This window comes from Pseudophryne corroboree, chromosome 2 (assembly GCF_028390025.1).
Source record: "Pseudophryne corroboree isolate aPseCor3 chromosome 2, aPseCor3.hap2, whole genome shotgun sequence".
NCBI classification, from domain to species: domain Eukaryota; kingdom Metazoa; phylum Chordata; class Amphibia; order Anura; family Myobatrachidae; genus Pseudophryne; species Pseudophryne corroboree.
The window spans coordinates 463,597,698-463,669,786 of record NC_086445.1 but is presented as its reverse complement, the minus strand read 5'-3'; the positions used below and the strand labels follow the sequence as shown (position 1 = coordinate 463,669,786).

At 46.9% G+C, this 72,089-nt stretch overlaps 1 protein-coding gene across 2 annotated transcripts; it reads right to left on the bottom strand.

Annotated features, from left to right (window-relative positions):
* Positions 1–16,217: 16,217 nt before the first annotated feature.
* NIPSNAP2 (nipsnap homolog 2) lies at positions 16,218–65,618 on the bottom strand. 2 transcript variants are annotated; one of them, XM_063953777.1, is made up of 10 exons: positions 65,445–65,618; positions 60,512–60,651; positions 59,290–59,335; positions 57,568–57,662; positions 57,300–57,370; positions 42,790–42,930; positions 41,160–41,191; positions 38,712–38,806; positions 38,239–38,322; positions 16,218–17,610 (listed from the first exon to the last, which is right to left on the bottom strand). In XM_063953777.1, exons 1-10 carry the CDS (start codon positions 65,522–65,524, stop codon positions 17,546–17,548), a joined length of 849 nt encoding a protein of 282 aa, XP_063809847.1. In that variant the 5' UTR covers positions 65,525–65,618; the 3' UTR covers positions 16,218–17,545. The 2 variants fall into 2 exon arrangements, with proteins under 2 accessions (XP_063809847.1, XP_063809848.1); XM_063953778.1 differs by lacking the exon at positions 65,445–65,618 and adding an exon at positions 65,186–65,274.
* Between the last annotated feature and the right edge of the window lie 6,471 nt (positions 65,619–72,089).

Here is a 72,089-nt window from a genome sequence, read left to right as displayed (position 1 = left end):
TTCTGCCCAGTGGAGAATCCATGCTACCTCTGACATTGCTGCCCTGCTCTTCGTTCCACCTTGTCGGTTTATGTACATTACTGCTGTCACATTGTCCGACTGAACCTGAATGGCTCGATCTTGCAGAAGATGCGATGCCTGTAGAAGGGCATTGTATATGGCCCTTAGTTCCAGAATGTTGATTGGAAGAATGGCTTCCTGACTTGACCATTTTCCTTGGAACTGTTCCCCCTGGGTGACTGCTCCCCAACCTCTGAGGCTTGCGTCTGTGGTTAGCAGAATCCAATTTTGAATCCCGAACCTTCGGCCCTCGGTCAGGTGAGAAGAGAAAACCTGGCTTTTGGCGACAGACGGATCCTCTGGTGCATGTGAAGATACGATCCGGACCATTTGTCCAACAGATGCAGCTGGAAAGGCCTTGCGTACTGCAGCGCCTCGTAAGCGGCTACCATCTTCCCCAGAAGGCAAATGCATAGATGCACCGATGTCCGGGTTTGTCTTAGAACATCCCGCACCATCGACTGAATCACCAATGCTTTTTCCAATGGAAGGAATACCTCCTGCGCCTCCGTATCCAATATCCTCCCCAGGAACGGAAGCCTCTGTGTCGGTTCCAGATGATATTTTGGTAGGTTCAAAATCCACCCGTGATCCTGGAGTAGTCAGGTTGAGAGGGCAATGTTGACTATCAACTTCTCCCTGGATGGTGCTTTTATCAGCAGATCGTCCAGGTATGATATTATGTTCACTCCCTGTTTGCAGAGGAGAAACATCATCTCTGTCATTACGTTGGTGAAAACCCTCAGTGCCATAGAGAGGCCAAATGGCAGGACCTGGAACTGGCAGGGACAATCCTGTAATGCAAACCTTAGATAAGCCTGATGAGGCAGCCAAATCGGAATATGAAGGTACGCATTGATAAAGCTAAATATTTATCTTATAACATTCACTATATATTAGTAAGAGACTCAGTACGCAATGGGCGTACGGGGTACCGTAAGGGTACGCACTTAGCGTAGCAGACGCTAGGCCGTGGTCGAGACGCACGAGCGACACGTTCGCTCACGGCTTATACTGGGTATCGAGCACGCTATAGGCGGTCCGAGTACCGTAATGAAGAGGAACACGAGCGGCGCAGACGCTCACAGGATGACACACAGTAAACCTTGTATGCAACACAATGAAAGGCTGAGCCTATACTGTAAACCTTGGTTCTGCAATGTGAACACAATGCAATGCTAATTAACCTCTATTATATAAAAGCCTCTTGAGCGATTAAGACGCTCTGAATACTTTCAGCAATGTAATAAACACACAATACCTTGCTAAGGTTCCAAAACCTTTACTAACGAGATTTAGTTATGTAAAAAGGGAAAATACAGTTAACATCTTATACACTACAGACTAACATCAACATCTAAACATAATAACTACACATATACAATATACAACAGCGTAACAATAACAGAGAGAGAGAGGGTATGGCAAATACAAACAGAGAACAAGTTGGTTACAGAGAAAAACTTACACACTGGGGAATGATCGCTGCGCAGTCCTGGTACCAGCTCTCAAGTTAGTCAGTGATGAAAACCTTTTGTGGAGAGTAGCCTGAGCTGGCCCAAACTGGCTGCCTTATATACACTGCATACAGTACACTACAAAGGAGCCTACAATCTCATTGTTCATTGGACACAGGAATCTGTCCTTACATTATAACAAAAGGTCATAGGTTGATTCAAACAGGTGGGCTGTGACTATTTCATACTGCTCAGGTGGGAGGGAATCTCAGGATTCCCGCCGCATGGATAATGAACTGCAAATATAGTAAATGTCCATAAACTTCTTATAAACATAACTATTCGCAGGAGCAATTAATTTCTCTCAAACCAATACCGGAATGTTACTAATAATATACTCTACCGTTGCATACCAAACACCACTGCTCAAAACCTGTCTGACCCTTCGTATCATGTAAAGAGGGATTTCTCTGTTCATGAACCAGTTACACTAAACAAGCTTACTGATATTATTAAGGAGACCATAACCTACAAAATACACTATTTGGATTAACTATGTGACAATTGAGTCGCCCGCCAGACGCACACAAACTCTACCGTAAATGCACATACCACGGGCTTGAGCGCATGTCCGTGGAGTCGCCGTCACGCAACTGCGAATATGCGCACGCACGGGAGAGAATGTGCACGTGCAGCGGGCAAGCGCATGGGGTTAGTACAAGGTATGAGAATAACAATATTTTTCGACTTTGACAGCATCCTTGATATCCAGACACACCAAGAATTCCCCCTCCTCCAGACCTGAGATCACCGCTTTCAGAGACTCCATCTTGAACACCCATAAGTACGGGTTCAACGACTTGAGATTTAAAATGGGCCTTACCGAACTGTCCGGTTTCGGAACTACAAACAGGTTGGAATAATAACCCTGGTTTTGCAGCTGAAGTGGAACTGGAACAATGACCTGAGTCTGTACCAGTTTCTGAATTGCTTCCTGTAAAGTCATACTTGCTTCTTGAGAAGCTGGTAAGCCTGATTTGAAGAATCTGTGAGGTGGGAGTTCCTGAAACTCCAGTGTGTAGCCCTGGGCTATAAGATCTTTGACCCAGGGATCCGTTACAGGTAGGCTTTCCACGCCTTTCCTGGAATCCGCAGTCCACTGGCGTAGCCACAAGCCCCTGCGTGCTGACACTGCCATAGCAGTGGTGCGTGCACTGAGTAAAACAATTTCCTTTATGGCCTCCACCATAAAGTTAGCAGAATCCTGTATATGCTGTAGGAGTAAAATTATCTCCCCTGTGGATAAGGAATCTAACCCGTCAATTAGATTACCTGACCATTTAGCAATGGCCCTAGAGATCCAGACACAAGCTATAGTGGGTCTCTGGGCTACCCCCTCAGCTGTTTAGAGATTTGAGAGCGGTCTCAATCTTGCCGTCTGCAGCATCCTTCAAGGAAGCTGCCCCAGGGACAGGTAAAACTATCTTACGTGACAGCCTAGAAACCGATGGGTCAACTATCATTGGGTTTTCCCATTTTTTCCTGTCATCCTGAGGAAACGGGAAGGATGTGAGTAACTGTTTTGGGACCTGAAACTTCTTGTCAGGATTTACCAAAGTTGCTTCAAATAGGGAATTTGATTCTTTAGATGCAGGGAAAGTAGCTGAGGATTTCCTTTTAACATTAAAATAAGATTCCTCCTCGATCTCTGATACCAGACATCCCTAATAGCTTCAATCAGGGCTTGTATACCCTGTGACAAAGATGCATCCCCCCTCCCGAGTCCACCTCACCCTCCTCCGGGTCTGATACATCATCATCATTAGTATCAGCCTGCATGATTTGGGCCAGAGTACGCCTCTGTGGACAAATAGTAGGGGTCTGAGACACTGGAATGACCACTGAATCTCTATTAATCTATTCATGCGTCTCCTTCTCATTTTGGGATAATTTATTCAAAATATTTGAAATCATACCTTTTAATTAATCTAACCATACTAGTTCAGAGCCACTAGCCTGAGAATGTGAACTATCCTGAGTACATGGCAGTGATCCCCCAGATTGAGAAAAACACTCTGTTGTGCATGATACACACTCCTTTGACATAGTAAATGTGAAAGAATACACACACACACAGGAAAATAGGGTAACACAGAGACACAGTATAATGGAGCCAGCCACACAGCGCCCCTATAGCTAAAGTACAAGTTTAGCTGGGTCGCAAACTGAGTACCCTAAATAGGGTTCAGTATACCAAATATAGCTCCACCCCCCTTGCTATGACCCCCTGGTACCGCTGAGGTGCTCTGGAGTCCTTGTGGAGGAGCTGCGCTTCCCTGCCAGTCTGCCTGTGTATAGCTGCAGAGGGAAAATGGCGCTGGTGAGCTGCTGGATCTGCTCATAGTGAAGCCCCGCCCCTTAATGGCACACGGTCTTCCGGTTTTTTTTATACTGGCTGAAAAATCCCCTTTTTGCTGGAGTTATAGTAATATAAACCACAGCAAGCAGTTTTGTTTTCCTCTTGTCAGATACTTAAATGATTTTAATGTATTAAATAGTACCTGCTCACCAGCAACTTTTACGCCCTACATTGCATTTGTGATTTTCACATCATACATTTACATAACTAGGTAGTAATATTTATTTTTGTTAGCAGAAGTTAAAACCCGCCTTTTGTGGCACAACTTTTGGTGTGCTGCAGAAATAAAGTTGTATACAGAAATAAAAGTTGTCTTCAATACAAAAGGTATTGTATTGAAGATATACAGTACATGGTTTAAACAGAAATGCATTTATAGTTTAACACCTCATTAGTTTGAGTATGTACTAAGCAGTGAAAAAAGCAAGTGGAGAAGTTGCCCATGGAATCCAATCAGCATTGAAGAAACATTTATAATTTGCATACTTTTAAATTATACAGAGCAGCTGAATGGTTGCCAAGGTCTACTTCTCCACTGGTTCATTTCTCCAGGTGTGGCTCATTAGATCGACAGTCACTAGGTCGACAGGTCAAGAGGTCGACATGAGGTTTTTGGGGTTTTTTTGTGTTTTCTTCGTAGAGTGACCAGGAACCCCAATTAGTGCACCGTGTCCCCTCGCATGGCTCGCTTCACTCGCCATGCTTCAGGCAAGATTACCGTTCCAATCATAGTCCACGTGGATCGTTAAGTATGAAAAAAAAATAAGATTTTACTTACCGGTAAATCTATTTCTCGTAGTCCGTAGAGGATGCTGGGGACTCCGTAAGGACCATGGGGAATAGACGGGCTCCGCAGGAGATAGGGCACTTTAAGAAAGCTTTGGATTCTGGGTGTGCACTGGCTCCTCCCTCTATGTCCCTCCTCCAGACCTCAGTTAGAGAAACTGTGCCCAGAGGATATGAACAGTACGAGGAAAGGATTCTTGTAATCTAAGGGCGAGATTCATACCAGCCACACCGTATAACTTGTGATAAACTACCCAGTTAACAGTATGAACAATTAACATAGCCTCGGTGCAAGACCGACCAACTATAACATAACCCTTATGTAAGCAATAACTATATACAAGTCTTGCAGAAGAAGTCCGCACTTGGGACGGGCGCCCAGCTTCCTCTACGGACTACGAGAAATAGATTTACCGGTAAGTAAAATCTTATTTTCTCTAACGTCCTAGAGGATGCTGGGGACTCCGTAAGGACCGTGGGGATTATACCAAAGCTCCCAAACGGGCGGGAGAGTGCAGATGACTCTGCAGCACCGATTGAGCAACAGGAGGTCCTCCTCAGCCAGGGTATCAAACTTATAGAACTTTGCAAAGGTGTTTGACCCCGACCAAGTAGCAGCTCGGCACAGTTGTAGTGCCGAGACCCCTTGGGCAGCCGCCCAAGAAGAGCCCACCTTCCTAGTGGAATGGGCCTTAACTGATTTAGGCAATGGCAATCCTGCCGTAGAATGCGCCTGCTGAATCGTGTTACAGATCCAGCGAGCAATTGTCTGCTTTGAAGCAGGAGCGCCAACCTTGTTGGTCGCATACAGAACAAACAGAGCTTCCGTCTTCCTGATCCTAGCTGTTCTGGTCACATAAATCTTCAAAGCCCTGACCACATCCAGGGACTCTGAATCCTCCAAGTCCCGTGTAGCCACAGGCACGACAATAGGTTGGTTCATATGAAAAGATGAGACCACCTTGGGCAAAAATGGAGGACGAGTCCTCAACTCTGCCCTATCCACATGAAAAATCAGGTATGGGCTTTTATATGATAAAGCCGCTAATTCCGAAACACGCCTTGCAGAAGCTAAGGCCAACAACATGACCACTTTCCAAGTGAGGTATTTCAACTCCACTGTTTTGAGTGGTTCAAACCAAGGCGACTTGAGGAAACTTAATACCACGTTAAGATCCCAAGGTGCCACCGGAGGTACAAAGGGAGGCTGAATATGCAGCACGCCCTTCACAAAAGTCTGCACTTCAGGAAGAGAAGCCAATTCTCTTTGAAAGAAAATGGATAAGGCCGAAATTTGGACCTTTATGGACCCTAATTTCAGGCCCAAATTCACTCCCGTTTGAAGGAAGTGAAGCAGACGGCCCAAATGGAACTCCTCCGTAGGAGCAGCTCTGGCCTCACACCAAGAAACATATTTCCGCCATATACGGTGATAATGTTTCGATGTCACATCCTTCCTAGCCTTGATCAGCGTAGGAATGACCTCCTCCGGAATCCCTTTTTCCGCTAGGATCCGGCGTTCAACCGCCATGCCGTCAAACGCAGCAAGTCTTGGAATAGACAGGGCCCCTGCTGCAGCAACTCTTGCAGATCCGGATACCAAGTCCTTCTTGGCCAATCTGGAACAATGAGAATTGTTCTGACCCTTCTTAGTCTTATTAATCTCAACACCTTAGGTATGAGAGGCAGAGGAGGAAACACATAGACCGATCTGAACACCCATGGTGTCACCAGAGCGTCTACCACTACCGCCTGAGGGTCTCTTGACCTGGCGCAATACCTCTTTAGCTTTTTGTTGAGACGGGACGCCATCATGTCTATTTGAGGCAGTCCCCACCGATCCACGATCTGTGTGAAGACTTCTTGATGAAGTTCCCACTCTCCCGGATGCAGGTCGTGCCTGCTGAGGAAGTCCGCCTCCCAGTTGTCCACCCCCGGGATGAACACTGCTGATAGCGCGCTTACATGGCCTTCCGCCCAGCGCAGAATCCTGGACGCCTCTGCCATGGCCACTCTGCTCCTTGTGCCGCCTTGGCGGTTTACATGAGCCACTGCCGTGACATTGTCCGACTGAATCAGAACCGGTTTGTTCTGAAGCCATTCCTCCGCCTGGCGTAGGGCATTGTAAATGGCCCTTAACTCCAGGACCTTGATGTGGAGACAAGTCTCTAGGCTTGACCAGAGACCTTGGAAATTTCTTCCCAGTTCGACAGCTCCCCAACCTCGGAGGCTCGCGTCCGTGGTCACCAGGATCCAGTCCTGAATGCCGAACCTACGACCCTCTAGGAGGTGAGCACTGTGCAGCCACCACAGGAGAGATACCCTGGCCCTGGGAGACAGGGTGATCCGTTTCTGCAAATGTAGATGGGACCCGGACCATTTGTCCAATAGGTCCCATTGGAAGGTCCTCGCATGGAACCTGCCGAAGGGGATGGCCTCGTATGAAGCCACCATCTTCCCCAGAACTTGTGCAATGATGCACAGAAACCTTTTTTGGTTTTAAAAGGTTCCTGACCAGGGCTATGAGCTCCTGAGCCTTCTCCACCGGAAGAAAACTCTTTTTTGGTCTGTGTCTAGAATCAGGCCCAAAAAGGTCAGACGCGTTGCAGGTACTAGCTGGGATTTCGGTAAGTTGAGAATCCAACCGTGCCTCTGCAACGTCTTCACGGACAGAGACACGCTGTCCAGCAACTTCTCCCGAGATCTCGCCTTTATAAGGGGATCGTCCAAGTACGGGATAATTGTGACTCCCTGCTTGCGCAGGAGCACCATCATTTCCGCCATTACCTTGGTGAAAATTCTCGGGGCCATGGAAAGACCAAATGGCAACGTCTGAAATTGGTATTGACAATCCTGTACTGCAAATCTCAGAAACGCCTGGTGAGGGGGGAAAATCGGAACATGAAGGTACGCATCCTTTATGTCCAGGGACACCATCCAATCCCCTCCCTCCAGGCTGGCGATGACCATTCTGAGAGATTCCATCTTGAACTTGAACCTCTTCAAGTACAGGTTCAGGGATTTTAGATTTAGATTGGGTCTGACCGAACCGTCAGGTTTCGGTACCACAAACAGGGATGAATAATAACCCTCTCCTTGCTGGAAACTTGATTATCACCTGTTGAATGTACAATTTGTGAATTGCCGCTAACACTAGCTCCCTCTCTGACGGGGAAGCTGGCAGAGCCGATTTGAAAAACCGGCGAGGGGGCATGTCTTCGAATTCCAGTCTGTATCCCTGGGAAACAATCTCTATTGCCCAGGGATCCACCTGTGATTGAACCCAGACGTGGCTGAAAAGACGAAGACGTGCCCCCACTTGATCTGAATCCCCCCCCGGAAAGCCCCAGCGTCATGCTGTGGACTTTGCGGAAGTAGGGGAGCACTTCTGCTCCTGGGAACTAGCTGAGTGCAGCCTTTTTCCGTTGCCTTTACCTCTGGCAACGAAGGACGATCCTCGTATCTTCTTGTTTTTATTGGAACGAAAGGACTGCATTTGATAATGTGGTACCTTCTTAGAATGCTGCGGGAGAACATAAGGTAAAAAAATAAGATTTTACTTACCGATAAATCTATTTCTCGTAGTCCGTAGTGGATGCTGGGGACTCCGTCAGGACCATGGGGATTAGCGGCTCCGCAGGAGACAGGGCACAAAAATAAAGCTTTAGGATCAGGTGGTGTGCACTGGCTCCTCCCCCTATGACCCTCCTCCAAGCCTCAGTTAGGATACTGTGCCCGGACGAGCGTACACAATAAGGAAGGATTTTGAATCCCGCGTAGGACTCATACCAGCCACACCAATCACACCGTACAACTTGTGATCTGAACCCAGTTAACAGTATGACAACGTAGGAGCCTCTGAACAGACGGCTCACAACAAGAACAACCCGATTTTTTTGTAACAATAACTATGTACAAGTATTGCAGACAATCCGCACTTGGGATGGGCGCCCAGCATCCACTACGGACTACGAGAAATAGATTTATCGGTAAGTAAAATCTTATTTTCTCTAAACGTCCTAGTGGATGCTGGGGACTCCGTCAGGACCATGGGGATTATACCAAAGCTCCCAAACGGGCGGGAGAGTGCGGATGACTCTGCAGCACCGAATGAGAGAACTCCAGGTCCTCTTTAGCCAGGGTATCAAATTTGTAGAATTTTTCAAACGTGTTCTCCCCCGACCACGTAGCTGCTCGGCAGAGTTGTAATGCCGAGACCCCTCGGGCAGCCGCCCAGGATGAGCCCACCTTCCTTGTGGAATGGGCCTTGACAGATTTAGGCTGTGGCAGGCCTGCCACAGAATGTGCAAGTTGAATTGTGCTACAAATCCAACGAGCAATCGTCTGCTTAGAAGCAGGAGCACCCAGCTTGTTGGGTGCATACAGTATAAACAGCGAGTCAGATTTTCTGACTCCAGCCGTCCTTGAAATATATATTTTCAATGCCCTGACAACGTCCAGCAACTTGGAATCCTCCAAATCGCTAGTAGCCGCAGGCACCACAATAGGCTGGTTCAGGTGAAACGCTGACACCACCTTAGGCAGAAAATGAGGACGCGTCCGCAGTTCTGCCCTGTCCGAATGGAAAATCAGATATGGGCTTTTATACGATAAAGCCACCAATTCTGACACTCTCCTGGCTGAAGCCAGGGCCAGTAGCATGGTTACTTTCCATGTAAGATATTTCAAATCCGCCGATTTGAGTGGCTCAAACCAATGGGATTTGAGAAAATCCAAAACTACATTAAGGTCCCACGGAGCCACTGGGGGCACAATCGGGGGCTGTATATGTAGTACTCCTTTTACAAAAGTCTGGACTTCAGGAACTGAAGCCAATTCTTTCTGGAAGAAAATCGACAGGGCCGAAATTTGAACCTTAATGGACCCCAACTTGAGGCCCATAGACAATCCTGTTTGCAGGAAATGTAGGAATCGACCCAATTGAAATTCCTCCGTGGGGGCCTTCCTGGCCTCGCACCACGCAACATATTTTCTCCAAATGCGGTGATAATGTTGTGCAGTCACCTCCTTCCTGGCTTTAACCAGTGTAGGGATGACCTCTTCCGGAATGCCTTTTTCCCTTAGAATTCGGCGTTCAACCGCCACGCCGTCAAACGCAGCCGCGGTAAGTCTTGGAATAGACACGGTCCCTGCTGAATCAGGTCCCGTCTTAGAGGTAGAGGCCACGGATTTTCCGTGAGCATCTCCTGAAGTTCCGGGTACCAAGTTCTTCTTGGCCAATCCGGAGCCACGAGTATCGTTCTTACTCCCCTTTGCCGTATAATTCTCAGTACTTTGGGTATGAGAGGCAGAGGAGGAAACACATACACTGACTGGAACACCCACGGTGTTACCAGAGCGTCCACAGCTATTGCCTGAGGGTCTCTTGACCTGGCGCAATACCTGTCCAGTTTTTTGTTGAGGCGAGACGCCATCATATCCACCTTTGGTTTTTCCCAACGGTTCACAATCATGTGGAAGACTTCTGGATGAAGTCCCCACTCTCCCGGGTGTAGATCGTGTCTGCTGAGGAAGTCTGCTTCCCAGTTGTCCACTCCCGGAATGAACACTGCTGACAGTGCTATCACATGATCTTCCGCCCAGCGAAGAATCCTTGCAGCTTCTGCCATTGCTCTCCTGCTTCTTGTGCCGCCCTGTCTGTTTACGCGGGCGACTGCCGTGATGTTGTCCGATTGGATCAACACCGGCCGACCCTGAAGCAGGGGTTTTGCCAGGCTTAGAGCATTGTAAATCGCTCTTAGCTCCAGTATATTTATGTGAAGAGACATCTCCAGGCTTGACCATACTCCCTGGAAGTTTCTTCCCTGTGTGACCGCTCCCCAGCCTCTCAGACTGGCATCCGTGGTCACCAGGACCCAGTCCTGTATGCCGAATCTGCGGCCTTCTAACAGATGAGCACTCTGTAACCACCACAGAAGAGACACCCTTGTCCGTGGCGATAAGGTTATCCGCTGATGCATCTGCAGATGCGATCCGGACCATTTGTCCAGCAGATCCCACTGAAAAGTTCGTGCGTGGAATCTGCCGAATGGGATTGCTTCGTAAGAAGCCACCATCTTTCCCAGGACTCTTGTGCATTGATGCACAGACCCTTTTCCTGGTTTTAGGAGGTTCCTGACAAGTTCGGATAACTCCCTGGCTTTCTCCTCCGGAAGAAACACCTTTTTCTGAACCGTGTCCAGAATCATTCCCAGGAACAGCAGACGTGTTGTCGGGGTCAACTGAGATTTTGGGAAATTCAGAATCCACCCGTGTTGTTGCAGCACTACTTGGGTTAGTGCTACTCCGTCCTCCAGCTGTTCTCTGGACCTTGCCCTTATCAGGAGATCGTCCAAGTAAGGGATAATTAATACGCCTTTTCTTCGTAGAAGAAACATCATTTCGGCCATTACCTTGGTAAAGACCCGAGGTGCCGTGGACAATCCAAACGGCAGCGTCTGAAACTGATAATGACAGTTTTGCACCACGAACCTGAGGTACCCTTGATGTGAAGGGCAAATTGGGACATGCAGGTAAGCATCCTTGATGTCCAGGGACACCATAAAGTCCCCTTCTTCCAGATTCGCTATCACTGCTCTGAGTGACTCCATCTTGAACTTGAATTTTTGTATGTACAGGTTCAAAGATTTCAGATTTAGAATAGGTCTTACCGAGCCGTCCGGCTTCGGTACCACAAATAGTGTGGAATAATACCCCTTTCCCTGTTGTAGGAGGGGTACCTTGACTATCACCTGCTGAGAATACAGCTTGTGAATGGCTTCCAATACCGTCGCCCTGTCTGAGGGAGACGTTGGCAGAGCAGACTTTAGGAACCGGCGAGGGGGAGAATTCTTGAATTCCAACCTGTAACCCTGAGATATTATCTGCAGGATCCAGGGGTCCACCTGTGAGCAAGCCCACTGCGCGCTGAAATTCTTGAGTCGACCCCCCACCGTTTCTGAGTCCGCTTGTAAAGCCCCAGCGTCATGCTGAGGGCTTTGCAGAACCCGCGGAGGGCTTCTGTTCCTGGGAAGGAGCTGCTTGCTGCCCTCTCTTACCCTTTCCTCTGCCTCGGGGCAGATATGACTGTCCTTTTGCCCGCTTGTTCTTATAGGACCGAAAGGACTGCGGCTGAAAAGACGGTGTCTTTTTCTGTTGGGAGGGGGTCTGAGGTAAAAAGGTGGATTTCCCGGCCGTTGCCGTGGCCACCAGATCCGATAGACCGACGCCAAATAATTCCTCCCCTTTATACGGCAATACTTCCATATGCCGTTTGGAATCCGCATCACCTGACCACTGTCGTGTCCATAAACTTCTTCTGGCAGATATGGACATCGCACTTACTCTCGATGCCAGAGTGCAAATATCCCTCTGAGCATCTCGCATATAAAGAAAAGCATCCTTTAATTGCTCTAAAGTCTGTAAAATATTGTCCCTATCCAGGGTATCAATATTTTCAGTCAGGGAATCCGACCAGACCACCCCAGCACTGCACATCCAGGCTGAGGCGATGGCTGGTCGCAGTATAACACCAGTATGTGTGTATATACTTTTTAGAGTAGTTTCCAGCCTCCTATCAGCTGGATCCTTGAGGGCGGCCGTATCAGGAGACGGTAACGCCACTTGTTTTGACAAGCGTGTGAGCGCCTTATCCACCTTAGGGGGTGTTTCCCAGCGCGCCCTAACCTCTGGCGGGAAAGGGTATAATGCCAATAACTTTTTTGAAATTAGCACTTTTCTATCTGGGTTAACCCACGCTTCATCACATACATCATTCAATTCCTCTGATTCAGGAAAAACTACAGGTAGTTTTTTCACCCCCCACATAATACCCCTTTTTGTGGTACTTGCAGTATCAGAGATATGCAAAGCCTCCTTCATTGCCGTGATCATATAACGTGTGGCCCTACTTGAAAATACGTTTGTTTCTTCACCGTCGACACTAGATTCAGTGTCCGTGTCTGGGTCTGTGTCGACCGACTGAGGTAAAGGGCGTTTTACAGCCCCTGACGGTGTCTGAGACGCCTGGGCAGGTACCAACTGGTTTTCCGGCCGTCTCATGTCGTCAACTGATTTTTGTAATGTGCTGACATTATCACGTAATTCCATAAACAAAGCCATCCATTCCGGTGTCGACTCCCTGGGGGGTGACATCACCATTATCGGCAATTGCTCTGCCTCCACACCAACATCGTCCTCATACATGTCGACACACACGTACCGACACACAGCAGACACACAGGGAATGCTCTATTGAAGACAGGACCCCACTAGCCCTTTGGGGAGACAGAGGGAGAGTTTGCCAGCACACACCCAAGCGCTATAATATATATGGGAACAACCTTATATAAGTGTTGTATCCTTATAGCAGCTTAAATATATAAAATATCGCCAAAAAAAGTGCCCCCCCTCTCTGTTTTACCCTGTTTCTGTAGTGCAGTGCAGGGGAGAGTCCTGGGAGCCTTCCTCACAGCGGAGCTGAGCAGGAAAATGGCGCTGTGTGCTGAGGAGAATAAGCCCCGCCCCCTATTCCGGCGGGCTTTTCTCCCGGAGTTTGAGATATCTGGCAGGGGTTAAATACATCCATATAGCCTCAAGGGCTATATGTGATGTATTTTTTAGCCATAAAAGGTATTATACATTGCTGCCCAGGGCGCCCCCAGCAGCGCCCTGCACCCTCCGTGACCTAATGGTGTGAAGTGTGTGACAACAATGACGCACAGCTGCAGTGCTGTGCGCTACCTTCATGAAGACTGAAAAGCCTTCTGCCGCCGGTTTCTGGACCTTCAATCTTCAGCATCTGCAAGGGGGGTCGGCGGCGCGCTCCGGGACGAACCCCAGGGTGAGACCTGTGTTCCGACTCCCTCTGGAGCTAATGGTGTCCAGTAGCCTAAGAAGCCAATCCATCCTGCACGCAGGTGAGTTGAACTTCTCTCCCCTAAGTCCCTCGATGCAGTGAGCCTGTTGCCAGCAGGACTCACTGAAAATAAAAAACCTAAAACTTTTTCTAAGCAGCTCCTTAAGAGAGCCACCTAGATTGCACCCTGCTCGGACGGGCACAAAAACCTAACTGAGGCTTGGAGGAGGGTCATAGGGGGAGGAGCCAGTGCACACCACCTGATCCTAAAGCTTTATTTTTGTGCCCTGTCTCCTGCGGAGCCGCTAATCCCCATGGTCCTGACGGAGTCCCCAGCATCCACTAGGACGTTTAGAGAAATTAGATTTACCAGCCGTAGCAGTAGAGACTAGGTCCGAGAGGCCTTCTCCAAACAACTCCTCCCCCTTGTACGGCAATGACTCCATATGCCGCTTCGAGTCGGCGTCTCCCGTCCACTGTCGGGTCCACAAGAGCCGCCTAGCAGAAATAGACATAGCGTTTATTCTAGAGCTTAGTAAACAAATGTCTCTCTGAGCATCCCTCATATACAAGGCAGCATCTCTGATATGCTCCATGGTCATTAGGATGGTATCCCTATCTAAGGTGTCAATCTCCGTAGATAAGGAGTCTGCCCATGCCATGACAGCACTACAAACCCAGGCCGAAGCCATGGCCTGCCTAACTATAGTTCCTGAATGTGTGTAAATGTGCTTCATGGTAATTTCCTGCTTGCGATCAGCAGCATCCTTGAGGGAAGCATTATCCGGAGAAGGCAGTGCCACCTTCTTGGATAAGCGTGTCAGCGCCTTGTCTACTTTAGGGGCAGATTCCCATCGTATCCGATCCTTCTGTGGAAAAGGATACGCCATGAGAATCCTTTTGGGAACCTGTAGTCTCCGATTCGGAGATTCCCAAGCCTTTTCGCATAATTCGCTTAGCTCAAATGAGGACGGAAACGTGACCTCAGGCTTTTTCCCTTTATACATGTGAACCCTCGTGTCAGGGACAGGGGGTTCCTCCGTGATATGCAAAACCTTTTTTATGGCAATAATCATGTACCTAATACCTTTTGCCACCTTCGGCTGTAATTTTGCATCCTCATAGTCGACAATAGAGTCAGTATCTGTGTCAGCAACCTGAGATATGGGGCGCTTTTGAGACCCTGAAGGTTCTGGCTCAACAGGGACAGGCACGGGCTGGCTATCTGACTGATCCCTAGCTTCCGCCTTGTCTAATCTTTTATGCAGAAGATTTACATTTGCATTCAAGACATTTAGCATATCCACCCAGTCCGGTGTCGGCGTTGCAGACGGCGACTTGACATTCAAACACTCCCCCTCCACATTACGCGAGCCTTCCTCATCAAACATGTCGACACACACGTACCGACACACCGCACACACCCAGGGAAACTTTTCTGAAGACAGTATCCCCTGAGAGGCCCTTAGGAGAGACAGAGAGAGAGTATGCCAGCACACACCCCAGCGCAACACAGAATGTTTTCCTCCAGCAGCGCTGTATTATACTGTATCCGCCAATTATGTGCCCCCCCCCCTCTCTTTTTAAACCCCCTTCACCGTGTGTAAGCAGGGGAGAGTCCGGGGAGCTTCCTCTCAGCATTCTGTGGAGAGAAAAATGGCGCTGGTGAGTGCTGAGGGAGAAGCCCCGCCCCCTCTGCGGCGGGCTTCTATCCCGCTCAAAATCGTGAAAAAATGGCAGGGGCTCAATTATATACATGTACAGTGCCCAGCTGTACATGTATATACCTATTTGCCATCCAAGAGGTGTTACTATTGCTGCCCAGGGCGACCCCCCCTGGGCACTGCACCCATACAGTGACCGGAGTGTGTGAGGTGATGTGGAGCAATGACGCACAGCTGCAGTGCTGTGCGTTACCTCTGTGAAGCTGAAGGCTTCTGCCGCCTGAGACGTCTTCTTGCTTCTTCTCTTCTGGCTCTGTGAGGAGAACGGCGGCGCGGCTCCGGGGGTGGACGCCCAGGACGAACCAGTGTTCACCCCCTCTGAAGCTAATGGTGTTCAGTAGCCAAGGCAGCAGATCCTATCAGTTAAGTAGGTCTGCCCCTCTCTCCTCAGTCCCTCGATGCAGGGAGCCTGTTGCCAGCAGTGCTCCCTGTGAAAAAGTAAAAATCCAAACAAAAATGCTTTCTGTAGCAAAGAACTCAAGAGAGCTCCCTGCAGTGCGCCCTTCATCCTCTGGGCACAGTGTAAAACTGAGGTCTGGAGGAGGGACATAGAGGGAGCAGCCAGTGCACACCCAGAATCCAAAGCTTTCTTAAAGTGCCCTATCTCCTGCGGAGCCCGTCTATTCCCCATGGTCCTTACGGAGTCCCGAGCATCCTCTAGGACGTTAGAGAAATAAAAATAAAAAAAACAAAAACTCATGTCGACCTTTTGACCTGTCGACCTAGAACATGTCGACCTTCTGATCCTGTCGACCTATAGTGGTCGACCCAGACACTGTCGATCTTCAGACCGGATCCCCATTTCTCCACGCTTATCACTGCTTAGAACATTTCCCCCTAGGATTTGAGGTCTGGCAATATAAATCAGTGTTAAAGATGAATTATGTATAAATAAAAGTATATGTGAGATCATGTAAAATAAAATTATTTATTACCACTGTAACCAGTTATCATATTTATTCACATGATGACTTATCGTATTGTAACATTGTAGAAACTTATTTTAGAGAATCTGTTTCAAATTACATATACAGGGACAACATTTTCCATGGTATCTTTCCATGATGACAGTATACAGTAATATTCCATAGTGAAAAACAACAAGCTTGGCCTGGCAAACACATATGCAGTATACAGTTGATGGGAAAATGGCTGTTTTATGGAATTTTGTTATATTTCTGCAGCAAACGTTTGACATAGGCTAGAATTTATTGAGTAACAATACTAAATAGTTTTCGGAAAGTGAAGCATGACCTTTACACAAATTAGATCAGACTGAAAAAAAAAAAAATCAATATGGGTTTGTAACTTTTCTCCAGTAATACTCTAACTCATTTGAAAATGGCAAAAACATTGTTTTTGTTTTTTAATATAACAGATTAACTGGAACATTATAGTAACAGACTTGCAAGGTTATGGGCTAAAGTATAATTTAAGATGTTCCATGATAAATGTTACAAAAAGTATTTTAAGAGTTCATAACAAAATAAATATCAACTATGGGCCAAGTATGCTGTATAGTCAGAGTAAAGTAATGAGCTACTTAGATATTTGGGGGCTGATCTACTACTAACATTGTCCATTCCCAGAATTAGACCAGGTTAATTAGCTGTATAATTGTAGAAGAACAGAAAGTACACAGAAACCAGTCATTAAGTTGGGGCACATTATATAAAAACCATTAACTGCATTGCTTGTTGCAAAAAGAAATGTAATTAAAGTTTTTAGCGTGTAATCACCTTTTTTTTTTACCATGATTTATGGACTACTTGGAAACCTAAAGTAGCATGTTTTGCGGCTCTCAGTAGAACAGGCATGCAAATGCGCACAGCTTTTAGAATGACAAAATATAGGAAATAACTCATTTTACAAAACCTCATGACCAAGTGACTATATGCTAGATTTCTTGCTACTCATTGTAGGCCCTGAAACAGCAATTGCAAAAGGTTTCTATTACAGAGGAAAGTCGTACTGGAACCAGAGCGAATAGTGTTATGCAACCAGTAGCAGGCATTCATCTTTTGAGTGGTTATTACTATATCAATGTTCTTAGGGAGCTTACAAATTAGCTGGGAACTGGCCAGTTTTAATTATTAACACCTATAGAATTATATATTACACTAGTGACTCCCTGGATCTCTTCTGTCTTGGGAGTTGAAAGTGTTCATCATACATCTTCAAAGTAATCCACAGAAAGCTTGCCACTTTTTCAGGTGAGGCACAAGTAAGACACAGAGAGCATTTACTGGAGAGGAGAACTCTTCAGTGGGATCATAATTCTGGACTCCATCTCCTGTATGAGGGGAACTAAGAGACAAACAATAATTAGTGACATATAGTGAGTTTTTAATTTATGCAGTTATTATAAAAATGATCCTGGGCAGGATTCCTACTCTACCGCAATTTAGATTTAAATATGTTAAAATAATTACTGTAAGGAACACTACATAAATACATACTGGAAAAAACGTAGAAACTCATCCATTTATCCATTCAGGAAGTTACGGTTACCTTGTGTGTAAAGGGCGCATACTTGGGGCAGGCACATATGTTTAAACAATTTGCGGTATTGGCTCCTCCCCCTCTACATCCCTCCAGTCTGGAATGTGCTTCAAACGGTCAGCTTTAAATTTGTGTCCAGGCAGTCAATTCATAAAGAATAGAAAAGCCCTGTTTTGTGGAAAACTGGACTTTCTCTGCTTCGTGCTATTAACGAAGCAGGTTACCATGGAGAAGACCCTGACTTCTCCTGCGGCAGCCCCTGCTCCGCGGCTAAGTAGCATCACCATACTTTTGTTTGGTGAGTGCGATTCATGAATGAACAGAAAGCTCAGTCTTCCACTTCTACACGGAGCTCAGGTTCACCATCTCAGGATGGCGCAACCTGAACATCGGTGCTGTGGTCTCTGTCCAGTTCCCGTGCTGGGTCCGCCACCCCGACCTCCCAGCAGCCCCTACGGCCTCCCGGGAGGTCAGCCAGCCACATGTGCAGAGGGACCCGCCGGTTGACGCCATGCATCGCAGAAGGATCCACCTGGAGAAGACCTCACCGCTGGACCCCTGGATGGCATCGCCGGAGAGGTGAGTATACATTAATTGCTACTTATTACAGCTATATATCGCATCGAACCGTAAAGTAGCAATTCAATTTTTGTTTTTTTATGTGAATAGACCCCAACATCTTTTAAGGCTGCTCCGCAGCTATTTTTCATTTCAATTTTTATTTGTATTAATTTTTTTTTTCTTCAGATTAATAGTAGGAGTTCCTGTGCATTATTGAGTAGCCATGGCTGCCTTAAGGGACCGCTGGCATAGAGATTTAAATATTTTTTTTAACACCATTTTATTATGAAGAAAAAAATTGGATTTTAATACCTACCGGTAAATCCTTCTCTCGTAGTCCATTAGGGGAAACTAGTATGATGGGTATAGACTGGGTCCAAAGGAGCCAGTGCACTTTAAATTTCTTCAACTGGGTGTCCTGGCTTCTCCCCGCTAAGACCCCGCCCACAGGAAGTTATAGGTAAAAACGTGCCCGAAGGAGAAAGGACATATATGAGAGAAGGAACAATACAACAAAGGGTGGTGAGATTTACACACCAGCACACCACAACATAAACAACCCGCAACTGCTTGCAACAACAACAGCAACAGCTGAACAGGTAACTACAGAACAAGAACCTGCAGAAAAGTCAACGCACTGAGGCGGGCACTCAATATCCCTTACGGACTACGAGTAAAGGATTTATCGGTAGGTATTAAAATCCTATTTTCTCTAGCATCCATAAGGGATATTGGGGGAAACTCGTATGATGGGGACGTCCCAAAGCTTCCAGAACGGGCGGATACTGCTGCAGCACCGCCTGCCCATACTAGGTATCCTCTTTGGCCAGGGTATCAAACTTGTAGAACTTCACAAAAGTGTTCTTCCCCGACCAGGTAGCAGCTCGGCATAGTTGCAAGGCAGAGACTACACGGGCAGCCGCCCAGGAAGATCCCACTGATCTTGTAGAGTGGGCCTTCAGAGACTGAGGAACAGGTAAGGCTGCTGACACATAGGCCTGTTGGATAGTAAACATAATCCAACGGGCAATGGACTGCCTTGAAGCAGGGAAACCCTTTTTCTGCGCATAATAGAACACGAACAAGGAATCCATTTTTCTGACTCGTGCTGTGCGCCTGACAAATCTTCAAGGCACGCACAGCATCCAATGCCTCTGGAGGAGCAGTAGCGTCAGAATTGGACAGAACCACAATAGGTTGATTCAGATGAAACGCAGAGACAACCTTCGGTAGGAACTGCTGTCTAGTCCGGAGCTGCGCTCTGTCCTCGTAAAAGACCAAGTACGGACTTTTACACGATAAAGCCCCCAATTCTGAGACACGTCGAGCAGAAGCCAGAGCCAGTAACAGCACAGTCTTCCATGTGAGGTACTTGTCTTCTACCGTCATCACAGGTTTAAAAACAGGAGGACTGTAGAAATGCCAACGTTACATCCGAATCCCAGGGTGCCGTAGGCGGCACAAAAGGCGGTTGTATGTGGAGTACTCCTTGCAAGAAGGTCTGAACTTCTGGCAACACTGCCAATTTCTTCTGGAAGAAAATGGAGAGGGTTGAAATTTGGACCTTAATAGAACCCAGACATAAGCCTTTATCTACACCAGCCTGTAGGAAACGTAGGAACCGTCCCTACTGAAACTCAGCAGGCAGATACCTGCATTCCTCGCACCAAGAGACATATCTCCTCCAGATAGGTTGATAGTGTTTTGACATCACAGGCTTCCTGGCCTGAAGCATGCTAGCAATAACCTTCTTGGAAAGGCCCTTGTGAGCTAGGATGTTCCGCTCAACCTCCATGCCGTCAAACGAAGTCGCTCTAAGTCCGTGTAGACAAACGGTCCTTGTTGCAGAAGATCGCTTCTTAGTGGTAGAGGCCAAGGGTCTTCGACGGACATGTCCAGAAGATCCGCGTGCCACGCCCTCCGAGGCTAATCCGGGGCAATCAGAATTGCCTGGACCCCCTGATTCCAGATTCGCTTTAGCACCCTTGGGAGCAACGGAATCAGAGGAAACAGGTAGACCAGCCGGTAAGGCCACGGCGACGCCAGAGCGTCCACTCCGAGGGTCCCTGCTCCGTGAGCAATGCCAGGGAAGCTTCTTGTTGAGATGAGAAGCCATCAAGTCTATTTGTGGGCAACCCCACCTATCGATGATCTGTTGGAACACTAGATGGTGGAGCCACCACTCCCCCGGGTGGAGATCGTGACGACTGAGGAAGTCCGCCTCCCAGTTATCCACACCCGGAATGAAGAATGCTGGCATAGCTCTTGCATTTCTTTCCACCCAGAGGAGTATCCTTGACACCTCTCGTATGCAGGTTCTGCTTTTTGTCCCTCCTTGTCGATTGATATACGCCACCGCCGTGGCATTGTCCGACTGAACCTGGACCGCTTGATCCCTGAGCAGAGGAGAGGCCTGAAGCAGAGCATTGTAGATTGCCTAAAGTTCCAGAATGTTGATCGGGAGGAGGGCCTAGTTAGCGGACCACCTGCCCTGGAACTGTGTCCTTTGGGTGACAGCTCCCCATCCTCGCAGACTGGCAACCGGCGTGAGGAGGGTCCAATCCTCAACCCCGAAACTCCGGCCTTCCAGGAGATTGGAGGACTGTAGCCACCACCACAGGAGGGAAATCCTTGCCTGAGGTGACAGCCGAATCATCTGGTGCATCTGCAGATGTGATCCGGACCACTTGCTCAGGAGATCCAACTGAAACGTTCTGGCATATAACCTCCGAAACTGGATCACCTCGTAGGAGGCGACCATCTTTCCCAACAATCTTATGCAAAGATGGATGGACACTCGAGAAGGTTGGAGCACCATGTGGATCATTTCCTGAAGTGTTTTCGCTTTTTCCTCTGGTATAAACACCTTCTGGGCCACAGTATCCAGCAACATCCCCAGGAACAGGAGCCTCTGAGCTGGCTCCAGGTGGGACTTCTGTAAGTTGAGGATCCACCCGTGGTCTGACAGAAGACTGATGGTGTGGTTGATATGGAGCAACAAAAGCTCCCTGGATCTTGCCTTTATCAAAAGATCGTCCAGGTAAGGGACCACATTGACCCCCTGGACCCGGAGTTGGAGCATCATCTCCGCCATCACCTTTGTGAATACCCTCGGGGCTGTAGACAGACCGAAGGGTAGGGCCCGTAATTGGAAGTGATCGTCCAGCAGGGCAAATCGCAGGTATGCCTGATGAGGCGGCCAAATCGGAATATGGAGATAGGTGTCCTTGATATCCAAGGAGACCATAAATTCCTGTTCCTCCAGGCCCGCAATCACTGTTCGCAGGGATTCCATTTTGAGCTTGGAACACCCTCAAAGACGGATTCAAGGATTTCAGATTCAAAATGGGCCTTACCAAACCGTCCGGTCTCGGAACCACGAACAGGTTTGAGTAAAACCCCTTGCTGAGTTGCAGTAGTGGTACTGGACCAATGACGTGGGACTGGACCAACTTTCGGATAGCCTGTTGTAACGTAACTTGCATATCCTCCAAAGCTTGATCTGAAAAATCGTTGAGGAGGGGGGGGGGGGGGTGGGGAGGGGTCGAACTCCAGCTTGTAGCCATGAGAAACAAGCTCTCTGACCCAGGAATCCTAACATGAAGTCTCCCAGATGCTGCTGAAGTGACGCAGTCGAGCTCCCACCTCGAGATCCCCTTCGGGATGGTTGGGCACCGTCATGCTGAGGCTTTAGTGGAAGCAGAACCGGTGGACTGTTCCTGAGAACTGGCGCCTGCAGGTTTTCTGGACTTACCTCTGGCCTTCAATCGAAATCTGTGAGACCGAAAGGATTGAACGGCCCTGGATAGGAGCGTCTCGCCGGTGGTGCCCCAGAGGTGAGAAACGTGAATTTCCCAGCCGTAACTTTGGAAATCCAGGTATCCAATTCAACCCCAAAAAGCCATTCCTCGGAAAAGGGGAGAAATTCCACACTACATTTGGATTCTGCGTCCGCAATCCACTGACGCAACCACAAGGCCCTGAGTGCCGACACTGCCATGGCAAACGTCCGAGCATTAATATTCCCCATCTCCTTGAGGGAATCACAGAGGACACGTGCAGTGTCCTGAATATGCTTCAGTAGGGTTACCATAGTAACTAAGGGCATATTCTTCGAGAGACCCCCCCCCCCCCCCCTTCCCCCTGAATTTGAATGGCCCAAGAATGAATAGCATGTGTCATCCAGCAACCCGTAATGACCGGTCTTTCTGAGAGGCCGGCTGCAGTGTATATAGACTTTAGGGTAGTCTTTATCTCCCGATCCCCAGGATCCTTCATGGCATCGCCTTCTTAGACAGGCTAGAGACTGAGACATCCACGCCAGGGGGCTCCTCCCAAAATTTTCTACCTTCAGGAGCAAATGGGAAAGTGTGCAAAAACTTTTTGGACACTTGGGATTTTTTGTCTGGATTTTTCCAGGCCTGTTTGAATAAGTCATCTAACTCTGGAGAATCAGGGAAAGTGACATTGGGCTTGGTTTGTACAAAGAAAAACGACTGCTGTGACGCAGTGTCCTCTAGAGGGAGCTTTAACGCATCCCTATAGCCAAAATGAGGGGTTCAATACCCTGAGTGGAATCGGGATCCCCACTAACGGGATCCAGGTCATCCCCATCATCTTGTATCTCATCATCTGTATCAGAGAGCAGTGCAGGTAAACAATTCTTCTGGGGACCTGCATGAGAGAGGGGGGCTGGGCATCAGCCCTAGCAGCTAAATCTGCAACAGCTTGTCGCAGTAGCTGAGTTTTCTGCACATTAGCAGTGAGCTGGGAAGACATATCTGACATCATAGTCTTAAGAGACCCTAACCAGTGGGGCTTTGGACCTTCTCCCCCAGCCTCTTCACTAATTTGTGAAGATTGACTGCATTGTTCACAGGAAATTCAAAGGATAATGGAGAGAATCTGGTGTGACATATACTGCACAGCTTGTGTTTACCCATTTTCACAGTAAGTACAAAAACATACAAATACACACAGACAGTTATAATGCAAGCCTGCCCTACTGTTTGTGACAGGAGACACAGAGAGTGATAATACCAGCACACCCTGAGCTGCACAGCCCCAGTGAGACTGTCAGCTCTGTAAATCACAGTACGCACTAACAAATGCAGTCCTAAATAGGCTCAGGATAGTGTACACAAGCGGTTCTCACCCTTTTCTACACCCTGTACCAGTTTCCAGCGTATCTGTAAGGCAGGAAGCCGAGTGTGTGCTGCAGATGGCTACTGTAAGCAGAGGATGGGGCCAAAACGCCCCAAGTCCTGCTCTGAGGAAGCTCCGCCCCCTCCAATGGCGCCAGAGCTGTACATATTATTTATACTGGCAAGGTCTCCTAAACAGCTTAGAACATCACACAAGTGCTAGTCAAGCAGTTTTGTGCCAGTTTACACATGGGGGTTCCTAGCAGGACCCCCCCCCAGGAAGAGTCCCGTACACCGCGCCCGTGGTCAGCTGCACTTTGAACCAGAGGACCCCCCTAGCGGGGGCCCCGGTTTGTACTCACCACCGATATCACCTTCAGGTAGCGTTAGGGGTGTGCAGCGTGCTGCGGCTGTGACAGCCAAGACGCAGTGCCCCGCTGAACAAACAACCCCCCTGGACAGTGGACAGTGCACCCCGCCCCCCCAGTTAGATTTTCCAGACCTGTCAATCAACGCTTTCTTTCCTTTCAGGGCCCAATTCGTGGAATAAGAATACCGTACAGAGGGTTTGTTGCAAGCTACAGGAGGTCACCAGAGGGGTAGGCACTCTGAACAGTCACATCCAGACTCTAGATGCCTGAAAAGCAATCTCCATGACAGTGTATTTCTCCACCCAAAATCCTCTGTGGTGGGGGGCCATCTTTGGTTCTTTTTGAATCAATGGCTTGCCTCCACATCTGATCAGTGGGTAGGAAATAAAATCCACTAACCAAGCATTTACCATGCCAGTACCTCAAAATACTTTAAAATATCAGAATCGTTTGGGTGCATTTCTGATACGTCCTAGAGGATGCTGGGGACACCATTAGAACCATGGGGTATAGACTGGATCCGCAGGAGACATGGGCACTTTAAGACTTTCAAAAGGGGTGTGCACTGGCTCCTCCCTCTATGCCCCTCCTCCAGACTCCAGTTTTAGAATTGTGCCCAGTGAGACTGGACGCGCTACAGGAGAGCTCCACTGAGTTTCTCTAAAAAAGACTTATTGTTAGGTTTTTTTATGTTCAGGGAGGCTGCTGGCAACAGTCTCCCTGCTACGTGGGACTTAGGGGAGAGAAGTATGACCAACTTCCAGTGAGTTTAATGGCTCTGCTTCTGGCTACAGGACACCATTAGCTCCTGAGGGTGCTGATCGCTGGGTTCGCCTAGATGCTAACTCCCGCAGCCTGCCGTCACCCCCTTACAGAGCCAGAAGACAGGTGAGTAGACAGAAGAAAGAAGACTTCAGTGACGGCATTTTCTGAGATACCGCGCAGCGAACGGACGCTGCGTGCCAGGGTCCCACATACACACAGCACTACAGGTTGCAGGGTGCGGGGGGGGGTCTGGGCAGCTTAAAATCCTCAGCGGACACTGGCAAAAGGGGACATTAGTGCCATGGCACTGCCCTAACCCCCGCCAGTATAATCATATTGGAAAAGAAGCGGGACAGAAGCGTGCCATTAAGGGGGCGGAGCTTCGTCCTCACAGCTCACTCGGTGCCATTTCCTCTCCACAGGCTGCAGAGACGCTGGTCCTTCCTTCACTCTGACAAGTATCAGGGTGCAAAACTGGCTAATTTGGTGCAATATACTTTATATTAAAAGAGCTGCAGGTCTGGGGTATTTGTTAGGCGCTTCAGAACCGCTGATTGAGCGCTGGGGTGCGAGCTGGCAAATTCCCTCTGTGCCTCTCTGACAGGCTTTCCTGTGGGTCTGTCCCCTATAAGCCCAGTGTGTCTGTGGGTGTTTATTACACGTGTGTCGGCATGTCTGAGGCTGAGTGCTCTTCACAGGAGGAGGCTGTATTAGAGACACAAAAGGCGGTGGGGGTGACCATGTCGGCACCGCCGACTCCCGATTGGGTAAACGTGTTGAATGCTAATGTGGCTCGTATTAGTAGGAGATTAGACAAGTCTGAGTCTCAGACCCAAGCATGGAAGAAATCTGTGGGGGATATGTTATTACAAGTCCAGGTCCCCTCGGGTTCACAGAAACGTACGTTTGCCCAGTTAGCAGACACTGATACCGACACGGACACCGATTCCAGTGTCGACTATAGCGATTCCAGATTAGATCCAAAATTGGCAAAGAGCATTCAGTACATGATTGTGGCAGCTAAAGAGGTATTGAATATCACTGAGGACCCTGCTGTTCCAGATAAAAGGGTGTGTGTGTATAAGGAGAAGAAACCTGAGATAACGTTTCCTCTCTCTCATGAACTGAACACTCTATTTGAAAAAGTCTGGGAAAGCCCTGACAGAAAGTTTCAGATTCCCAAAAGAATTTCGGTGACTTATCCGATTCCCTCTGGGGATAGGGAAAAGTGGGAATCACCCCCTATTGTAGACGATAGGGAAAAGTGGGAATCACCCCCCATTGTAGACAAGGCCTTATCGCGGTTGTCTAAAAAGGTGGCTCTCCCGTCACCTGGCACGGCAGCACTTAAGGACCCTGCGGATCGTAAGCAGAATCTACGTTAAAATCCATTTATACGACCACAGGTACACTACTCAGACCGGTTATTGCCTCTGCGTGGGTGAGTAGTGCTATTGAAAAATGGGCAGATAACTTGTCATCTGATATAGATACCCTAGATAGGGATAGCATCCTCTTAACGCTGGGTTATATCAAGGACGCTGCAGCTTACCTAAAGGAAACTGCGAGGGATATTGGTCTTTTGGGATCAAAGGCCAATGCCATGGCAGTCTCAGCTAGGCGAGCATTGTGGATTCATCAATGGAATGCTGATGCCGACTAAGAAAAATATGGAATCCCTGCCATATAAAGGTGGTGTCTTGTTTGGCGACGGCCTCGCTGATTTGGTATCTACGGCTACCACGAGTAAGTCATCATTTTTGCCTTATGTGGCTTCGCAACAAAAAAAAACACACCACTATCAAATGCAGTCCTTTCGGCCAAATAAATACAAGAAAGGGCGAGGTTCTTCCTTCCTTGCTACTAGAGGAAGGGGAAGAGGTAAAAGATCACCAACCGTGGCGGGTTCCCAGGAGCAGAAGTCCTCCCCGACTTTTGCCAAATCCAGCGCATGACGCTGGGGCTCCTCTGCGGGAGTCCGCACCTGTGGGGGCACGTCTAAAACTCTTCAGTCAGTTCTGGGTTCGTTCGGACCTTGGGTTTTACAAATAGTATCCCAAGGGTACAAACTGGAGTTTCAAGACGTTCCCCCTCACCGATTTTTCAAATTGGCCTTACCAGCTTCTCTTCCGGACAGGGAGGTAGTATGCGACACAATACAAAAGTTGTGTCTAAATCAGGTCATTGTCATGGCTCCCCCGTCACAACAGGGAGAAGGCTTTTATTCAAGCCTGTTCGTGGTCCCGAAGCCGGACGGCTCGGTCAGACCAATCCTAAACCTGAAATCCCTCAATTTCTACCTAAAAAAAGTCAAATTCAAGATGGAGTCTCTCCGAGCAGTGATCTCCAGCCTGGAGGAAGGGGATTTTATGGTGTCGGTGGACATAAAGGATGCCTACTTACATGTTCCCATTTATCCTCCACATCAGGCTTACCTGAGGTTTGCAATTCAGGACTGTCATTACCAATTTCAGACGTTGCCGTTTGGTCTGTCCACGGCTCCAAGGATTTTCACCAAAGTGATGGTGGAGATGATGGTTCTCCTTCGCAAGCAAGGAGTCACGATTATCCTGTACTTGGACGATCTCCTGATAAAGGCGAGATCCAGGGACCAATTGGTGAGAAACATTGCACTGTCCCTGACAGTTCTTCAACAACATGGTTGGCTCCTAAACTTGCCAAAATCACAGTTGATTCCGGTGACGCCGTTGTCGTTTTAAGGAATGATACTGGACACAGAACTACAGAGGTTTTCTTCCAGTGGAAAAGGCTCAAGAACTTCAGACTCTGGTCAAGCAAATTCTGAAACCAGCAAGTGTGTCAATCCATCAATGCACTCAGTTGCTGGGGAAGATGGTTGCAGCCTACGAAGCCATTCAGTTTGGCAGATTCCATGCCAGAGTGTTTCAGTGGGACCTGTTGGACAAGTGGTCCGGATCCCACCTGCACATGCACCGGAGGATAATCCTGTCTCCCAGGACCAGAATTTCACTCCTTAGGTGGCTACACAGTTCTCTCCTCCTAGAGAGGCGCAGGTTCGGGATCCAGGACTGGATCCTAGTAACCACGGATGCAAGTCTCCGAGGATGGGGAGCAGTCACGCAGGGGGAAAACTTCCAAGGAAGATGGTCAAGCCAGGAAACTTGTCTCCACATAAACGTTCTGGAGTTAAGGGCCATTTACAACGGCCTTCTGCAAGCGGAACATCTTCTGCGCAATCTGCCAGTACTGATCCAGACGGACAATGTAACAGCAGTAGCATACATAAACTGCCAGGGCGGAACAAAAGCAGAGCGGCAATGGCAGAAGCCACAAAGGTTATCCGCTGGGCGGAAAAGCATACAAGCGCTCTATCAGCTATCTTCATTCCAGGAGTGGACAACTGAGAAGCAGATTTCCTCAACAGACACGATCTCCAACCAGGAGAGTGGGGTCTCCATCAAGAGGTCTTCACAGAAGTGACAAGTCATTGGGGAATTCCTCAAATAGACATGATGGCATCTCGTTTCAACAAGACGCTTCAGAGATATTGTTCCAGGTCGAGGGACCCTCAAGCAATGGCAGTGGATGCACTGGTGACACCATGGGTGTTTCCGTTGGTGTATGTATTCCCTCCACTGCCTCTCATTCCAAAAGTTCTAAAGATTATAAGAACAAAAGGTTCAAGCGATCCTTATAGTCCCGGACTGGCCAAGGAGGGCTTGGTATCCGGATCTTCATTACTCATAGGAGATCCCTGGCCTCTTCCTCTACGCGAGGACCTATTACAGCAGGGGCCGTGCGTATACCAAGACTTACCGCGGCTGCGTTTGACGGCATGGCGGTTGAACGCCAAATCCTAGCCAGAAAAGGTATTCCCAGTGAAGTAATTCCCACACTTCTTCAGGCCAGGAAAGGAGTAACGTCTAGACATTACCACCGCATTTGGAGAAAATGTGTGTCTTGGTGTGAATCCAAGAAGGCTCCTGCGGAAGAGTTTCAGCTAGGACGTTTTCTCCATTTTCTACAAGCAGATGTGGAGGCGGGCCTAAAGTTGGGCTCAGTTAAGGTGCAGATTTTAGCCTTATCGGTTTTCTTTCAAAAACAATTGGCCTCCCTTCCTGAAGTTCAGACCTTCGTGAAAGGTGTGTTTCACATCCAACCTCTATTTGTGCCCCCAGTGGCACCTTGGGATCTTAACGTGGAGTTGCAGTCCCTTCAAACACATTGGTTCGAACCTTTACAGAAGGTAGAGTTGAAGTTCCTCACTTGGAAAGTTGTCATTCTGTTGGCTTTGGCATCCGCAAAGCGGGTGTCTGAGTTAGTGGCCTTGTCTCACAAGAGTCCTTATTTAATCTTTCATGAGGATAGAGCAGAGTTGAGGACTAGTCAGTATTTTCTGCCGAAAGTGGTTTCTTCTTTTCACATGAACCAACCTATTGTGGGGCCAGTGGCTACTGACGCTTTAGTTGAGTCAAAGTCTCTGGATGTGGTCAGAGCGCTGAAAATCTATGTCGCCACAATGGCTCAGATTAGGAAAACAGAGGCTCTGTTTGTCCTGTATGCTCCCAACAAGATTGGGTGTCCTGATTCCAAACAGACCATTGCACGCTGGATTGCCGTTGCCAAAATCGGTAAAGGCCCATTCTACTAGAAAGGTGGGCTTGTCCTGGGCGGCTGCTCGGGGGGTCTCAGCATTGCTACTTGGTCGGGTTCAAACACTTTTGGAAAGTTTTACAAGTTTTATACCCTGGCCAATGACGACCTCCAGTTTGGTCAATCCGTGCTGCAGAGTCATCCGCACTCTCCCGCCCGTTCTAGAGCTTTGGTATAACCCCATGGTTCTAATGGTGTCCCCAGCATCCTCTAGGACGTATGAGAAAATAGGATTTTAATACCTACCGGTAAATCCTTTTTTCTTAGTCCGTAGAGGATGCTGGGCGCCTGTCCCAGTGCGTACCGTTTCTGCAGTTATTAAATTGTCTTACACGCATGTTGTGTTAAGTTATTGTCAGCCTGTTGCTGAATTCGTTCATGCCGTTGGCTTGTATTCTGTTGAATGCCACGTTGTGCGGCATGCTTGAGGTGTGTGCTGGTATGAATATCACCTTAGTTTAACAATAAATCCTTTCCTCGAAATATGTCCGTCTCCCTGGGCACAGTTCCTATAACTGGAGTCTGGAGGAGGGCATAGATGGAGGAGCCAGTGCACACCCCTTTTGAAAGTCTTAAAGTGCCCATGTCTCCTGCGGATCCAGTCTATACCCCATGGTTCTAATGGTGTCCCCAGCATCCTCTACGGACTTAGAGAAAAGGATTTACCAGTAAGTATTAAAATCCTATTTTTGATTTGCTCAGTAGCAGTTGTTCCAGTCCAAAGGGAACAGGAAGGATTGGGCTCTATTCCAAGCTCTTTTTGGTCCACAAGACAGATGATTTTTTCAGTTCTACCCATACACAACTTGAATGCTCTAAATATTCACTATTATGAATAATAGAAAATAGGATTTATTTCTTACCTTGTTAAATCTTTTACTTTGAGTCCATAGGGGGCACCAGACCAAAGTCTTAACGCTGGGTATAGGCTGGCTGGGAGCAGGCACCAAAATGGTTACTTTTAAGTACCCAGCAGGCCTTGCCTCCCTATACCCGGCCACACTGACAGGTCCGCCAGTTTATTATAGCAAGCCAGAAGCAGGAGCGGCAGAAAGAGGGAGGGAAGAACACATCACACAGAAGAACACTGCGAAGAAGGATGATAGCACACAACCCTGCAGGACAGGTGCGACAGGGAGTGCGTTCGGTGCCCCCCATGGACTCAATGAAAAGGATTTAACAAGGTAAGACATAAATCCTATTTTCTTTTTCGTCCACTAGGGGGCACCGGACCAAAGGCTTAACGCTGGGATGTCCTAAAACTGTCCCCACCCGGACGGGAACGCTCCTGGACTGCATTCAGGACCCTTCGCCTGAAGGCTGCATCCTCAGACGCAAAGGTGTCAAACTACTAAAATTTTATGAAAGTCTGGACAGAGGACCATGTAGCAGCCTTGCATAGCTGTTCAACTGAGGCCCCATGCGAAGCTGCCCAGGAGGCTCCCACAGCCCGTGTGGAATGAACCTTGACCCCTGAAGGGGTAGGAAGGTTGGCCATGGAATAGACATGGTGAATAGTCAACCGCAGCCATCTGGCTAAGGTCTGTTTGGATGCAGGACAACCTCTTCTGCGAGCATCCAACAAGACGAATAGGGAGTCCGAACGTCTAAGATCCTTGGTTTTGTCCACGTAGATGTGAAGCGCTCGGACAACATCCAAAGAGGCCTCCTCTGGAGAAGCAGATGAAAATGCTGGTACCACAATTTCCTGATTGAAGTGAAATTTGGAAACCACTTTAGGCAGGAACTCTGCCCAAGTACGAATAACTGCTCTATCAGAGTGAAACACCAGAAAAGGTGACTGCCAGGATAAAGCACTGAGATCTGACATCCTGCGGGCTGAAGATACGGCCAATAGAATCCAGGTCTTCCAAGTGAACCACTTAAGGTACGTCGTTTCTAAAGGTTCAAAAGGAGGCTTCTGTAGAGCTGTAAGGACCAGTGACAGAGCCCAAGGGGCCACCAGAGCCACAAACGGTGGTTGAACGTGTAGCATACCCTGGAGGAATGTCTTAACATCCGGCCCCAGAGCAAGTTGTCGTTAGAACAGCACCGATAGTGCCGAAGCCTGAACTTTGAGTGACGATAACGTGAGGCCTAAATCCGGGCCAGACTGAAGAAACGATAACAAGCAAGACAGCCAGAAAGAGCGCGGATTAAAACTAGTGATGAGCGGGTTCGATTCCTCGGAATCCGAATCCCCCCGAACTTCACCCATTTTACACGGGTACGAGGCAGATTCGAATCTTCCCGCCTTGCTCGGTTAACCCGAGCGCGCCCGAACGTCATCATCCCGCTGTCGGATTCTCGCGAGATTCGTATTCTATATAAGGAGCCGCGCGTCGCCGCCATTTTCACTCGTGCATTGGAGATGATAGGGAGAGGACGTGTGCAGCGTTCTCTCAGTTGTGTTCAGTGTGCTGCAAATATCTGTGCACAGTGTGCTCGCAAATATCTGTGCTCAGTGTGCTCGCAAATATCTGTGCTCAGTGTGCTGAAAATATCTACGTTCTCTGCTTGAAAAACGCTCCATATCTGTGCTGCATTGTAGTATATAGTAGGGGGACAGTGCAGAATTTTGCTGACCACCAGTATATAATATATAGCAGTACGGTACAGTAGTCCACTGCTCTACCTACCTCGGTGTCGTCAAGTATACTATCCATCCATACCTGTGGTGCATTTTAGTTGTTGTACGCAGTAGTAGGACAGTGCATAATTTTGCTGACCACCAGTATATAATATATAGCAGTACGGTACAGTAGGCCATTGCTATTGATATATTACTGGCATATAATTCCACACATTAAAAAATGGAGAACAAAAATGTGGAGGGTAAAATAGGGAAAGATCAAGGTCCACTTCCACCTCGTGCTGAAGCTGCTGCCACTAGTCATGGCCGAGACGTTGAAATGCCATCAACGTCGTCTTCCAAGGCCGATGCCCAATGTCATAGTAGAGAGCATGTAAAATCCAAAAAACAAAAGTTCAGTAAAATGACCCAAAAATCAAAATTAAAAGCGTCTGATGAGAAGCGTAAACTTGCCAATATGCCATTTACGACACGGAGTGGCAAGGAACGGCTGAGGCCCTGGCCTTTGTTCATGGCTAGTGGTTCAGATTCACATGAGGATGGAAGCACTCATCCTCTCATTAGAAAACTGCAGTGCCACTCCTAGATGGGCCAGGTGTTTGTGTCGGCCACTTGGGTCGCTTAGCTTAGCCACACAGCTACCTCATTGCACCTCTTTTTATCTTTGCATCATGTGCTGTTTGGGGACTATTTTTTAAATCTGCCATCCTGTCTGACACTGCAGTGCCACTCCTAGATGGGCCAGGTGTATGTGTCGGCCACTTGGGTCGCTTAGCCATTCAGCGACCTCGGTGCAAATTTTAGGACTAAAAATAATATTGTGAGGTGTTCAGAATAGACTGGAAATGAGTGGAAATTATGGTTATTGAGGTTAATACTACTATGGGATCAAAATTATCCCCAAATTCTACGATTTAAGCTGTTTTTGAGGGTTTTTTGTAAAAAAAACACTCAAATCCAAAACACACCCGAATCCGACAAAAAAAATGGAGGTTTTGCCAAAACGCGTCCGAATCCAAAACACGGCCACAAAACCGAATCCAAAACTCGAAAAATGTCCGCTGCACATCACTAATTAAAACCACGACTGGTACACCAGGAGAAGTACGTTTTTCAAACCCGGTGGTAAATCCTAGCCGACGAAGGTTTCCTGGCATTAAGCATAGTCTGGATGACCTGCTGGGAAAATCCTTTAGACTGCAGGACGGATGTCTCAATAGCCAGGCCGTCAAAGCGAGGCGCTGAGGATCTGGGTGTACACAAGGAACATGAGACAGAAGGTCCAGGTGTAGAGGGAGGCGCCACGGTTTGTCTATGTACAGACTTAGCAGGTCCATGTACGATGAGCGACGTGGCCAGTCTGGAACTACTAGCATCATCTCGCCTCCTTCCTGTTTGAATTTCCAGAGTAGTCTGAGAATCATGGAGATCGGTGGAAAGACGTACATCAGGTGAAACGACCAATGAGCCGTGAGGGCTTCTACAAGACATGCCTTTGGGTCTCTTGTCCGAGAGCTGAACTTGCTTATTTGGTTGTGTCGGGATGCCATGAAGTCTATGTCCGGCATCCCCCACTTGGACACCAATTGTTCGAACACTTCTGGGTGGAGCATCCACTCCCCTGAGTGCACGTCCTGTCTACTTAGGAAATTCGCTTCCCAGTTGAGCACTCCTGGGATGAAGATAGCTGACCGTGCTGGAAGGTTTTGTTCTGCCCATTGGAATATCTTTGACACCTCTTGCATGGCTCCTCAACTGCGAGTGCCCCCTTGTCGATTTAGATAAGCTACCGCTGTCGAGTTGTCCGACTGGACTTTGACTGGGCGACCCCTGAGCAGAAATTGTGCTGATCGTAGCGTGTTGAAGATTGCCCTCAATTCCAGTACATTGATGGGGAATGAACTTTCTTGAGGAGTGTAGCGACCCTGGATTCCGATACCGCTCCTCAGCCTCGAAGACAGGCATCTGTGGTAACCACTGTCCAGCGCTGAATCCAAAAGGGGCGACCTTTGTCTAGGTTGTCCCGAATGAGCCACCATGTTAAGGACAGTTGAACCTCCGGAGAGCGTGTTATGGTCTGTGAACAGATGTGGAGATGGGAACCGTTCCATTTGCGAAAAACTTCCAATTGTAGAGGACGAGACTGGAACTGCGCGTACTCCACCATATCTAATGTTGCTACCATCAAGCCCAGTATTCTCATGCAAGCATGGACTGAAACCGCACGCTGATGGAGGAGTGTCCAAATTCTTAACTGAATGACCATGAGTTTCTCCAGTGGCAGAAAGACACGCTGTTCTGTGGAATTGAGGAGCGCCCCTAAGTGAAGGATTGTTTGAGAAGGCGTCAACGATGATTTTTTAAAATTTATCCTCCAGCCATGAGATTGTAACATCTCTATTGTTGACTGAATATGGAGTGTAAGCGTTTGTTGCGATTGTCCTAGTAGTAGATCGTCCAGGTAGGGCAGGATTCGGATTCTGCTGCGTCTAAGATGCGCTGCGATGACTGCCATGACTTTCGTGAAGACTCTTGGAGCAGTAGAGAGACCAAATGGTAAGGCTTGGAATTGGAAATGTTTGTCCTGGACCGCAAACCGGAGAAACTTTTGATGACTTGAACGAATTGGGATATGTAAATATGCATCCTGTATGTCCAGGGATGCCATATAGTCTCCCAGTTCCAGCGCCAGGATGATCGTTCTGAGGGATTCCAAGCGGAACTTGGGGACTCGCAGGCATAGGTTCAACGTCTTGAGGTCGAGAATAAGGCAGTGGGAATTGTCTGGATTCTGTACCAGAAAGAGCGACGTGTAAAACCGCCGTCCACTCTGGTCCCGGGGTATCGGAACAATGACGTTGGAGGCGAGCAGAGAGCCGACAGAGTTGTGTAGAGCCTCTGCCTCTCCTAGATCCCTCGGAAATCCCATGGTGAAGAACCTGTTTGGGGGACAGCACCAAAATGTCAAGGTGTAACATTGTGTCACGACGCCCCTGACCCAGGCGTCCGTTGTGATGTCCCACCACTTTGGAGCAAAAGACAAATCGGCCCCCCACTCTGGGATGCACCAGTGGAGGGCCCGCCCCTTCACGCTGCAAGTTTGTCGGCTTGTTTGTCGGCTAGGCGTCTTGTAGCCCAAGGTTGCTTTGTGCAAGGCTTGGTGGTCTTTGCTTGTGCCTGGTAACGGGAGGCGGCCTGCCACTTAGCTCGTCCCCGGACACGAAAGGGACGAAAGTTTTATGTTTGGGGGACTGATGCGTAGGGTAGAAAAGCGGTCTTAGCAGTAGCGAGTTGCGTGACAAGATAGTTCAGCTCTTTCCCGAATAGGGTATCTGCTGCATATGGCAGAGCTTCCAGAGTTTTTTTGGAGAAAGTGTCCGCTCTCCAAGAACGCAACCATAAGGATCGCCTTGCTGCCCCTGTAGAACCAGAGACTTTAGATGAAAGCATGGCCTTGTCTAGGGCTGCTTCCGACAGATATGCGGTTGCTGGTTGAATATGAGCTACCAGTGTTAGTAGTTGTTTCCTACTAACTGAGGAGGATAGGCCCTGTTGAAGTTGGTCACCCAACAGGAAACGGCTTTGGTTACCCATGCCGAAGCTAATGCCGGTCTGGTTGTAGCTCCCGTATGAGAATATGCAGTCTTAAGAAAGGTATCCAATTTGCAATCCATGGAGTCTTTAAGAGATGAAGTATCCGGGCTCAGGAGAATCGAGGAACGCTCTATGCGCGCTACATGCTTGGACCTCTCCTTACTCGGGAACGGATAGAATGATTGATACCGCTTAGAGAGCTGATACCATTTATCTGGTTTAGCCCATGCTGCCTCTAGTACATCTTCCAACTGTGCAGAGGAAGGAAACTGCGGAATACTTTTTAGGTTTCTTAAAAACTGGAGTTTTAGAGGCTGGAACAGGATCTATTTGCTCAATGTCCAGTACAGGTTGAGTATCCCTTATCCAAAATGCTTGGGACCAGAGGTATTTTGGATATCGGATTTTTCTGTATTTTGGAATAATTGCATACCATAATGAGATATCATGGCAATGGGACCTAAATCTAATCACAGAATGCATTTATGTTTTATATGCACCTTATACACACAGCTTGAAGGTAATTTTAGCCAATATTTTTTATAACTTTGTGCATTAAACAAAGTGTGTCTACATTCACACAATTCATTTATGTTTCATATACACCTTATATACACAGTCTGAAGGTCATTTAATACAATATTTTTAATAACTGTGTATTAAACAAAGTTTGTGTACATTGATCCATCAGAAAACAAAAGTTTCACTATCTCACTCTCGCTCAAAAAAGTCCGTATTTCGGAATATTCCGTATTTCGGATATTTGGATATGGGATACTCAACCTGTACTAACCTCACTTGTTTGACTAGTGCCTCTACTTCAGCTATAGAAAGAGAATCTTCTAGACCTGAAGCTGCGTGCGGATCAGACTCCCCTGACACGCTTTCTTGGTCAGAAACTGGGGTGTCCAAGTCTGAACCCCCTACGAGCACGAGGTAGCAGTTCCGCTAGAAGTGCACGTCAGCCTGGGACGCTTCCCTCTAACCAAAAATTGTTGCATGGAAGCAAAGACGTGAGATAATCCCTGAACAGATTGTGCTAGATCCACCTGTGGGGGCAGATATAGAGATAGATATAGAGATAGAGATAGAGATAGATATAGAGATAGATATATATATATATATATATATATATATATAAAACTGACGTTGTGCTGAAGTTGACGGCGGTGCCATTTGCGGAGTTACCTGCTGCGTATTCATACGGTCCACTAGTTGCGTATTAACCTGCGTCAGTGTGGTTGCCCACGCTGAACCCTGAGGAACCGGTGGAGGTGGGGGAATCCTGTTGCAATGGTACTACCATGCAGGCTCTGCATCTTCCAGTGTCCTGGGGATCCTGAGGACACAAAATAGCATAACATGGAGCACAAGTGGGAGGCTCAGGTGTGACCACCTTTTTTCCCCTGGATGACATTGCACAATATACGGGAAAAAAGCACTGTATATTCTAAAAGTGCACCTTAATTAGCAGCGGCCTGTCCCTGAGGAACCTATGCTGAAACAAGTCCTTGTGCAAGAATCGTGCGATCAAGCTCAACACAGTGTTACAACACTCACACACACAGTTACTCAGCCACACAAATGCTAGAACAAGAGGAGCCAAGCTACTCAACTGCCCCCTGATATCAACAGGCAGGAGAAAATGACTGAACCCGGTTGCAGAAGAGGGGTACAGGGGAGAGAGTGGCCAGACCCTCCTCTCTCATCAACTCCCAGCCAGCTGCCGAGCATTGAAGGGGAAGGATTGGGAGAGGAGGGAGGAGATATAGCCCAGGGGTAGACCTTGAGCAAGCCACTGGTCTGTCCTGGGTTGGGGGAGGGGCTGCAGGCTGGCACCCTACCCCCTCAGATACTATGCCCACCAACCCTGCTGGCTGATGCCCTGGTGGTCTAGTGGAAAAAAGGCGCAGCACACTGGGCCCCCACTCATCTGCTAATGGAATGCGTTGCGGCTGCGGGGAAGGCTACTGAGCATGTTGTTAGCCTCCCCCGGTGGAAGACCCCAGTCACATTACCATCGTTGCCACTGGAGTCCGGGTGCTGGAGCGGGCATGCTGGGCTCTAAGTGCGCCAGCATTCCGCTCTGAGCGCTGGAGAAAGAAGAAAAAGAAAAAAAAGTAACCATGGCTGTTTTAACAGCCATCTCTAAACAACGGTGCTACTCCTACGGCACCAAAAGAAAAACTGTCGGGCCTGTCGGCAGTGGCGGGGTATACGGAGGCAAGGCCTGCTGGGTACTTAAAAGTAACCCTTCTGGTGCCTGTCTGCTCCCAGCCAGCCTATACCCAGCGTTAAGCCTTTGGTCCGCTGCCCCCTAGTGGACGAAAAAGAAAAAAAAACACTTTCTACCATCAGTGGACATAACTGATGCATAGCATGTCCCAATATGGGAGGAGCATCACTGCCTTCTCAAATTTGGAATAACGAAAGACTGCTAGCAATTATGGTAATGCAAAATCAGCCTCAGGGTTCATGGAAATACTCCGTCTAGCAGTAGATCTTCCATGGTAACTTCCAAAAAGGCCTGATCTGCTATGTCGGGGGGTGGGGTGGGGGGGGGGGGGGTAAATGATCACATGTCAAATATTGGAGTCACAGTGGACAGCTTGAAGTAACAAGCTTAAATACAAGAAAAACTGTCACCAACTGGATTTGCTACCAATTAAGGGTGTTCATTCCATTATTTACTTGAATGCATTTTAGGGTAATTGGATCGGAATCCCGCAATGAGTTTTCGGAAGAGAATTTAGTCTTTGTGGTCTTTTACCTGTATAGTAGACACATTCATCCCAGCCATCTTTCTGCCATGCAGAACTTCTAATGTCATCCCTGCTCTGCAAGTCAGTGTAAGCTATAAAGAAAAATAAAGATATAAAAAAATAAAACATTGACTTTTGGATCAATTTTCCAAATAATATAGAAATACAGCAATGATGTCAACTATCCAAAAATATAAAGATCACTACTATTGTAGGGTATCACACAATAACAGTTTTATCACTTTCCAGCATTTCCATCTTTCAAGGGCCTGAGAATTGTTCATTGTACCTTTGGGTTTGATTATCAACGGCTGAAAAGTTACACAAAGAATACAGAAAGTTTTCCATTTAAAATGATAAATATGACCTATGAATCCCACATTACACAGTTAGGGCAGACAGTGACTTTGTAATAATGGTTATGATGATACTAGTAGTGAGGGGGGAGTAATTCTTCTAAACATAAATTACAAAACATTACCCCACAAATGATGGACCATGTACAACTGTCCAATCTGTGAGAAAAAGCCAGCCACAGCCTCACCGCTGTCCTGCCGATACCTAATGGCACGAGCCCTGAGACACACAAAAATAAAATCACATGGCATATTAAAACAAGTATTCAATATTATTTGTAAGAAGCCGTTAACCTACATCAAAACAGAGAACATATTTTATAAAAATGTATTAGAAGCACATATTAATTAACAAGTTGCCAACTTACAGTTGAATTCATAAAAAAACATATATATTTAAAATATAGTTTAACACATTTTTCTTGTGGTTTAAAATCAAGCACTTAGAAATCCCCCAGCATTTGCCTCTGTACCGAATACAGGATGATTTGAACATCAAAGTTACTTCAACAAAACAAAAAACAAAAAATGGGACAAAAAGAAATTTCGGTAAGAATTCACTGGGTCTAGTTTAACAGACCAGAAAAAAAAAAAAAAAAAAAAAAACACTGACCAGAGGTAGTTTAATGCTTGATAATCATAACAAGTTTTGCAGTTTTTTTTTATTTTCATTTAAACTTTAAAAAAAAAAAAAAAACACATAAAATTTGCTAAGACACAGGGCTTTCATTTTATATTAACGTTTGATATTAACATTTAGCTTTGTTATTTTTACGGGCATTAAGTAGAGAAAAAGTAGTAATTTAAAAAAAAAATCCCTTAATTTCTTCTATAATTGCGTCCATACACTTCATGTGACCAGTGAACATTGCCACAATATTTCATCACCTATTTCCCCAAAATATGAAGATGCCAGACACAGGAGGGCAGAAAATAAATAAATGGTACAGCGATACCTTGTGGTTGATTGAATAACAGCCGCAAAAGGGGCCAGTTACTGTTGCAAAGGCATGGAAGTGCCACCAACAGCACCTCATCTCACCCCCCTGTGGCCCAATCTCACAAATGTTTATATGCAGCGATATGGGGCTGCAAACAAAATTCAGCAAGTCTGGAGCTAGGGGTGGTCATACCAATGTGGACCCTCCAGTCATTGCTACTCTTTTGATAGGACACGAGTGTTAGGGGATATGGTCAGTAGGTCGACAAAACTTAGTTCGACATGGTCACTAGGTCGACATGAGTTTTTCACTTTTTAAAACATTTTTTTTTTTACTTTTTCATACTTTACGATCCACGTGGACTATGATTGGGAATAGTAGTAACCTGTGCCGAGCACAGCGAGCGAAGCGAACCACGCGAGGGCACACTGTGCAATAATTGGGGTTCCCTGTCACTTTTTGAAGAAAACACCCAAAAAAGTAAAAAACTAATGTTGACCTTTTTCCATGTCAACCTTGTTCATGTCGACCTAATGATTGTTGACCCAAGTGTGGTCGACCTAATGACCCATACCCGAGTGTTAGTCCCCTGTTTACCCACTATAAGAAAATAGATAGATAGATAGATAGATAGATAGATAGATAGGAGTTCCAAAAGCTGCAAGGAAAACTCCATCTCTGGATCTTAAAGCGTGGCTAATGGAATTGGCAGGCAAATAGGCAGGTCAGATGTGCAATTTTTCTTTATATTAAACTGTACTGTATGTTATATATTTAAAGTTAACTTGGTCTTGCCAGTACTACAAAATAAAGTTTCATTAATCATTTTAACCCCTTTAACCCCCGGTGTATCCCAGTGGTGTCACTGGTAAATTAGACGAATGAGGCCATAAATAACCCCAAAACTAAGCTTTTTTGTTTTTCTTTTTTACTAAAAAAATAAATAAAATAAAATGTCATTAATAAAAATTATTATTATTAAATCAGTATTATGAAATGTAAATATTTTTAAAATTCAATATTTTAATAATGTCCACTTAAATGGACAAGTGGTCTTAAAGGGTTAAATATCTATATGCAAACTTGCACACTTAAATGTGCATAAACACTTAGCGATATAGTAAACGATATAGCTCATTTTCCCCCTCCTGAGCGATACCATTTACTATATCGCCCTGTGTGTATGTAGCAGATGGCTGATGCGCAGCCCGCAATTTTGGCCTCTTCGTCCAAAGCTGCATGTTCAGCCCAGACGCTGCATAATATCACTGTGCTAGCGATATCGCATAGTGTGTATGCCCACCGCCAGGCAGCACAGGCCAGGAGGGGACAGAAATAGGCAATGGCGCTCACGGAGCACCACGCCTAGTCTGTACCCACCTGTCCATAAAGCAAAGGAAGAGTTGTTTATGTATCAAGGAACAGAGTAAGACAAGGATGCCATCATACAATTATTTACCCAGAACAGGATCACCAAATCTTCTACTGGACAAAGTATTTAGCTATAAGTAAAACTAGTCCAATTATTAACAGAATAGTCTTCAGATGATACTTGTAAAAGTTTACTAAAATAAAAGATTCTTGCAACTCCTTGAAAAGTAATTAAATAGGTCTAATGGCTTGTGTCCTTACCAGTGGTTCCCCCATTCAATCATGGTTCCAGGCTGGAAGAGAGAAAAAAAAAAAGTAGTATGTCCCATGTAGCTAAATAGGATGTTTTTGGAGGGCAGCACTAATAAATGTAAAATAATTAAAACTAATGTTGGTCATTTAAAGAAAAATGGGATTAGTAGTTAAACATGACATCACATGCTTACAGCAATAAGGAAGACTGTGGTAATGTGCAGTTTAAAAAAAGACAAAAACCCAATTCATTGCTACTGTATAACCGTGACAAAAAAATAAACATATCAAGGGACTATTGTTTAAAACGTGACAGTTCATGGACTTGACAACCCTATTGGAACCTAAAATTTATAATTTACTTGTGAGCTACACTGTAAGTTCACACATACATTATTAAATATTAAACATTTTAAACAGACACTGAATTGTATAGCTTAAATATACAGATTAAAAGTCTCCCACAGTTGAAAACCCAAAGTTTTTTGCGCGTGACTGAGATAGTGACCCCTACACAAACCCTGTTTCATGCAGAAAATGATTACAGATACTGTTTAAAATAACCTTCAGGCTATGAGTATAAGGTGTATATGAAACATAAATGCATTTTGTGTTTAGACTTGATCCCATCACCCAAGATCTCTCATGGAATGCAAATATTTCAAAATACAGAAAAATCCAAAAAACTTCACTCGTGGTTCCAAGCATTTTGGATATGAGAGACTGAACCTGTACTCATGAGATCAATAGTAACAAGACATAGGTTATATTTGTATGTAGGGCGGACTGGGCTAATTTTCAGACAGGGAACTCTGGGGTAGTTAAAAGACAGCCACACTACTCCCACAAGAATCTGGATTTTGAAAAATAACCTTTATTTTATGCTGGAAGAGTTCTTTTCCTACATCGGTTACATTCTGTAGGGAATGATATGCCTATTTTGTTTACTGCACATATAGCAAAAAAGTTAGTGTCAATTTTCACAATTTTCTAATAAATACCCCAATTTCGTCATGCCAAGGTACAATGTCTGTCAATTACCCCAGTTGGTGCTCATATTCCTTTAAACTGCTGTCTGAAATTACCCTCACGAATGTTTGTAATCTACCTCATCCCATGGGGCATTTTTCAGACGCAATTGTATTTTTTATTATCTTGTATCTACTGAAGGATAACAGTCTGAAAATGTCTCAGAGTAATGACTGGGCATGTGAGAAAATCTCATATACAAAAAAAAAAAAAAAGAAGATTGAATATTTCAAAAATATATCAGTGCAGTAAAAGTTTTGTCTGAGAATTACCCCATTTAATACATAAATCTTGGAAAATTAAGGTTTCATTTTAATATACTTTCGTAAAGCAATGTACAATATTAGTGACAGGTTTAATTCTGGCATGAAATACTTGCACTGAAATATAGTGAGGATTGTACATTATTTCATGGTGTCCTAGTCTTTTTTTTTACTCTATTTTCTGCAAACACCAACAGATTTAACATTATACTAGATTGGCCCACTTAATATACTTTGAAATATGTGGTGATAGCATGGTCCACAATACCAACAAACAATTAGCCTATATTCACAGAGATAACAAATAAGGACATAAACTTATGCTGGAATGAATCAAACAACCTCACCCTCAGCTGGTAGGACCTCAGCTCATAAATATTGGGCCCTTTTCTTGGGACAGGTTCATTCCAGAAGCTGAATTCCAGCAGAAGCTGATTTTTACGGGAGAGCAACATGTTGCTCCGTTCTTTGCGAAATTCAGTGAACTCCTATCCATGAAATAGAAACATAAAATACAAAGGATACAAATTACAAGTGAAAAAGAAGTTTATGCAAGTACTGCTCAAAAATGATATTTGAGATAATAGACATCTTAGGGGGAATCCCATTAGCCCAAATGCTTTTTCGGCCAAAAAATAAACGGGCTGGTAGCGCAATATATGAACGATGGTCATTTATGGGCTATCCTATTGCTGCCCATTTTTTGGGGGACAAAAAGGGTCCCATTTTCAGGCGATACCACATGGGATCCAGGATACGTTCCCAGACCTATGGGCTGCTTATTGCAGATTATGCTTCTGCCTAAGTGCTAGCATCTGGTGATTGGGATGCCGGCATCAAAGCTAATAGAATAGAACCTATTAGCAGTGGAAAATTACTGTTGCTGATACGTGTCAAAACCAATCTTTCTAAACTGCCAGTAAATGGGGCCATTGAGTCTAGTGATTGCATAAACACTGACATTGCAATACATATGCATCTTGTACTAGCCTTACAAATGCATGTAACATGCCAATGCGCAAGTGGCTTAATTATCTGTGATGCATGACATTCTAAATGCTAGTGATTACTCAGGGCCAAAATTATGTTAGGGATTGCTTCAAGCCCTGTTGTGAAAGGATTCCTAGAGCAGATGTAACTTATTACTCTTTACACTTTCCCAACCAACTGCAGTCAGTCAATGTATATAAAGGTGTGTGTATTGCGTGACCGGCAGTCAGGAGACCGCCGGTCAGCATACCGACGCCGGCATCCTGGCAACGGAATGCCGGCAGGGGGGAGGGGCGGTTACATAACTACATCCCGTTTAAAACTGCTTTTCATTTGGATTGTTTGTGCAGAGCTTTCGCAGCACTTACATACTGTACTTAAACCACTGCAGTAAAAATGCCCCATGTAACAAGCCTGAATCTACACTGCAATTAGTTTATAGACATGTTAGCATATTAAAAAGGGCAGCCCCTTTGGGTTCATAGCAGTGACCATAAAGTACACAGCTCAAACTAAAAGAACAGGGCAATATAATTGAATTGTAAATTTCAATAGTTATAAATCTGTAGTAGGGATATAGTTAGGCTTACTTGGGACATCCACGTGATTAGGGTCTGATTCGGAGATGGATGCAGTGTACACAGCATGGATGTCCTGCGAAAGCCTAACTATACCCCTACTACAGATTTATAACTATTGAAACTTACAATTTATCCCTGCACAGCCTTCCCTGCCTGCTGGCAGTGAAGGCTGATCTGGGATCCAGCCTGTGTGATCAGCAGTGTGAAGAAAAGAAAAAAGTTTAAAAATAAAAGTAATACTTGTATGCACCCAGGAACCTGTGATCCGGTGAGGGCAGCCAGTCATCGGATCACTGTGCTCCTGCTGTGACCCCCAGTGCAGTAAAGTGATGCTGTAAAGTGAGATGCTGCTTCACAACAATGAGGGTCACAGCGGAGCATAGGATCAGACAGCTGGCTGCCCTCCGGGATCACCGGTCCTGGTTGGTAAGTGTAATCAGTTGCAGCAGGAGGGGTCACGGCAGGTACCTGGCAGCAGCAGGTTTGTGGGGGGCACCTGGTGGTAGAGCATGCGTGGTACAACCTCAGGGTATTCTTCATATAAAATACACTGAGAATTGCGGTAAGTGGATTCACAGGGACAGAGCTTTCGTCTCACAAGCTCTGTCCCTCCATGCGATAATTGATACATCCGTATTAAATTATCGCAATGCGATATAGGATGAATTGATCACAACCTATCTGATGTGAAAAATATGCCCCATAAAAGAGACACAAAATAGCCTTAAACTTAGGGGGGTAAAAAACGCACATCTACGATCAAATTCTTAGACATGCGGGGGAACGCCCATCACAGGGCAAGTCCGCCCCGCATGCCGGATCCAGCACCCCCTTGCAGACATGCGAAAGCATTGCACGTCGGCGATGCTTTCGCTTATTTCGAGTAGCCCACTGCCTGCAAAGTCAGGCGGCTACCCGCCATGTTTCGGGTCGCAGTGGCTGCTTGTGACGTCACGCAGCCACCGCGGTCCACTCATGTTCCGGACACGCCTGCGCTGTCCGGACCGCACCCCTACCAATGCTGAGTCGACGCCCCTTTGCCTGTCCATCAGGCAGAGGCAATCGCACACTTCACCGGGCTTCAGCCTGCGAACGCTGCAGCAGCAGTGTTCAGGCCTGAATCAGCCCCTTAGTCAGAGCTCCCAAAAAGAGAGAGAGAGCACTGTGTTTTACAGGAAGAATTTCTCATGCTCACTGAAATTAATAATAGGATTTTAATTACCTACCGGTAAATCCTTTTCTCGTAGTCCGTAAGGGATACTGGGAATCCATTTTGTACCATGGGGTATAGACAAGTCCACTAGGAGCCATGGGCACTTTAAGAAATTGATAGCGTGCGCTTGCTCCTCCCTCTATGCCCCTCCTACCAGATTCAGTCTAGGAAACTGTGCCCGAGGAGACGGACATATTTTGAGAGAAGGATAGATAAGGAAAGTGGTGAGATTACAAACCAAAAAAGGGAGGTAGGTGGGCGCTAGTAAATGGCTCTCGAGGCTGAGAAACGCGTCAAGCATCCCGCCCGACGTTCTGTCCGGTATCCTGGTCATCACCTACACACAAGCAGTGTGTACTAGCGGCTCCCGCTACGGAATCACGAGCGAACGGCTTCTGGCCCTGATTAGCCGCGCTCCGACACGGTCCTGTGAGTCCAGCATCCATCCAGTGCTACTGACAGCTTCTTCTGTGCCGCCGCACAGCGGTGTGGGCAGCCGGCGCCCACTATCAGGAAGGAGACAGCGGTTAATCTCTCCACCATTGAAAGGCCTGGGTAAGCTTTTGCACGAGACTGTACAAATAGCGGTTTCAGCTTAAAAGTCACTGCATATACATGGAAACATGTTCATTTAAGCTGCCCAGTAAAAGCCTCCCTTTATTTGGATGAGACTGTGGGCACTCAAGCTGTTTATCAAATGGTGGATAGTTCAAGTATATATCACTTTTAATGTGGATGGACTTCCAAAGAAACATCTAATGAATTTATGTGATCAAATTAGCCCATGCATGGAGCTTAATCTAAGAAGTATTAGTGAAATATAAATGCTGCATTTTTATCTGGAATACAGGTGGTTACGTTTTTCCAAGGGAGCTCTTACAATGTATCTTATATTTGTTACCATCTTTAGCTATTAATTTTTGGTGTATATTACATGAATTATATTCCAGGATAATTGGTTTATTCACTGAATTGTGACAGCTATATATAAAATATTTTTAATAATAAATTTTATTAATACTGTTTAATGGTAGCGCTTCTCCGAGTATTTCTTGTTCTGTAGATTACAAACCAGCACACACAAAACAAGAGGAAAGCCATGCTAACCAAACTTGAAACAGGAACAGCAACAGCTGAACAAACCAGAATAATGAACAAGTGACAGTGCAGGAAGAACGAAGCACCGGGCGGGTGCCCAATATCCCCTACAGACTACGAGGAAAGGATTTACTGGTAGGTAATTAAAATCCTATTTTCTCTTACGTCCTGGGGGATACTGGGAATCCACCAAAGAGCCCAAACCAGGTGAGTGCTGAGGTTCCTGCTGAACTCATTTTCCAAACTGAAGGTCCCCAGAGGCCAAAGTATCGAACTTGTAAAACTTTGCAAACGTGTTCGATCCTGACCAAGTAGTTGCTCAGCAGAGCTGTAAAGCCGAGACACCCCGGGCAGCTGCCCAAGAAGAACCCACCGACCTAGTAGAGTGGGCCTGTACAGATTTTGGAACCGGCAAGCCTGCCGTGTAATAAGCATGCTGGATAGCGAGCCTGATCCAGCGTGCAATTGACTGCTTTGAAGCAGGACACCTTATTTTATTGGGACCATAGAGAACGGACAGAGAGTCCGATTTCCTGTGACGAGCTGTCTTCTTTACATACACCTTCAAAGACCTCACAACATCCAAAGACACCACCTTAGGAAGAAATTGCTGACGAGTACTGAGTTCAGCTCTGTCCTCATGGAAAATTAGGTAGGGGCTCCTGTGAGACAACGCCCCTAGCTCCGACACACGTCTTGCTGAAGTCAAGGCCAACAGTGTGATGCTCTTCCCTGTAAGGTACTTTACATCAACCTCATGTAACGCTTCAAACCAGTCCGATTGGAGGAACTACAGCACCAAAATGAGATCTCAAGGTGCCGTGGGAGGCACAAAGGGAGGTTGGATGTGCAGAACACCTTTCAAGAATGTCTGGACCTAAGGGAGAGAAGACAATTGTTTCTGAAAGAAAATAGACAAGGCCGAAATCTGTACTTTTATGGAACCTAGATGTAGGCCCACATCCACTCCCAACTGCAGAAAAAGCAGGAAACGTCCCAGATTAAATGTTAAATTCCACCGCAGAATATTGTCTGCTCTCACACCAAGAGACATATTTCTTCCAAATACGGTGGTAATGTTTAGACATTACCCCCTTCCTGGCTGGGATCATAGTCGGGATGACCTTGTCAGGAATCCTTCTACTGGCTAGAATCAGATGTTCAACTTCCATGCCATTAAACGTAGCAGTGGCAAGTCTTGATAGACGAACGGGCCCTGCTGCAGAAGATCCTCGCGAAGAGGTAGAGGCCACGGATCTTCGAGCAGCATCTCGAGAAGATCCGCATACCAGGCCCTTCGCGGCCAGTCCGGGGCAAGGAGGATTGCTTGAACCTTTTCCCATTTTATTCATTTTAGAATTCTTGGGATCAGTGGAAGTGGAGGAAACCTGTACACAAGCTGGTAGACCCATGGAGTGGCCAGAGCGTCCAGCGCCACTGCTTGTGGGTCCCTCAACCTGGAACAATACCGCTTGAGCTTCTTGTTGAGTCGAGAGGCCATCATGTCGATTTGTGGATATCTCCACCGACGTGTCAACCATCGGAACACCTCCGGGTGAAGGCTCCACTCCCCCGGGTGCAGGTCGTGACTGCTGAGCAAGTCCGCTACCCAGTTGTCTACTCCTGGAATGAAGACCGCCGACAACTCCACTGCGTGTTTTTCCGCAGAGTTGAGAATTCTTGACACCTCTGACATTGTGGTTCTACTTTTCATTCCGCCCTGTCGGTTTATGCACGTCACTGCCGTCACATTGTCCGACTGGACCTGAATGGCCTGATTCTGAAGAGATGAGGCCTGCAGAAGCTGTATGTAGCCCCGTGTTCCAGGATGTTTATCGGAAGAACGACTTCCTGACTTGACCATCTTCCATGAAACTGCACCCCCTGGGTGACCCAACCTCTGAGGCTTGCGTCTGTGGTTAGCAGAATCCAATTCTGAATCCCGAACTTCTGACCCTCGACTAGATGAGAAGTCTGTAGCCACCACGGGGGGGAGCTCCTGGCTTTTGGTGACAGACGGATCCTCTGGTGCATGTGAAGATGCGATCCGGACCATTTGTCCAACAGATCCATCTGGAAGGGCCTCGCATGAAACCTTCCGTACTGAATCGCCTCGTAAGAGGCCACAATTTTCCCCAGAAGGCGCAGATCCGGGTTGGCTCCAGGACAGGCCGAACCATCGACTGGATTACCATTGCCTTTTCCAAGGGAAGGAACACTTTAAGACTCTGTGTCTAGTATCATTCCAAGGAGAGGAAGCCTCTGTGTTGGTTCTGGGTGAGATTTTGGTAGGTTCAGAATCCACCCATGACCCAGTAGTCTGGTTGAGAGGCCAATGCTGTCCAACAACCGCTCCCTGGGCGGTGCCTTTATCTGAAGATCGTCCAGGTACAGAATTATGTTCACTCCTTGTTTGCGGAGTAGAAACCGTACGGTTTCTGTACTAGAAACATGTTGAAATAGTACCCCTTGTTTTGCAGATGAGGTGGAACTGGAACAATGATCTGAGTCTGTACCAGTTTTTAAATGGCGTCCTGTAAAGTTATACTTGCCTCTTGTGAAACTGGTAAGCCTGATTTGAAGAACCTGTGAGGTGGGAGCTCCTGGAACTCTAATCTGTAGCCCAGGAAAGTAAGATCTATGACCCAGGGATCCTGGCACGAACTTGTCCAGATGTGACTGAAGAATTTTAGCCGGGCTCCTACCTGCCAGTCTTCAAGTCATCGCGGTCTACCGTCATGCTGAAGGTTTTGAGGAAGCAGAGCTTGAGGCCTGTTTCTGTAAACCAGCAGTTGCTGGTTTGCGTGGTTTACCTCTAGCGCCTCTGGTGGCTGTAGAAGAACCTCTGGGTTTGCCCTTAAACTTGGCAGTCCAAAAGGACTGTAAATTGGGACCCGAGTAGGCCTTCCTAGCTGGGGGATCTGCAGAAGGAAGGTATGTGGACTTACCCGCAGTAGCTTTGGAGATCCATTTGTCTAGTTCATCGCCAAATAAGGCCTCGCCTGTGAAAAGTAGGCCTTCCACGCCTTTCCTGGAGTCTGCATCTGCCGTCCACTGGCGTAGCCATAGACCCCTGCATGCAGACACTGCCACAGCCATAGTGCGTGCATTGAGCAAGCCTATTTCTTATATGGCTTCCACCATAAAATTCGCAATGTCCTTTATATGCTGTAGGAACAAGATAACATCCACCTGAGGCAAGGTGTCTAACCCATCAATCAGGTTACCCGACCATTTGACAACGGCTCTAGTAATCCACCCACATGTTATATTGGGTCTCTGGGCCACCCCAGCAGCTGTATACAAGGATTTGTGCGTAGTCTCAATTTTACGATCAGCAGCGTCTTTTAGGGAGGCTGCACCCGGGACAGACAATACAATTTTTCTTGAAGGCCTGGATACTGATGCATCCACTATCGGTGGATTTTCCCATTTTTTCCTATGCGCAGGAGGAAAAGGAAACTGCGGCCCTCCAGCTGTTGAGAAACTACACATCCCAGCATGCCCTGATACAGCTTTAGCATTCTCTGACAGCAAAACTGTGTCAGGGCATGCTGGCATATGTAGTTTCATAACAGCTGGAGGGCCGGAGTTAGGAAATTTCAAATCCCTAAACCAGGCATGTCCAATCAGGACTAACCCACGGTTCTTCAAACAGGGTATTAAGTTCCTTTGACACAAGAAAAGTGTCTGAGGATTTCTTTTTTATATTAAAATAAGATTCCTCACTCTCCTCTGTGACCTTATCAGGGCTATTTAGAACTTCTCTGATAGCTTCTATGAGAGCCTCTATTCCCAGCGACAGAGTACCCATCCCCACCTCTGAGTCCACCTCACCCTCCTCCATTTCTGACCCCTCATCATCAGAGTCAGACTGCAGGATATGGGCCAAAGTGCGTTTTTGCGGACAAATGGCAGGGAACTGAGATGCTGGTTTGGGTACTGAGTCTTTTTTCATAAACTCAGTCATAGATTGTTTTAAGTATTGCATCTCTTTCTCATTCTGAGATAATTTAGTAGAGATTGTGGAAATCATTCCCCTAATGGAGTTGAGCCATGCTGGTTCTGCCCCACTAGCTTGGGAAGGGACACTACATTGAGTACACACTAGTGAACCCCCTGGGGAAGAGGAACACTGTGCCTTACATAAAACACACTCTTTGCCTGACATACTGTATAGTGACAGCACACACACACACACACACGAAAAGGTTAAATGCACAATTAAACCACAAAGAGCCCTTCCAGGAAGACACAGAGGGAGTATGGAACCAGCACACGGCGCCCTTAACGCTAATGCCAAGCTTAGCCGGGTCGCAGACTAAGTACCTAGATTAGGGACTAATTACACTAATAAGCGCTCCCCCCTTGCTATGACCCACTGGTACCGCTGAGGTAATCTTGAGTCTCTCCAGGGGAGCTGCGCGTCTCTGTCAGCCAGCGTCTGTGTCAGCTGCAGAGGGAAAATGGCGCTGGTGAGCTGCTGGATCCGCTCATAGTGAAGCCCCGCCCCTTCAATGGCGTGCAGTCTTCCCGCTCTTTTTTAGACTGGCTGTATGTATCCAATTGCATAAAATGGAGACAGACTCCTTTTATGGCTTTTGTTGCCAGTCTGGGTACTGTGTCTGCTGTTCAGCGTCTGTGTCCTTACACAGCAGGAGACGCAGTCCGCCCCGTTTAGAAGCCGTGCATCTCCGTACCCTCATGCCGCCAACTGGGAAGCCGGCTTAGTACTCACCACTCTTTTTTCTTCTGGCTCTGTTAGGGGTGGCGACGTGATGCGGGAATGTACGCTCGCCGTGGTGGGGGTGGTGAATAGTTCCCTCAGGAGCTAGTGTCCTGTCAGCGGGGAACGGGACCATTAACCCTGAGAGAGGTTGGGCCGTTCTCCCTCCTAAGTCACACGAAGCAGGCAGGCTGGTGCCATCCAGTCCTGCCTGAAAATAAACAGAAAATAAATGCAGAAAACTCTTCAGGAGCTTCCAGAGACGTGACGAGCTCCTCCTGGCACATTTTCTAAACTGAGTCTGGTAGGAGGGGCACAGAGGGAGGAGCCAGCGCACACCATCAATTTCTTAAAGTGCCCATGGCTCCTAGTGGACCAGTCTATACTCCATGGTACTAAATGGATTCCCAGTATCCCCTAGAACATTAGAGAAATTATGTTAATGAAAAGGTCTGTGGAAAATGTTAGTGCCATATAAATACACAATGATAATACAGGTTGAGTATCCCATATCTAAATATTCCGAAATACAGAATTCTTTGAGTGAGAGCGAGATAGTGAAACCTTTGTTTTCTGATGGCTCAATGTACACAAACTTTGTTTAATACACACAGTTATTAAAAAATAAGAATTTACTTACCGATAATTCTATTTCTCATAGTCCGTAGTGGATGCTGGGAACTCCGTAAGGACCATGGGGAATAGCGGCTCCGCAGGAGACTGGGCACAAAAAGTAAAAGCTTTAGACTAGCTGGTGTGCACTGGCTCCTCCCCCTATGACCCTCCTCCAAGCCTCAGTTAAAATACTGTGCCCGGACGAGCGTACATAATAAGGAAGGATCTTGAATCCCGGGTAAGACTCATACCAGCCACACCAATCACACCGTACAACTCGTGATCTGAAACCAGTTAACAGTATGATAACCGTAGGAGCCTCTGAAAAGATGGCTTCCAACAATAAACAACCCGATTTGTTTGTAACAATAACTATATACAAGTATTGCAGACAATCCGCACTTGGGATGGGCGCCCAGCATCCACTACGGACTATGAGAAATAGAATTATCGGTAAGTAAATTCTTATTTTCTGACGTCCTAGTGGATGCTGGGAACTCCGTAAGGACCATGGGGATTATACCAAAGCTCCCAAACGGGCGGGAGAGTGCGGATGACTCTGCAGCACCGAATGAGAGAACTCCAGGTCCTCCTCAGCCAGGGTATCAAATTTGTAGAATTTAGCAAACGTGTTTGCCCCTGACCAAGTAGCTGCTCGGCAAAGTTGTAAAGCCGAGACCCCTCGGGCAGCCGCCCAAGATGAGCCCACCTTCCTTGTGGAATGGGCTTTTACAGATTTTGGCTGTGGCAGGCCTGCCACAGAATGTGCAAGCTGAATTGTACTACAAATCCAACGAGCAATCGTCTGCTTAGAAGCAGGAGCACCCAGCTTGTTGGGTGCATACAGTATAAACAGCGAGTCAGATTTTCTGACTCCAGCAGTCCTGGAAACATATATTTTCAGGGCCCTGACTACGTCCAGCAACTTGGAGTCCTCCAAGTCCCTAGTAGCCACAGGTACCACAATAGGTTGATTCATGTGAAACGCTGAAACCACCTTAGGGAGAAATTGAGGACGAGTCCTCAATTCCGCCCTATCCGAATGAAATATCAGGTAAGGGCTTTTATAGGATAAAGCCGCCAATTCTGATACGCGCCTGGCTGAAGCCAGGGCCAACAGCATTACCACTTTCCATGTGAGATATTTCAAATCCACTGTGGCAAGTGGTTCAAACCAATGTGATTTTAGGAACCCTAAAACTACATTGAGATCCCAAGGTGCCACTGGAGGCACAAAAGGAGGCTGTATATGCAGTACCCCTTTGACAAACGTCTGAACTTCAGGCACTGAAGCCAGTTTTTTCTGGAAGAAGATCGACAGGGACGAAATTTGAACCTTAATGGATCCTAATTTTAGGCCCATAGACAATCCTGCTTGCAGGAAATGTAGGAAACGACCCAGTTGAAATTCCTCCGTAGGGGCCTTCTTGGCCTCACACCACGCAACATATTTTCGCCAAATGCGATGATAATGTTTTGCAGTTACATCCTTCCTGGCCTTGATCAGGGTAGGGATGACTTCATCTGGAATGCCTTTTTCCTTCAGGATCCGGCGTTCAACCGCCATGCCGTCAAACGCAGCCGCGGTAAGTCTTGGAACAGACAAGGTCCCTGCTGGAGCAGGTCCTTCCTTAGAGGTAGAGGCCACGGGTCCTCCGTGAGCATCTCTTGCAGCTCCGGGTACCAAGTTCTTCTTGGCCAATCCGGAGCCACGAGTATCGTTCTTACTCCTCTCCTTCTTATGATTCTCAGTACTTTTGGTATGAGAGGAAGAGGAGGGAACACATATACCGACTGGAACACCCACGGAGTTACCAGAGCGTCCACCGCTATTGCCTGAGGGTCCCTTGACCTGGCGCAATATCTGTCCAGTTTCTTGTTGAGACGGGACGCCATCATGTCCACCTTTGGTTTTTCCCAACGGTTTACAATCACTTGGAAGACTTCAGGATGAAGTCCCCACTCCCCCGGGTGGAGGTCGTGTCTGCTGAGGAAGTCTGCTTCCCAGTTGTCCACTCCCGGAATGAACACTGCTGACAGTGCTATCACATGATTTTCCGCCCAGCGGAGAATCCTTGCAGCTTCTGCCATTGCCCTCCTGCTTCTTGTGCCGCCCTGTCTGTTTACGTGGGCGACAGCCGTGATGTTGTCCGACTGGATCAATACCGGTTGACCCTGAAGCAGAGGCCTTGCTTGACTTAGGGCATTGTAAATGGCCCTTAGCTCTAGGATATTTATGTGAAGAGACGTTTCCATGCTTGACCACAAGCCCTGGAAATTTCTTCCCTGTGTGACTGCTCCCCAGCCTCTCAGGCTGGCATCCGTGGTTACCAGCATCCAATCCTGAATGCCGAATCTGCGGCCCTCTAGAAGATGAGCCTTCTGTAACCACCACAGGAGAGATACCCTTGTCCTTGGAGATAGGGTTATCCGCTGATGCATCTGAAGATGCGATCCGGACCATTTGTCCAGCAGATCCCACTGAAAAGTTCTTGCATGGAATCTTCCGAATGGAATCGCTTCGTAAGAAGCCACCATTTTTTCCCAGGACTCTCGTGCACTGATGCACTGACACTTGTCCTGGTTTTAGGAGGTTCCTGACTAGCTCTGATAACTCCCTGGCCTTCTCCTCCGGGAGAAACACCTTTTTCTGGACTGTGTCCAGAATCATCCCTAGGAACAGTAGACGTGTTGTTGGAATCAGCTGTGATTTTGGGATATTTAGAATCCACCCGTGCTGACGTAGCACTACCTGAGATAGTGCTACTCCGACCTCTAACTGTTCCCTGGACCTTGCCCTTATCAGGAGATCGTCCAAGTAAGGGATAATTAATACGCCTTTTCTTCGAAGAAGAATTATCATTTCGGCCATTACCTTGGTAAAGACCCGTGGTGCCGTGGACAATCCAAACGGTAGCGTCTGAAACTGATAATGACAGTTTTGTATCACAAACCTGAGGTACCCTTGGTGAGAAGGGTAGATTGGGACATGGAGATAAGCATCCTTGATGTCTAGAGATACCATATAGTCCCCTTCTTCCAGGTTCGCTATCACTGCTCTGAGTGACTCCATCTTGAATTTGAACCTTTTTATGTAAGTGTTCAAAGATTTTAGATTTAAAATTGGTCTCACCGAGCCGTCTGGCTTCGGTACCACAAACAGCGTGGAATAATACCCCTTTCCCTGTTGTAGGAGGGGTACCTTGATTATCACCTGCTGGGAATACAGCTTGTGAATAGCTTCCAATACTGCCTCCCTGTCGGAGGGAGACGTTGGTAGAGCAGACTTCAGGAACCGGCGAGGGGGAGACGTCTCGAATTCCAATTTGTACCCCTGTGATACTACCTGCAGGATCCAGGGGTCCACTTGCGAGTGAGCCCACTGCGCGCTGAAATTCTTGAGACGGCCCCCCACCGTGCCCGAGTCTGCTTACAGAGCCCCAGCGTCATGCTGAGGACTTGGCAGAAGCGGGGGAGGGCTTCTGCTCCTGGGAAGAGGCTGCATGGTGCAGTCTTTTTCCCCTTCCTCTGCCCCGGGGCAGGAACGAGCGGCCTTTTTCCCTCTTGCCCTTATAGGGACGAAAGGACTGGGTTTGAAAAGACGGTGTCTTTTTCTGCTGAGAGGTGACCTGGGGTAAAAAGGTGGATTTTCCAGCCGTTGCTGTGGCCACCAGGTCCGATAGACCGACCCCAATAACTCCTCCCCTTTATACGGCAATACTTCCATATGTCGTTTGGAATCCGCATCACCTGACCACTGTCGCGTCCATAACGTTCTTCTGGCAGAAATGGACATCGCACTTACTCTAGATGCCAGGGTGCAAATATCCCTCTGTGCATCTCGCATATATAGTAATGCATCCTTTAAATGCTCTATAGTTAATAATATACTGTCCCTATCCAGGGTATCAATATTTTCAGTCAGGGAATCCAACCAAGCCACTCCAGCGCTGCACATCCAGGCTGAGGCGATCGCTGGTCGCAGTATAACACCGGTATGTGTGTATATACCTTTTAAGATATTTTCCAGCCTTCTATCAGCTGGTTCTCCTTCATTGCCGTGATCATGTAACGTGTGGCCCTACTGGACATTACATTTGTCTCGTCACCGTCGACACTGGATTCAGTATCCGTGTCAGGGTCTGTGTCGACCATCTGAGGTAACGGGCGTTTTAGCGCCCCTGACGGTGTCTGAGACGCCTGAACAGGCACTAATTGATTTGTCGGCTGTCTCATGTCGTCAACAGTTTTTTGCAAAGTGCTGACATTGTCACGTAATTCTTTAATTACTACCATCCAGTCAGGTGTCGACTCCCTAGGGGGTGACATCACTAACACAGGCAATTGCTCTGCTTCCACATCATTTTCCTCCTCATACATGTCGACACAATCGTACCGACACCCAGCACACACACAGGGAATGCTCTGATAGAGGACAGGACCTCACTAGCCCTTTGGGGAGACAGAGGGAGAGTTTGCCAGCACACACCAGAGCGCTATATATATACAGGGATAACCTTATATAAGTGTTACGCCCTGTTATAGCTGCTGTATTTATATATTAGCTGCCAATAGTGCCCCCCTCTCTGTTTTACCCTGTTTCTGTAGTGCAGGACTGCAGGGGAGAGTCAGGGAGCCGTCCTTCCAGCGGAGCTGTGAAAGAAAATGGCGCTTGTGTGCTGAGGAGAAAGGCTCCGCCCCCTTCACGGCGGCCTTTTCTCCCGCTTTTTTCAGGAAACTGGCAGGGGATAAATGCATCCATATAGCCCAGGAGCTATATGTGATGCATTTTTTTTTTAGCCATATAAGGTTTTTATATCGTTTTTATTGCGTCTCAGGGCGCTCCCCCCCAGCGCCCTGCACCCTCAGTGACCGGAGTGTGAAGTGTGCTGAGAGCAATGGCGCACAGCTGCAGTGCTGTGCGCTACCTTATTTGAAGACAGGAACGTCTTCTGCCGCCGCTTTCTCCGGACCTCTTCGCTCTTCTGGCTCTGTAAGGGGGCCGGCGGCGCAGCTCCGGGACCCATCCAGGCTGAACCTGTGATCGTCCCTCTGGAGCTAATGTCCAGTAGCCAAGAAGCCCAATCCACTCTGCAGTCAGGTGAGTTCGCTTCTTCTCCCCTTAGTCCCACGATGCAGTGAGCCTGTTGCCAGCAGGACTCACTGAAAATAAAAAACCTATTTAAACTTTTACTTCTAAGCAGCTCAGGAGAGCCACCTAGCTTGCACCCTTCTCGTTCGGGCACAAAAATCTAACTGAGGCTTGGAGGAGGGTCATAGGGGGAGGAGCCAGTGCACACCAGCTAGTCTAAAGCTTTTACTTTTTGTGCCCAGTCTCCTGCGGAGCCGCTATTCCCCATGGTCCTTACGGAGTTCCCAGCATCCACTAGGACGTCAGAGAAATATTGTATTAAATTACCTTCAGGCTGTGTGTATAAGGTGTATATGAAACATTAAGCACAGAATGCATTTGACTTAGGTCCCATCGCCATGATATCTCATTATGGTATGCAATTATTCCAAAATACGGACAAATCAGATATCCAAAACACTTCTGGTCCCAAGCATTTTGGATAAGGGATACTCAACCTATATTAATGCTTGTGATACAGGATCTTTTCTGTGACGACTTACCTTGTTTTTCCTAAGTTTACTCATTACTTCTGTCAGTGCTGGATATCCTCCCTCATACCGCCACAAATGAACTGAAACACACACATGCTACAAGAGTTCAGCAATGCCATTTTAGAAAGCAGAGGTTTAAGGTAAGGAATTACAAGTATTTACATTTTTATTAACATAAAGGATATTTTTTCTTATGTGCTATTACTATAAGAAAGTTGGCTGAATGCACCCTGAATGTCAAGATATTACATAATTGCGTCATCTGTAGAACACGTACCTGCCTGATCCTGTTCTCCATACCACGTGTTCCAGCTTCCCACAAGTGTACAGGGGTAATCCTCTCCTGCATGGATCTTTGGCAGTATCTCTTCGCTTAAAAACAAATAAGAGTAAAAATAATGTTGTAAGGAAACTGTTTTACTTACGTTCTATTTATAGACATAATCACCAATTTCTAAAAGTGGTAATAAGCCCTTTTTTTATGAAGGAACACAGTTAAAAGGACTTGTCTCTCTAATATATATATATATATATATATATATATATATATATATATATATATATATATATATATATATATATATATATATATATACCCATATAGACGGGCCGATGTGCGAGAGATGTGTGCTGAGCGAACCGCTCAGCGCACATCTCTCCCGCCGCTCAGCACGGCGCGATGTGTGCTGAGCGTGCGGGGGGAGACGGGGGGGGGGGGGGGGGGCGCTCATTCCTCCCAGCGGGTGAAATGAGCGATCGCTGTAGGGGGTACACACGGAGCGATCCTGCTTAAATTCTAAGCAATCTAGTCAGATTGCTTAGAATATAGCTCAGTGAGTACCCCCGTTAACCCTTAGTCAGAGAGGATCATTTAGAATAGGGTATCTTAAGCTGCGATACATGTACATACAGAGGAAGTCAGATATAGTCACGTGGTATTTATACATGACACTTCTCTGTAAAAGTAGAGTAACATTATATTGCGCAAATCATTTACGAAAATAATGGTAAAAATGTACAGAATGAGACATGGGATACTTATAATAAAACTGCTAAGAAACTGTGACCTAGCATTTAATGCTTAATATTATATTACAGTAAGATATAAACATATAAAGTTCTAAATCAGAAAGCTGCCTATACTGACACTCCACTGTTCCTAGCTGTCAGTTAGTCGTTATAGTTGCGATTCCGGATACTATATAACTGCAAAAAGCCCTGGGTTCTCATACAGTACATATCATGGAAAAATAAGACTTAGGCGAAGGTGGGAATTCAATTAGGTGCAATATTTTTCGGTAGCAAAAATTGGGGGGTTTCGCAATCTTTGCCCCATGTTTATTACCAGGTAGTTCAATTACCCCACCCTTTGTGTTTTTTTTGCGCAAAAACAGACCTGATCTGATAAATTTCCGGATCCCTGTGTTTTCGCAATCGTGATAGCGCTGTCTTTTAGGGTTAATTAAACAGCTCCCGGGAGGGGGGAGATCAATTGGCCGTGGCTAACTGAATTCCCCGATAAGTGGGAAAACTTTTAATCACTAACCTGATATAAACCCCTATAAGAATAATCTAAATGCTCCAAATTTCTACGTATTGAGGGCCGGATTAATGATGGGGTAGATGGGATTACAGCTTTAGGCCCCCACATAATAAAAGGCTCAGCATCATGACATCATGATTACCAGCCACCCATATATTGGCCATAAATCATATGCACTAAAAGAGTCAAGATTTTCCATGTATTAGTGTTTCAGACAGTGCTAGGGATAATTTGTTATTTTCATGTTCATGCCATGACTAAGGTCAGTGGTACTGTATATAAAGCAGCAGCATTAGGCAGGTTCAGCAGCCATTCTAGTAATGTAAAAAGAAAGCTGTGCCACAGTTTCTGGGGGGAGAGAGAGATGGTGATCTAGAAACACCATTATCTGAGATTGTACAGGCACAATTGCTCTGTGAAGTGGACTGGTCCATCGGAAGTATGTAAGGGACTTACCAGACCTTGTTGTAAGCGTCGAGATATTCCGGCTTTACATTATGAACTGAAACAATAGAAGAAAGCAGAACATAAATAGTGCAAACCAATCACATTCAATCAATTTTATTAAACTGTGCAAATGATACTGCATCCACTGTACTATACACCTAGCTATTGAGAAGAAACATCCTGAAACCATGGGGCAGCAACAATCAGCTGCACACAATGTGAAGCTATACGCACTGCCAGGTATTACAGGAATTAAAACATCACATATTTCTGCTCGCACCTCTATGGGATGCAAACAATAAGTGGTTTTACTACCATGATCTGCCGCAGAGTGGGATTGTGTGCAGCTAATGCAATATGCCCCATCATATTCCTTTTGGGCCTACATAAAATAAGATGTTCTCCAATATCCTGCAACCCAATGTAGACAGAGGTTTGCTTTCTTTTTCTAACCTGTAACAGAAAATTAAACAAGAATTGGCGTAATTGTTATGGGTAACTGCACGTTTGCTCACATGCTTACAATGCCACTTAAGCCCTTTATGTGTCTCGCATAAGATATTGTAGAGTTCATCCCAGCTCCTCTTCATCAGCCTCAGCCTGCAATGGCCAGGTCATAAATCAGAGATGACGACTGACTATGTTATTCCTTGATAAATACACTGCCTACCTTGAGGGTATGATTGATACCACTTTTACACTCGCAGGAAAGTTCATTCCCGGGAATGTGTCCCGGTATATTTGCCGGGACACATTCCCGGGAATGACCCTTTCACATTAGCGGGCTGACCCGGCATATTGCCGGGTCAGTGACGTCACCGCCGAGTCTCCCAGAGGCGGTGCTTGGAGATAATCTTCTCCAAGCACCGCCTCCTCCTATGAAGAGAACGGGTGTCGGGTCGCCTTGACCCGGTATACCCGTTTACACTGGCAGCTTCCCGGGACGGTCCCGGGTTCAACCCTGCTTTTGACCTGGGATGAAATCCCGGGATGCTCGTCCCGGGAAATTGTCCCTGTACCCATTTACACTGAGAAGAATCCCGGGATGATGCGCGTTCACGTGCAATATCCCGGGATTTTTCTGCGAGTGTAAAAGGGGTATAGTTGTTTATAAATTCTTACCAGTGCAACAAGCAGCCCTATCGAAAGTTTAAAAGGTCAGGTTGCACATCAAAGATGTAAACACACTCACATACATATACCGTAATAATAGCAAAGATGATATAATTACATTGTATTTTGTAGAGGTTGCTAGTCTCTCTCTTAGCCAACAGGTTTGAGTGAGCATCTTTACGAGGGTCTACTTTACGCACAAAGAGGGATCGCAGCCAGCTGTCTTCTTTGTCTTTCTTACTAGTTGTGGCCAGGCCCCTGTAGAGAGATTACATACATAATATGTACAAGTATTTGTAGAAATCTCAATGATTACGTTCCAAGTAGACTTGAATATCTAAATTAATATGAGAGTTTCATTGTTTAAAGTTAGAACCACAGTCAGCAAATGTGCTGTAAGGTGGCGAGTGGCTTATTATACATTTGTAAAGGTAACTACACACTGGTCGGCATCACTGCACGATATGAACGATCTTGTTCATTAATGAACGAGATAACGTTCATATCGTGCAGTGTGGAGGCACCAGCGATGAACGATGCGCGGCCCCACACTCGTTCATCGCTGGTGCCCCGTCGGCTGTGCATGCAGGCCAATATGGACGATCTCGTCCATATTGGCCTGCAGTTCTATGGAGCCATGTGACGGGGGGAGTGAAGTAACTTCACTTCCCCAGTCAATGCCCCCCCGCCGCCGGGTCGCACGTCTGCCGTATCGGCGGTCGGGGAGCTCGACAGCACATCGCCGAGTCTGTAGGGCCCATAAGACTTTTGCATTTTATTTACAAATATAATGTCAACTTTTTGTTTGGGTCAACACCAGGGTGTCAAGGAATTCTTCTGTGCACGCCTCTTATCTAGATACCCATCCCTTTCTGACGGGATCCGTATGAAATAACTACAATCAAAATCCCGATGGTCAAAATCCCGACAATTAACAGACAGTCAAAATCCCGACAAGGACAAAATAGTGAGATTTAAAATGTCGACAGGTCAAAAAGTCAACAAGAGTTTTTCATTGGTTTTTGGTGTTTATGTCAACATAGGTCGACAGACACCGTATAAGTGTACCGCGTCCCCTTGCATGGCCAGCGAACTACGGGCACAGTGCCTTGCTGCACTCGGCAAACTATTATATTCCCCCTCCAGGTCCATTGGGATGGTAAAGTAGGAACAAGTCGGTTTCAGTGAAAAAATCATGAAAAACTCATGTCGACATGCCCTGTCAACATTTTAAATGTCGTATTATGACCTTGTCTGTATTTTAAATGTCGAGATTTTGACCGTCGGTCAATGGTTGTCGGTATTTTGACCATCTGGATTTTGAAAGTAGGTAAACTGACTGCATCCCTTTCTGACACCTGCTCTTACTTAGTGTTCATTCTAGCACCCTGCACCTGTCACAACACATGTAATTCCTCTTTCCTGCCGGGGTGTCGCTCTCTGCTCTGGTGCTTCTATCACACTCTGGTCTGTATCTCATCACGGAGATCTAGACCAGAGAGTGTGACAGATGTACCAGAGCAGAGAGACACCCCATAGAGGAAAGAGGAACTCCATGGTTTGTGACTAGGGTGGCCAATCCTGGGCCATTTTTTCAATCCTGGGAATCAGGATCGAAAAATTATCAATTCCGTGATACCCGGGATTGGTTTCTTTTCAGTCTCCTCCCCACCATGCCCACATAATTTTCCCTCATCCAAATGGGTCGGAGGGTGGATCCACCTGCTGTGAGGAGGTGCGGTGCGGGCAGGCGCTGAGGTCCAGGTGGCGGGCGGCTGGCTGTGCAGCATGTCCTCTGACTTCAGATCATGCTGCGCAGTGCGCACACCCAAGGGCACAGGGAGCCGGGCAGCATCTGAGCCTCCCGAGGACGCTCAATGCTGCCCGGCACTGAAAAAACAAAGGGGTTTCCTAAACCCGAAATCTCCGGGATTGGAAGCCCCAATCCTGGGACTGAATCACGTACAAATTTTTGGCCAAAATACTGGGATCCCGCCAATCCTGATCCCGGGATTGCCCACCATATTTGTGACAGGTGCAGGATACTGGAATGAACACTATTTTTGTGCAATTTACAGTTTGTGTGTCAATATAAAATACATACATAAAATGATCAACACAAACATTTGTTGTGTCAGCATATACTATATACTGTACCTACAATGACCAGCATAACATACAAGAGAATAAACTGCATACAGTATCTTGGGTCTAATTCTGTAAAAAGGTGAATAGGTCATGCAAGAAAAATGTGAAACACACTGACTGTCCTATTACAGAGAGCAACTGAAGGAGACTCATCTATGACAGCTACAAATAAAGTACTAAAATAGGAACTATGAGAGATGGTTCAGTGTACTTTGTATACACACGTTCCACTGTTTTGTTGAGTTTATTAAATGCCATGACTACTGTTTGCATGCATCGCTGGGGTGTAGGTAAATGCAAGGACTACTGTCTGCATGCATCGCTGGGGTGTAGGTAAATGCCATGACTACTGTCTGCATGCATCGCTGGGGTGTAGGTAAATGCCATGACTACTGTCTGCATGCATCGCTGGGGTGTAGGTAAATGCCATGACTACTGTCTGCATGCATCGCTGGGGTGTAGGTAAATGCAAGGACTACTCTCTGCATGCATCGTTGGGGTGTAGGTAAATGCAAGGACTACTGTCTGCATGCATCGCTGGGGTGTAGGTAAATGCAAGGACTACTGTCTGCATGCTTCGCTGGGGTGTAGGTAAATGCAAGGACGGTAGGTAAATGCAAGGACTACTGTCTGCATGCATAGCCGGGGTGTATGTAAATGCCATAAATACTATCTGCATCGCTGGGGTGTAAATGCCAGAAACACTGTCTACTGTACATGCTGCACTGGGTTGTAGGTAAATGCCAAGGTTACTGTTGGCATGCATCCCTGAGGTGTGGTAATTGCTTGAACTAATATCTGTATACATCATTAGCAGGGGAGTAGCTATAGCCTGTGATGTAATGCCATTGCTATGGGGCCCAGAGACTAAGGGGGCCCCGGACATAGGTCAAATAGCTGTTGTCTAACAAGTTAACAGAATTGCCTGCTAAGCTACTGGGTCACTGCCAAGCCTAACTTGGATGACATTCCATTTTCAGTGATTGTGTGTTGTGAATGTTTTAATTGTAAAGGGAGCCTGTAAGGTTGTATAATCTGAAGTGGGCACTGTACTGTGGTATAATCTGAACTGGAGGGCACTATCATGTTACATATTATGAACTGGGAAACTGTAATATGGCACAATATGAACTGGAATGCACTATACAATGGCATAGTATGGACAGAGGATACTAACGTGGCATAACTTAAATTGGGGGTACTGAAATGCAGCACTGTATGAACTGTGAGCACCACAGTGTGCCATAATATGAACTGGAGGGACTATAATTTGGTATTATGAACTGAAGCCACTTCAATGTCACATAATATGATTGGGGCACTGTGTGGCATATTTACTGGCAAACCTACACTGTGACACACTGTGAACTAGGGCACTACTGTGATGCAAAACATTAACTAGGATACTACTATGGGGCATGCATTGCTTGTATGTAGATAAATGCCAGGACTACGGTCAGCATGTATTACTAGGTCCTGGGTTAAATCTAGGACTACTATCTGTATGCATTATTAGGATATATGTAAATACCAGTACTACTGTTTGCATCTGCGTCGGACTGGCTGATCGGGGAACCACTTCTGGTCCATTGGTGCCGGGACAGTGTTTAGAGGCACTCGGTTCTCTGCACTTGCAATGACCGGTGATGCAGATAGCGGGTGCAAATATCCAGGTGCTTCCTAACAATGTCCCTGCATAAATGGATCGGAAGAGGTTCCCTGATCAGCCAGTTCGACGCTTATTTGCACGCATTGCTGGAGTATAGATAATTGCCATGACTACGATCTGCAACGTATATATGACATGCCAGTCTGTATGCACCAATTTAAAAAAAAAAATGTAAAGAAGGCTAGTATATACTGTAGGATTATTCCATTGTCACCGCTATAGGTAATACAGCAACAGAATGCACAAGGCAAAAAAGTCACTCACATGAATACAGATGCATTAAGATAAAGCACATCATTTAGTTAAACTTGGGAACTCTGCTACAAATAACCATAAATTCATTTATATCCCTCTCAGACACAAGACACAGGAAATTATTGAGTATAGCACGCCAGCAAATGCCCGAGTCTGAGCTCCATGAACCTGGTTGGGTCGTTTGCATTCAGACATACCAAAATCCCTGGTTGATGTGCATTCACGTGCATAAACCTGGGATTTAGGTGCATAGGTTTATTGTATCAGGGATTAGGAATAAAAACAAACAAAAACATGACGATATCTCAAATGAAAACGTAAGACTAATAGAATGACACTGTGGCTTGAAGGGTTTGATTAAGTTGAAAATCATTTAGTCAATGTTCCCTGATGTATTTCTTATGTGCTTATCTTGGTAGCAGTAGAATAATTAAATGCGTATGTAAATGTAAAACATATTATTAGTGTTTGTCAGAGATAACAGCGCTGCAGCTTGCACTCATGTAAAGTGCAACAAAGTTTTACAAGTTTGCTGTAATATTCTAACAGTAGCTATCATGCATGATTACATGTATTACTGGCACACAGTGGGCCACATGATGTATTGTGAAGTGTCCATAAACATAACACTGGAGATCCCCAGGAGTACAAGGCATGAAGGCAAATGATTTTGGTATTAGAGCAAACAGTGCATGTGTGTGCTGTCCCACTGAGCTGTACCTTATATCCAAACACAGGACAGTGACCTTGAGCAGAGCTGACTGCAGCTGCCATAGTCCCATGAAGGGCAGAATCCATGTACAGCAGGGGCAGATACATGAAGCCAGGACGGAGCAGCCGCTCACACTCCCGCAAAGTGACCTGTGCCGCCTGTCACCTGCATTGTGTGATCAGCCTTATGGGTCGCTGCAGCACAAAGCCGGACACTCTGAACTTACTACATTGAAGCAATAAACATTTAGTGACTGTGGATCCTCACCTGACCCGCATTAAGCCCGGCCCGCAGGCCTGGATCCTGCTCGCCCTACTCAAAGCCACGGCCATGGCTCTGCTCGCCATCTTGCACAATCTCCGGCTGCCAGCTAACGTCAGGGAGCGGAGGAGGAGCTGTGCTGCAATACCGAATGCAACCACCAGATGGGGAACTGCTGGCTCGGAAACGTCCTTGTTTTACGCTGCTGCATATATAACAGATAGACAGTGGGAAGTCTAGCAAGTAGGGAGTGGGACATATTTATTAGCTTTATTTAGTGATTGGAAAACACACATTGCAGGAGAGGAGTCAGAGATGGTGGTTTATAGTGTTTTAAAGAATGCTTTAACCCCGAAATGTTTTGGAGTTTTTGAGTTTCTTTCTTTCTTTCTTTCTTTCTTTCTTTCTTTCTTTCTTTTCTTCTCTTTCACACTTTTTTTTTTCCTCTGACCATGGTGTTCTGGAAACCTTTGACATAGATATATACTAACTAACATTATTTTTTACGTAGATCCCTTTGCATTTGTTTAATACAATCTGTCAAATCCCCAAGGAATGTGGTGTCAGATCGGGTGGTCTTCAGTATGCCGACTGACGGGATCCCGGCGCACAGTATACCGGCACCGGGATCCCGACAGGCGGCATACTGACACTTATTCTTCCTCGTGGGGGTCCACGACCCCCCTGGAGGGAGAATAAAATAGCGTGGCGAGCGCAGCGAACCCGCAAGGGGCTCATTTGCGCTCGCCACACTGTCGGTAAGCTGGCGGTCGGGATCCCGGCGCCGGTATGCTGGTCACCAGGAGCCCGACCGCCGGCATACCGTAGTGAACCCTTCAGATCCGGGGAACAGTCTATCTCAAGTAATCAAACGTGAAACACACACAAAGCAAATTTGCACTTAGACTCATTGGATTATTTAGCATATGAGCTTGTCCCATCATATAAACTTGTTTTCTCTTACGTCCTAGAGGATGCTGGGGACTCCGTAAGGACCATGGGGTATAGACGGGCTCCGCAGGAGATAGGGCACCTAAAAAGAACTTTGACTATGGGTGTGCACTGGCTCCTCCCTCTATGCCCCTCCTCCAGACCTCAGTTAGATCTTGTGCCCAGAGGAGAATGGGTACACTGCAGAGAGCTCTCCAGAGTTTTCTGTGGAAAAATAATTTTGTTAGGTTTTTTATTTTCAGGGAGTCCTGTTGTCAACAGGCTCCCTGCATCGTGGGACTGAGGAGAGAGAAGCAGAGCTGGCTTGTTAAGTTGGGCACTGCTTCTAAGGCTACTGGACACCATTAGCTCCAGAGGGAGTCGGAACAGAGGTTTCACCTGGGGTTCGTCCCGGAGCCGCGCCGCCGTCCTCCTCGCAGATGCCGAAGATAGAAGCCGGGTGAGTATGAGAAGGCAAAGAAGACTTCAGGCAGCAGAAGACATCAGATCTTCATGAGGGTTGCGCGCAGCGGTAAGCTGCGCGCCATTGCTCCCAGTCACACACACACAAGCAGGCACTGAAGGGTGCAGGGCGCAGGGGGGGGGGGGCCTGGGCAGCAATATTCCTCATTTTGGCATGGATAAACATGGATTAGGCTGTGGCACAGTAAATCCGGTAACCCCCGCCATTTTTTCTATACAAAGTTGATGGGACCGAAGCCCGCCGTCGGGTGGGCGGGGCTTGATCCTCAGCACTAACCAGCGCCATTTTCTCCACAGAGACTGCATGAGGAAACGCTGGCTCCCTGTTCTCTCCCCTGCTGAGCTTCACAGGCTGGAAAAAAGAGGAGGGGGGCACTTTGGCGACGCAGTGAGTGGAGATTACAATTATATACATATAACAGCGCTATCTGGTCATATATTCCAGTGTTTTTAAGCGCTGGGTGTGTGCTGGCATACTCTATCTCTCTGTCTCTCCTAAGGGCCTGGTTGGGGTTTTGTCCCCTTATAGGTAACTCCCTGTGTGTGTGGCGTGTCGGTATGTGTGTGTCGACATGTCTGAGGCGGAAGGCTTCTCCAAGGAGGAGGTGGAGCAAATGAGTGGTGTGTCCCCGTCGGTTGTGCCAACTCCAGATTGGATGGATATGTGGCATACGTTGCATGCAAGTGTGACATCTTTACATAAAAGGCTTGATAAGGCTGGTTTAGGTGGGACATCAGGCGGTCAATCCTCAGATTGGACCGACTCACAGGGCCCGTCGGGGTCTCAAAAGCGTCCCTTGACACAAGACACTACTACAGACACGGAATCTGATTCCAGTGTCGACTATGACGAAGTAAAATTGCACCCTAGGGTGACTAAAACCATTCAGTGCATGATTGTGGCAATAAGGGATGTGTTGCATATTGTGGATGAACCCTCGGTCCCCGACACAAGGGTACACATGTTTAAGGAAAAGAAACAGATTATTAATTTTCCCACATCTCATGAATTAAATGAGTTCTTTGGAAAAGCTTGGGAGACTCCGGATAAGAGACCGCAGATCCCCAAAAGAATTTTTATGGCATACCCTTTCCCTAAGCAGGACAGGGAGATTTGGGAATCACCCCCCACTGTGGACAAGGCCCTGACGCGCTTGTCCAAGAAAGTGGCGCTACCGTCTCCTGACACAGCGGCCCTTAAGGACCCTGCAGATCGCAGGCAAGAAACTACATTAAAGGGTATTTATTCTCATATGGGTGCTGTGTTAAGACCGACGATTGCGTCGGCATGGGTGTGTAGCGCAATTGCAGTTTGGACAGATGAGCTGACAGATCAATTTGATACTATGGCTAAGGATACTATATTCCTAACTCTAGCCCATATAAAAGACGCAGTCTTATTTATGAGGGATGCTCAAAGGGACATTGGATTGCTAGCTTCCAGGGCCAATGCCATGTCTATCTCAGCGAGAAGATCCTTATGGACTCGCCAATGGACGGGTGATGCGGATTCCAAAAAACATATGGAAGTACTACCCTATAAGGGTGATGTATTGTTTGGGGATGGGCTGACGGACCTGGTTTCCACAGCTACAGCAGGTAAATCTAATTTTTTACCATATATTCCCCAACAGCAAAAGAAAGCAACACCCTATCAGATGCAGTCCTTTCGGTCGCACAAGTCCAAAAGAGGTCGGGGATCCTCTTTCCTCGCCAGAGGGAAGGGCAGAGGCAAGAGAGCACCTGCTTCGGCAGGTGCCCAGGAACAAAAGTCCTCCCCGGCTGCTCCAAAACCCACAGCATGACGCTGGGACTCCCCTGAGGGAGTCCGCACCGGTGGTGGGCACGTCTTCGACTTTTCAGTCAGGCCTGGGTCAGTTCGGACCTGAATCCCTGGGTGTTGGAAATAGTTTCCCAGGGTTACAAATTGGAATTCGAGGATGTGCCCCCGCAACGATTTTTCAAATCGGCCCTACCAGCTTCCACATCGGAAAGGGATGTAGTGTTAGCTGCAATTCAAACGCTGTGTATACAGCAAGTGATAATCAAGGTTCCCCTGCACCAGCAGGGAAGAGGTTACTATTCAACCCTATTTGTGGTCCCGAAACCGGATGGTACGGTCAGACCGATTTTAAATCTGAAATCCCTAAACCTGTACATAAAAAGATTCAAATTCAAAATGGAATCTCTCAGAGCGATAATAGCCAACATGGAGGAGGGGGAGTTTATGGTGTCTCTGGACATAAAGGATGCGTACGTTCATGTCCCTATATATGCCCCCCATGAGGAATACCTGAGATTCGCTGTACAGGATTGTCATTACCAATTTCAGACGTTGCCGTTTGGACTTTCCACGGCCCCGAGGATTTTCACCAAAATAAGGCGCTCATAACTTTATTGTGATTACATAAACCTTTTCTTTAAGCTAGCTTATCACTAAAATAAACAACACCACACACTGAAATAAAGACACGGACACCGTAGCTGGAGTTAAAGGTCAGACGATGTTTATTAATCGCTGACCAACTCTTTAAACTATAATTGTGAACGAATTAGAATTGATTTTGAATATAGATTTAAATTTAGTTTGGAGGATGGCAAACAGAAAGTCGCTGCCAAACACCAGCACCAGTCACCTAGATGAAAAACCACCAAACCAAGGAGGGGAGTACACCTACCCCGCCTCCTTCCCGCATAACCCGCATTGTGCTGGCCTTACCCCTCTTTCTCTGGCAAACGTTCGGTTCCCGCAGGGGAACGTCTAAATGTCCAACCGCAAGAAAAGGACACACCTGCCGTCCTTCTAAAGAGGGAGCCCCACAATGACCACTTATGCCTGTGTGACAGCTGGTTGGTAGCGACTTCCCGCCAATCTGGCTTTCAATAGCCCACTGCAAGAACAAAAAACGTAGACGAAATCCGGGAGGGCGGGCGGGCATACAATGAATAGCAAGAGGAAGTCTAGGAAAATGGCCACCACCTATATACTATCCTAAGACCCTCCTATTAATCTTGATGCACAACCTTCTAATCCAATAGGAAAAAACCAACCGGGAAAACTGATCTGCCTAGCAACTGCTTAGTCATTTCAACAACCAATCACAAAAAGTTGATCGCTTATATGGCCTCAGGCTTATGCAGCCTTCAGCTTATCTAAGGCGCTCATAACTTTATTGTGATTACATAAACCTTTTCTTTAAGCTAGCTTATCACTAAAATAAACAACACCACACACTGAAATAAAGACACGGACATCGTAGCTGGAGTTAAAGGTCAGACGATGTTTATTAATCGCTGACCAACTCTTTAAACTATAATTGTGAACGAATTAGAATTGATTTTGAATATAGATTTAAATTTAGTTTGGAGGATGGCAAACAGAAAGTCGCTGCCAAACACCAGCACCAGTCACCTAGATGAAAAACCACCAAACCAAGGAGGGGAGTACACCTACCCCGCCTCCTTCCCGCATAACCCGCATTGTGCTGGCCTTACCCCTCTTTCTCTGGCAAACGTTCGGTTCCCGCAGGGGAACGTCTAAATGTCCAACCGCAAGAAAAGGACACACCTGCCGTCCTTCTAAAGAGGGAGCCCCACAATGACCACTTATGCCTGTGTGACAGCTGGTTGGTAGCGACTTCCCGCCACCAAGGTTTACCAAACCGCCACCGCCATCCGCAACCACAACATTAAACAACTAAGAAAACTAACTAGCCCTACCGAAAAAGACCAAAAATATCCTCCAGAAAAAACTGCACTCCTTCCGGAGAAAGGTGAACCCCATCGTCCCTGTAGAACTGCCTGTTCCTTAGCACCAGTAGAGGATGCTTGACTGCATAGGTGGAGTACCTATGGCCTTGACAAAAAGAGACACCGCCGAATTCACCTTTTTGCGTGCTTTCTCCAGCGCCGAGAAACGCACCGCACCACGCCAATGGAAACGGGGCACCATTTCCGACCAAACAATGCAGACCCCTGGCCATTGACAACGGATCGCCACCAAATCCGCCTTTACCGACAAAATCAAATCTATGCCCTTAACTCGACCTAGATCATTACCACCCAAATGAATGATGATACAACTGGGGCGACCCCAGCGGCGCTCCCGAGAAAAAAGGACCCGCAACAGATCACCCCATAACATACCTCTCACACCTAACCATCTCAATTGCCTGGACCCAAAAACCTCAGTCGCCCTAGATGCCATGGGATGCTTTGCCGCCCAAAAAATATAGGAATGACCAACCATCCATATTTGGTCTCCAAAATTGATGACAGCTGCAAAAGAAAATATCCTAACATCAGATTATGCACATAATCCATACATAAACACAACGTAACAAAATTAAACCCAAGTGAAGGAGAAAAATCAAAAAACCTCCCGTGGACCTTGATAGAACAGCCAATTGAAATTAGGCCCCCTCGGAGGAAAATTTTTAAAAATTCACTTCACACCCTCGATTCCTGAAAGGTAAGCGTTCAAAAACCGACGAGTAAACACGTTTTTGGGTTAGCGCAACAGGCGCACCTATAACTTATCTAAACGGACATAGGACCTATAGGAGGCCGACTTCCAGCGGCCCAACTCCCGAATAGCCGCAGGTGATGAACCTGTAGCCGCCGCATGGGTTGCCGCCCCAATCCGTAAGGAATGGGTACCGAAGTCCGCCTCCTGCAAGCCCAACGCCGTTAAACATTTCTTGAACACAGACGCAAATTGAAACTTTGTCAGAGGGTCAACCTGCGCGTGCACCAGCAACTGGTTGCCCCCCGGAGGCCTCAACCGCACATACTCTTGCGTCAACCGCAGCGGGCAAACACCCGGTTCCTCCTGAGCCTCCAAGGACAACCAGCGACCCCGACCTGTTTGATCTGTCTTGGATCGCACAATCCTACAGAGCAACAGGCCCTCCTGCAAGCGCACATTCTCGTAAAGCAAACCTGACTCCCGGGACGCCTTGCTGCCTGCCACCAACTCGCTCACCCGGAAAGCCCCGAAAAAGGCCAGGGCATACGCACAACTAAACAATGCTACCTCAAATTCCGAGGACGCAATCCGGGGCAGCACATGCAGCAACTCTGCTAGAAGCTGCAATGTTATGGGCCTACGTGAGTCCGCAGGCGCCGGGCGCAACCTAGCCCAACCTTTCAGCGCTCTGGAAAGGACAAAAGACCCCGTGGGGTCCGTCATCCGGTGGAGCCGCGAGTGAAAAGAAATGCCCGCAAGGGCAGTAGCCA

Excerpts from the sequence above, each read along its gene's own strand:
- NIPSNAP2 (XM_063953777.1), bottom strand. The coding sequence starts at position 65,524 with ATGGCGAGCAGAGCCATGGCCGTGGCTTTGAGTAGGGCGAGCAGGATC. Across the intron at positions 38,807-41,159 it reads ATTGAATGGGGGAACCACTG|GGCTCGTGCCATTAGGTATC; the intron begins GTAAGGACACAA and ends TGTGTGTCTCAG. Across the intron at positions 17,611-38,238 it reads TGAATGTGTCTACTATACAG|TTCCCCTCATACAGGAGATG; the intron begins GTAAAAGACCAC and ends TTTGTCTCTTAG.